This window comes from Ictidomys tridecemlineatus, chromosome 2 (genome assembly GCF_052094955.1).
Source record: "Ictidomys tridecemlineatus isolate mIctTri1 chromosome 2, mIctTri1.hap1, whole genome shotgun sequence".
Taxonomy (NCBI): Eukaryota; Metazoa; Chordata; class Mammalia; order Rodentia; family Sciuridae; genus Ictidomys; species Ictidomys tridecemlineatus.
In genome coordinates, this window is record NC_135478.1 from 25,123,465 (window position 1) to 25,195,553 (window position 72,089).

The 72,089-nt window shown below is 37.3% G+C and overlaps 2 protein-coding genes and 1 pseudogene across 6 annotated transcripts; 2 read left to right on the forward strand and 1 right to left on the reverse strand.

Annotated features, from left to right (window-relative positions):
- Positions 1-220: 220 nt before the first annotated feature.
- On the reverse strand, positions 221-44,566 carry Mlh1 (mutL homolog 1). 3 transcript variants are annotated; one of them, XM_013362046.4, is made up of 19 exons: positions 44,234-44,566; positions 42,030-42,115; positions 39,526-39,624; positions 35,679-35,752; positions 33,681-33,753; positions 32,387-32,478; positions 30,432-30,474; positions 30,211-30,299; positions 28,231-28,343; positions 25,726-25,819; positions 23,429-23,582; positions 17,353-17,729; positions 15,384-15,532; positions 9,463-9,571; positions 5,306-5,369; positions 2,768-2,932; positions 2,157-2,249; positions 1,765-1,878; positions 221-539 (listed from the first exon to the last, which is right to left on the reverse strand). In XM_013362046.4, the coding sequence occupies exons 1-19, from the start codon at positions 44,259-44,261 to the stop codon at positions 372-374; spliced, it is 2,184 nt and encodes a 727-aa protein (XP_013217500.2). In that variant the 5' UTR covers positions 44,262-44,566; the 3' UTR covers positions 221-371. The 3 variants fall into 3 exon arrangements, with proteins under 3 accessions (XP_013217500.2, XP_005317408.2, XP_077894277.1); XM_005317351.5 differs by having other exon boundaries at positions 42,030-42,120; XM_078038151.1 differs by lacking the exon at positions 1,765-1,878 and having other exon boundaries at positions 42,030-42,120.
- Positions 44,567-44,670: 104 nt separating this feature from the next.
- Positions 44,671-52,202, forward strand: Epm2aip1 (EPM2A interacting protein 1). 3 transcript variants are annotated; one of them, XM_013361634.4, is made up of 3 exons: positions 44,671-47,421; positions 50,430-50,458; positions 51,404-52,202. In XM_013361634.4, the coding sequence occupies exon 1, from the start codon at positions 44,820-44,822 to the stop codon at positions 46,644-46,646; it is 1,827 nt and encodes a 608-aa protein (XP_013217088.1). In that variant the 5' UTR covers positions 44,671-44,819; the 3' UTR covers positions 46,647-47,421; positions 50,430-50,458; positions 51,404-52,202. The 3 variants fall into 3 exon arrangements, with proteins under 3 accessions (XP_013217088.1, XP_013217077.1, XP_013217081.1); XM_013361623.4 differs by having other exon boundaries at positions 44,671-50,458; XM_013361627.4 differs by having other exon boundaries at positions 50,430-52,202.
- A 19,653-nt stretch (positions 52,203-71,855) lies between these two features.
- LOC101967904 (RNA 3'-terminal phosphate cyclase pseudogene) overlaps positions 71,856-72,089 on the forward strand; it is a 2,739-nt pseudogene continuing 2,505 nt past the window's right edge.

Below are 72,089 nucleotides of genomic sequence, written 5' to 3' on the forward strand. Positions count from 1 at the left end.
CAGAGGATAAAAATTTGCCAAAATACAGAAAGAATCAAATCAAAGCATAATCTGCCAAGTCTTCAAGACCATTTTAGAATTCCTCACGGTGCTTGTAGAACACCTTATTAGATATCAGGGGCTTTCAAACTTTGGTGATTCTTCAACACAACCTGGTATATACTAGGAAAAATCTGATCTAGGAAACTTTTCAAGTGTGATGTTAAATAAGAAACTTAAGACACATCAGAAAATTTATTTATAGTCAATCCACCATGCAAGAAAAAGTGCCACAAGTTGACAGGCAAATGCAAATTTTCAATCCTGTCTTACCAACCACATTGGGATATAAAGGAAGAATAGAATACTCAAGAGTTCATAAATGATCATATTTAACACCTCTCAAAGACTTTGTACAGATCAGGCAGGTTAGCAAGCTGCAGGACATTCCCATCTTCTGTGAAATGTTTAGGAGGCAGAAGGTGTGAGCGGAATGCTTTATAGACAATGTGTTCCACAGTCCACTTCCAGGGGTTTGGTGTGGAGCCAGGTACCTCGCTCTGAAAAACACATGTTAGATGTCATAAGCCTTCCTATACATACTGCCTTCCTGGCAATGGGGTGGGCACTGGGCCTAGACAGTCCTGGTGGCTTGCGATGAACTGTGTTGTCTAAAGCTTATGAAGGAGCCTAGCATCTCAGTAATCCCAGAGGCTTGAACATAAGAGATGAGGTCTTTGAGAGGGCAAAGTAGCCATTGCTCTTGCAGGACCATCTCCTATGGAATCTGTGTGTCCACTCAGGAAGGAATGTGTTGATTATTGCAGGATCTAACATAATGTCTGATCCTTACTGGTGTCTGGATGGCAACATTTGAAGTATCTAACTCACCTTCAAATTTGGGGGTCTGAAAGTAGCTGTTTTTCCAAAACCTCCACAGATAAGAAATGAAAAAAAAAATGGTAATTTTGCTTTATTGTTCCTATGAGAAAATGTTCGTTATCATCTGTAGTTCCTTTCCTTGAGGTACATATTCCCAATCAAATATAACTCTCAGCACTGTATGGTAAGTGTGCTGCTTTGCCTTTTCCACCAGAGTGAGAAATTCCCACGGCTTTAGCCAGAAAGACCCGGGAGTGAATCTCCTACACCTATAAAAAGGCACTGGGGATCCCTGAGTATGCCAACTGTCCTGCAGCTTTCTGACCTGTGACGCACGCAGACCACTTCATCTCAGGGTGACCATGAACAATCACTAAGATGGCTATGCAGTAAAATGGCTATCCTTTAATTTGTGTACTACTTCCACTCCTCTGACCCCTACTACCCCTGAAATACTTGCTGATTGAAAGGGATTATTATCTGACTGATTGTTATTTGTGTCAGATTGACCTATAAGTGGAATTCCAGAGTCTTATTTCCTGGCTGTGCAGCAGCAGACATGGCAGAAATAAAGGGTGACCAGGGAGACATCCAGAATCTGAGGACTTGGGCTGACAATGGGACTCAGGGACCCACCAGCCTTGGACAGTCTGTCTCAATGTGATGGCTTGTGCTTCTACAGTGGACAGTTTCTGAGATCATTCTAGAGGTCTAAGTTCTAGAGAAGCAGAAGGAAAAAAAAAAAACTCGTAAATAAAGCTGACCACTGTGTTTGATAAATGAGAACATACCCTGTTAGATATATGAGAACTCAAGATTTTAGAGATGGGCAAGTTTCATCTCTTAAAGGTTGTATAAGGGCTCGTCCCTGTCCTGGAGTGCTAGTGTGCTAGGCCACAGTACCTGTTGGCCTGAGAGGGTCGACTCCTCTGATACGTACTGCTTCCGGATGGAATAAAACATAGCACATTCTTTACTTAAGCTTTCAAAACATTCCTTTTCTTCATCCCAATTTACCTGGTTGAAAGAATTAAAAAACTTAGGTACATGCTTTAAACAATTTCATTTGTAAATGGGGATAATGAACTACTTATAGCTAAAAAATGAAATGTGACTCTTAGGCATTGAAATAGTTGATAAGTATGGCTGGGGACAAATATTGATGTGGCTGATGGAATCTTCATGCTGTTCTACCCTTGTCATCTTGACAGTTCCAAACAAAGGTGCGGTCACATGCCCCGTTTACCCAGAATCCATGCACGTGCCCATATGCTTAGTACCTGCTTATCACTCACCTCTGTAGCTAATCGAAGGATGAAGATAGGCAATCCCTCCAAGGGGGGCACATAATTGTCAATTAGAAGGGGTAATCCAATCAGGTTCCCTTCCTGCTTGTGGGAAAAGGGACAGAAAAGGGGACAAGATTTAGCAAATTTATTTAAACAAAATATAAACAAATTTCATTAGTGCTTCCCCAGTTCTCATCCTCAAAGGTTTCTGGTTACTTGACTGGACTGGGCATGGGAGGAAGATCCAAGCAGTTAAAAAGCTTTTGGTCCCAGTGTACAGCAAAACAACCTTTTATTTGGCTCTGCTCACTAATTAACACATCGAGACAGAAACTCCGTAAGATTAAGAGGTAAGAGAAAGAAACAGAAGCAAGTGGCATAATCTCATGTATTGAAGCCTGCAGAGCATGGAATTCAGCTCTTCCTTCTGTCTGGATCCCTTTACCATGAGAACAGGAATGGCATAAACAGTTGTATATGCAAGAAATGCAAACAGGGAACAGAGAAGATTTCATTTCTGTCACATGCTGCTTCTGAGGGGGAGCCCAGACTTCTCATCTTGATCTAGGAATCTGAAGAATATGGCAGGGGCTGTATTCAACGAATGGCCATCATACCATATCAATTTCCAGAGAGAAATAGTCTGCAAGCATCTCAGCCTTCTTCTTCAGAAACTCAACAATATATTCTGCAAGTCCTTCTTTGGGGCCATCTTCCTCCGTCCAGCCACTCTCAGGACTGTCTAAGGCAAGCATGGCAAGGTCAAAGAGTGGTGCTGGCTCCTAGGAAGGAGTGAGAACATCAAGTGGCAAGCATTAAAAGGACATCAAATTACAAAGCCCAAATTCCCACCAAACCACTGCCAGAAGAGCAAGTGAGATACCACAAATGTTAACATTCCCCATTTCCCTCCAAGGAAGTGCCTGAAGAGTCCACACAAAACCTCTTTCCTCTTTGTCAATGGGTGTTTCAACAGACAGGCTGTGACAGACAAGAGGCCTGCTGAACAGCAGGAGGGCTGAGGCTACCAGCAGGTACTTTTCTTTTATGTAGCTCTAGGGATTCAACTAACACAGTTCTAGAAAACTACTAGGCAGATCATTTCTTTACACTGATTCACCCACAACCAAATCAGGGAGGAGGGAGAATAAATCAAATTGAGCAACAGTTCAGGTAAATCATCTATCTGGTGAGGAAGAGGATGGCAATCTATGGTCAAAAAGGAGATACATAAAGCTACTCTCCATTTTTTCCCTTCTGTTGTCGTTAGTATTACTTTGCTGTTATTTTTTTCATAATAACAGGATTAAAAAAAGGATGTAACAACTTTAAACACTTTAGTACCCAATAACAGTGCTTTAAATTATTTAAAGGAAAAAACTAAGATAAATGCAAAGAGAAATAGATAAATTTGTATTTATAGCTTGAAGTTTCAATGCCTATTTCTCAATAACTAATAGAAAAAATAGAAGATTAGCAAGGATATTGAAGACTTAAGCATAAATATCAATTTGATACATCTGATATTATAGAACGAACTCAACAAGATCAGAAGACTAATTCTGTTAAGTAGAAACAGGGTATTTACCAACAAAGACCATATTCTGGGCCATGACACAAATCTCAATAAATGTATAAGAATTCACATGTGTTCTCTGATCAAACGGAATTCAGTTAAAAATCAGTAACAAATCTCTGAAAAATCCCTAAGAGATTAGAAACTATATGACACAATTCTAAGGTCAAAGAACAAATAAAAAAGAAAATTAGAAAGCATTCTGTTCTGAATGAAAATGACAACAATATCAAAATTTGTGCTAATGCAGTTTTTAGGGAAAATTTATAGTATTTTACATCTATAGCAGAGAAGAAAGCTCTCAAATTAGTGACCTCAGCTTCTACCTTAAGGAATATAATATAGAAGACAAAACAAAATAAGCAGGAAAAAAAAAGGTCAGAGCACATATCAATGAAATAGAAAACAAAAAGCAAGAGAAACAGGCTAAAGCCAAAGTTAGTTCTTATGATATGATCAATAAATCAACAAACCTTTAAGTAGATTAATCAAGCTAATTAAGAAGACAAATTACCAATATTAGGATTGAGAGTAGTTATATCACTACAGATCTATAGATCTTAAAAGAATAATATTACGAACAACTTTGGGCCAATACATTTGAAAAAAACAGGTTAAAGGAACAAATTTCTTGGAAGAAACAAAATGCCCAATGTTACCCAAGAAGAAACAGGTAATTTGAATAGCTCCTTATCCAGTAAAGAAATTCAGTTTATAGTTTAAAATTTTCTCATAAACGAATCTCCAGGCCCAGATGAAATTACTCATGAATTCTATCAAACATTAAGGAAGAAACTCTATAAAAACCCTTTCAGAAAATAGAAAATGAGAGGATATTTATCAAAGGAGAGGATAGTATGGGACCAGCACACCCTGATACCCAAACCATAGATAACAGTACTTCTACTCAACTTTGTTCTGGACGTTCTAGCCAGTGCCATCAGTCAAGAGAAAGAGAAAAGGCTTCCAGACTGGATAGGAAGGAAACTTCTTAGTCTTTGATGACATAATCACTTATGTATAAAATCTGATAGATTTGAATTGCCATTTATCACAGCATTAAAAATATGAAATATTAAGGGATTAATTTAACAGAATATTTTCTCCCCAAGTTAAACTATATATTTAACATACTCTAATCAAAATCTCAGCAGGCTTTTTCATATAGATGTCAAATGAAAAAGGAAGCTACCTGGATGGGTAGTATGGTTTTAACTCTGAATTAAAATTAGGTACTGAAAAAATCTTGGAAGAAATGGACTAAAATTAATTGTTGGGGTTGTGTTTTGACGAGTTTTATAAAATATTTATTTTCATCTCTTTCCAAGCTTTCTTAAATAGATATGTATTAATTTCTATTATAATAAGCATTTGTTCAAGTTGGCCACTAAATGACTATTTGGCTAAAAAACATCTTACGGCAATTAGATACTTCCTACATAGCAAATAATACAATACACAAACTATCCTATGCATATTTAGAAAAATTTAATATACTACAAAGAAGATATTTGTGTAGAGCTCCTATTTTCAGAAATGACCAGCTGTTTAAGTTCCAGAAATGAGAATATAAACTTACCGATAACTTCAGAACACCAAAATTGGCAAAATCATAAATGAGTATCTGGTAGAACAGTTCTTCACTGAAAACAAAAATGAATTAATTTTAATGAAGAGCTGAATCCATGCTTGTGGGCTGAACAGCGGGCACAAAATGGGAGAAGTAACCTCTGAAACATGGACAGAGATGGTTCTGCCTGGCTATGGAATCTGGTTTACTGTCTAACAAGATTTCTTCTTCCTTCAAAGAGCTGGGAGTGCCAACATTTGTTCCTACCAAGGCATTGGGTAGCCAGCCTCCACAGGCAGGGATTAATTTAACAGAATATTTTCTATGTCCAGCTTACTATGTCTGGCTTGCTATCACCCATGCTGTTCCAAGCCCTAGGGTGCTATAAAAGATTTCTGACGTCCTGTAATGAAATTTAAGTTTTTTGGTTGTCTTTCCCACTTAACAAAGAATCCTATAACAACTTTTTGACAACTCAACATTAAAAATTACATAGGAAAAAATTATATGGAATGTATAGGCAAGACAGGGAATCTTCCTAAGTAATCGAAAGAGGATATAAGGCAGAATTATACTACACTGATATATGGCTTAAGATGATGCACTGGCTGGCAACAATCCAAGAGCAGCTGTTAAATATAGAACATAATGAATTATTTACAGAAACAAAGACTTGGAATAAATGTCACATTTATATGATACTTTCTAGTTCTTTTTTGTGCTTTTATTCGTGCACTATAGTTATACATAACAACTGGGTTTTTTGACATAAACATACATGCATGAAATTTACTGTTTCAGTTTCCAGTGTTCCCACTTTCCTTCCCTTCACCTCCCCCGCATTCTCTTTCCTCTACTGGACTTCCTTCTACTCATTTATTTATTTTTAATTGGTGCTTTATACATAAAGGTGGAATTCGCTGTGATATATTTATACATGTACACCGCATAATCTTGTCAAAATTGCCCTGTATTTCCTCCCCTTTCCTTTCCTTCCTCCTCCATCTCCTTCCACTCCACTGGTCTTCCCTATATCTTTATAATATCCAATCCCCGCCTCCCATTTTTTCCCCCTTCTTTTGCCCTAGCTTCCATATGATCCAACCCTTGATTTCCTGTTTTTCTTGATTTTCTTCTTATTTCACTTGGCAAGATGTTTCCAGTTCTCTTTACCAGCAAATGCTATAATTGTGAATTTCATACTATAAATACTGATGTGCCTGTATTTTGATAGTATGCTGATTTTAATTCTTTTGTTATATTGTATTGATTCGGCTAGTCTTAAGGAAGCACCTATTGCTTTCCAGAATGGTTATACTAATTAGCAGTCCCAGCAAAAATGTATGAATGTGCCTTTCCCCCACATCCTAATATTTATTATTATTTGTATTCCTGAAGATTGCCATTCTCACTGGACTGAGATGAAATCTCAGTGTAGTTTTGATTTCCATTTCCCCAATTGCTAGCAATTGTTGAACATTTTTTCATATATTTTTTGGCCATTTATACTACTTTCTTTTGAGAAATTTCTTTTGCCCATTTATTTACTACGTTATTTTGTTTTGTTTTGCTAGTTCTTTTGCCCATTTATTGATCGGATTATTTATTTATTTATTTTTTGGATGTTAAGCTTTTTGAGTTTTTTGTGTATTCTGAACATTAATCACCTGTCAGAGGAGTAGCTAGCAAAGATTTTTTTCCATTCTGTAGGACCTCTCTTCACATTCTTAGTTGTTCAAAACTTTTTAATTTGATGTTGTCCCATGTTATTTCTTGAGTTTTGGGGGTCTCAGTAAGGAAATTGGTGTTGATCCTATGTTTTCTTCCCGTAGTTGCAAAGTTTCTGGTCATCTTTGATCCCTTGATTTGAATTTTTGCAGGGTAAGAGAGAGGGCTGTATAACTTCATTCCTCTGCATGCGGATATCCAGTTTTTCCATCAACATTTTTTTTTTATTATGCTTTTTTTGGGGGGCTGGGGCTGTAGCTCAGCGGCAGAGCACTTGCCTCCCATGCATGAGGCACTGGGTTCGATTCTCAGCACCACAGAAAAATCAACAAATAAAATAAAGGCATTCTATCCATCTACAACTACAAAAAAAAATTTTTAAAAAAGGCTCTTTTCTCCAGCATATGCTTTTGGAACCTTTGTCAAGAATCAGATACCTGCATCTCTATAGGTTTGTCTCTCTCTTCTATTCTACTCCATTGGTCTTCATGTCTACTTTGATGCCAATATCATGCTGTTTTGGTGACTATAGATCTGCCCTTTACAGTTCTTAAAACAACTAAACTTTGGAGATCTTGCTGAAAGACTTCATTATCAGTCAAAGCAGACAAAGAATCCTCTAGACCTGCATTATAGTGGGGAAACTGAGGTATCAAGTGAATAACTAATGTGTCCCATGTCACTTAATAAAGTGACAAAGGAAGGAGGTGAATCTAGATATTAGACTGAACCCAGTTCTCTCCTTGTAACTTTTGTCTTCTCACTGGAAGCCTTCACATTTATTAATACAATCATCCAAAATGTTTAGGACCAGAAGTATTTTGAACTTTTTCTAAATTTTGGAATGTTTGCGTATACATAATGAGATATCTTGGGGATGATCCAAGTCTAAACACAAAATCCATTTATATTTTACACCTTACACATATATCCTGAAAGTAATCTTATACAGTATTTTTAAGAATTTTGTGCATGAAACAAAGTTTCACAGTGCAGAATTTTCCACTTGTGATATTATGCTGGCACTCAAAAAGTGTCAGACTTTGGAGAATTTTAGCTTTGGATTAAGGATGCTCAAACTGTAGCTGCAATTCTGGAACTGGCCTGGATTTCTATCTGTGACTTGAAAGAACCTGAATGCAACTGTGATTTGAAGCCTTGAAAGTTATGTACTTAGATATGCCACAAAGGAAAGAGCAAGCAAAGTAGAATTACCAACAAATTAGTAAATGGCAGCTCACTATACAAACCCAAGGGTTCTCAAAGAACTCAATGGAACTGGAAAAGAGCTGCACCAAAAAGGTTTCCAAGCCTAGGAAGGAGTTCTAAATATCTGAGCTATGGAGGCAATGGTATATTTGTGGACTGGGGCAGTTACTCAGTGAAAGATGGAAAACAAGATTTTATGTCATGTGCCAACTTTAAGCAATGTATACTGGCTGTTGCACTCAACAAGGCTGAGAACCACTTGAAGCCACACAGCAGGTTTTGGAAAGGGGTAGTTTGACAGTTAGTGAATGGTGTCTAAATTTTTATTTATTTATTTATTTTTTAGTTTTTTTGGCAGACACAACATCTTTGTTTGCATGTGGTGCTGAGGATCGAACCCGGGCCGCAAGCATGCCAGGCGAGCGCGCTACCGCTTGAGCCATATCCCCAGCCCCATGTGTCTAATATATGTAAGGTAGCAGCAGCATCCCATATCTATTACCTATTTGAGAACATATTTAGCAATGGTTCTAGACAACAGCTCATTGACCAAAGTCCCAGGAAACCATCAATAGAAATCTTGCTAGGCAAATGGCCCTGTTGAGGTCCATCTTCCTGTGCTGATCAATAACCCCTGGCTTTTTTGGAGGTTACAGTATGCCTTTGGTACATCTCCAAAGCCAGATGGCATAAGATCTTCTTGCCTCCCCCACAGTACCCTGTCGCACACAGTAATACCAGAATTCTCTACTAGCACCAATTCCTCAATATCTGGTTCACAGCCTACAACATTGAACTCAGTTCAACACTGAGCACTAAGCCCATTGTGAGGACTAGGCTTCTCGGGTTATTTTCCTCACAAAAAAATCCTTCAAGTTAAATAGTAATATCCTAATTTACAGATGAGACATAGTTTAGGAAAGTAACTGGCTCATAGAATGGGAAATGGTTAAACATGGATTTGGAATCATAATTGCTGACTCCCAAACCTTTCCAACCACCTCAAATAGCCCTCCCCAGCTTTACACCCTGGACCATTCATCTAGTGGCTCTACTTTTTAATTTTTTTAAACATGTTTTTAGTTATACATGGACACAATATCTTTATATATTTTTATGTGATGCTAAGGATTGAACCCAGGGCCTCACATGTGCGAGGCATGTGCTCTGCCACTGAGCCACAACCCCACCCAAGTGGCTCTAATTTTTATATATGCTCATTAACTTACCTAAGTTTGGTGGTATTGAGGAGATATAACTTGGTCTGATGCTGTGCCAAGGCCCACTGAGGGTTTACGCAGCCCACAAAAGAGTGGTTATGTAGCATCTCTCGGAGAGCTGGAAAACAAAAAAGAGAAATGTAAAACAGGTAAGTAATGAAATCCTACCAACACTTCTTCATACTCCAAGGTAACAAGAACCAGCACTAAACACACCAAACAGATAAACATGCCATGACTGAACCTCCTGCTGAAAACACACACACATGAGGAATTTATAGACTCATCTTTTAAAATGCAATGAGGGGGCTGGGGTTGTGGCTCAGTGGTAGAGTGCTTGCCTACCATATGTGAGGCACTGGGTTTGATTCTCAGCACTGCATATGAATAAGTAAAGATCTATCAACAACTAATAAAAATATTTTTAAAATGTAATGAGGAATTGCTAAAAGATTAAGGAATACTTAAAGTTTAATCAAAGACAAAGCAGGAACCCAGAGAAAGAATGAGAGCTCTGAAGTCAATTTTATACAAAGATATTAGACGAATCTCAGGAATCACAAACTTAGAGTGAGAAAGGAGAACAAAAGTCTAAGAATGGTTTGAAATGGGAATTCTAATAGGAAACCACTGCAGTACACACAAGATTGAGATGAAACGAGTGTTGTTAAAAAGAAGTTCCTGGATAAGCCCTAAACTGAAGGTATTTTCACATAACTGATTACTATCTAGAATATATATATATATATATATATATATATATATATATATATATATATATATATATAAAGAACTACTAAAATCAGAAAAGATAAAAAAAAAAACCCAACAGAAAAATGGGCATAAAACTTGGAGAGGCACTTAGCATTAGAGGAAATACATTTAACTAGCTTTACTAGTCACCAATGAAATGCAAATAAAAACCACCATCAGATTACTGTTTCATGATTACCAAACTGGTAAAAAGTCTGACAGCATCAAATATTGGAGAGAATACTCCTTGGGTACAAATATACTTCTGTACATTGTTGATGAGAGTATAAAGGAAAATTAGAAAATAGTTTGTCATTTTATGACCCAGCAGAAACTCTTATAAGTAAACGCTCTAGAGCAGAGTTTCCCAATCAGTGTGCCAAGCCACTGATCAACTCATGGGTGGGAAGCTGGCTAAGATTTGAGCAGCCAGGGACTGAAGCCATATGAATCTTTCAAATGTCCTTCCATAGAACGAATGAATGCATATTCATAGGTAGAATCCATTATACAGAAAAACTAAACCAGAGCTGTATGTAACAAATGGATGAATTTTAGGAACATAATATGCCTGTGTATGTTCACATAAAGCTTGCAAAACTGAATAGTTTTTTAAGGAATACAAACATAGATGGTAAAAATATAATAAAATGAAAGGAAATAATTGCACAATTTGGGACAACAGTTATTTCTAAGGGTATTTGTTTCTCTGTAGATGCTACATTATTTTGTAATATGATTTTGGATATGCTTGTGTGTGTGTGTGTGTGTGTGTGTGTATTATTATTATCTTTGCAGTGCTGAGATAGAGCACAGGGCCTAGTGCATGCTGGGCAAGCATTCCACCACTGAGATACACCTCTAAGGCCTTTTTAAATTTTGAGTCAAGCTCTTACTAAGTTGCCCAGGCTGGCCTCAAACTTTAAATTCTCCTGCCTCAGTCTCCCAAACAGTTGAGATTATAGGTGTATGCCAATCTTCCCAGTCCACGAATTATTATTTTTAATGAAAGACATCAATCTCCACCAAAAAGGAAGAAGGAAGAAAACAGGGCAAAGATCTAGGCTCAGCAATAGGCCTATATGTTGTATTTTTACTATATTTTTTCTTTAAGCTTGGCCATCACAAGAAAATTTTCATAGTGTTATATAAGTTCTGTGATGACCCCTCCACCCCGAAAAAAACAGACTTATTCATTTTTAGAATAAGTGTTTCCCTCTGTTCCCACTGAAAACTCAATGTCTCTACAGGATGTTCTGCGTGGGCGGAGAATGATTATTTTAAAAGCTGGAGAACATCAAATAATCTTGAATAATGAGGCACTGGAGGAAAAGAAAGCAGTGTAATCTACTAAAAATGGGTCAGAGATTTTTCTGTGCAGAATATTCATGGCCTGCTCTGCTGAACCCATAGCTGCTAACACGCAGCCCCACCAGCAGGGCAGGGAAGGGCAGCATGTGTTCACTATGTACAGGGCTCTGCTTCCCTGGGCCTCTTCCCAGCTTGTCACAGCATCTCTAGGTCATTCCTATTCTAAACTCCTCACAACCCTAGAAGTCCACCCTGCTATTTTGCAAAGAGCAAAATGGGACAAAACCCTTCTGGGCTTTAAAGCCAAACTGCATGCACATCTGATTCACAACCGAGGCCAGCAAGTAAAACCAAGCCTAAGGAAGGGCCCAGGAGCAAGCACCAGAAGAAAGGAACCAGTTCTTTAGTTTCTGATGTCCATCTGCAGGTGAAGGCTAGTGCCCTGCTGCTGCCTTCTAGAGCCCTGTGTGCCAGGACCTCTGCTATTGCCTGAGATGATCAACTGGCCTACCTGGCCCTCTGGGGAGCTCTGACTGTGAATTCCTGCTGAACTACCCTTCTCTCTACCACAGAATTTCTTTCATTCTATAGCAATGGTAGCTAATTATTTACTAAACAATCCCCACACAATACCATGGTATTCTAGAAGGCAGTGTGCGTGGCCTATTCATCTCATCCTCTACCTCTAAGCTTGGCACAAATAATTTTATAGAGAAGATACACGACAAATGCTTGCTGGACTGATTTCATATACCAAAAGAAACTGTTAACTGTGACAAACCATGTTAAGAGTATATATATTTAGACCTGAGTCTATTCACAAGGACCAAGAAAATAAAATCGTGGTTGTATGGGGGCAAAAACAAAACACAAAACAAAAACAAAACCCCAAACCAAAAAAAAAAAAAACAGCTATGACATTCATTATCCCCATTTAATTAGATCAAAATCATGGGACTAGCAATAAATCCAATCATTACTAATCCCTAATGTCATGGAACACCTGACTGGATACTGGGCCTTCCAAAATTAACCTCATTTGTTAACTGAACATGTGCTCACCACAGATGGGTAAACCCACCAGGCTTAAGAAACTTAGTCTGAGTGTTCAACTTGGATACCTCTCTAGAGCAGATCCTAGGTCTTCACCTCCCAGCTGTTCCTCTCAACCACTTGACCTCTCCTATAGCAAGTATCTCCTGAGTCTACATGCCAGGCACCATGCTGGGCAACATGAATGAGACAGTGATCTTGACACTGACAACACACTGATGAAACAGCCAACTGGAGTTCAGAAGGCTGTCTTGAGAAAAGCAGCTCTTATCTCTTCAAACAGGATCATAAGGTCAATGACCCTCAGAGAAATCCTGGTGCAGCATTCCACTCAAAGACAGCCAATTTTCCCCCGTGGGTATAGATGAGATGCCTGGAACAGTGCCTTGGAGCTTCCAAAGTATGCACACAGTATCTCAAGTATTCACAACAGCCCAGTAAGGCCTGTCATAGTGGCACATTTTTACAGAGCAGCACAACCAAGCCCTAATAGCTGAGTGAATTTCTGCTTGGCCAATGAAAGGTGTAGCTGGCAGACGCTTCATAAGAGTTCTAGCTTTGCTCACCCCACTTCCCATATTACAGCTACTCCTGCTGTGAGACCCTACATGCTACAGACCTCCCATGTCTGAAAATACTGCCTTTGCCCTATGGTGTCAGAATCACAGGGTGTGCTTGTCCTGCACAAGCCAATAACCTGGTTTTGCTATAAATACTAGGTGAGACTTCCTGGGTAACTGGAACAAGCAACAACCCACCATCTACAAGGTAAGTACCTCGGCCTTTTTTCCCCTCAAGACAGGTGCCCACAGTGGTGCCCTGGATGGCCTAGAACTCCTAGACTCAAGCAATCCTCCTGCCTCAGCCCTCAAGTAGCTGGGATTATAGGCATACACTGTCACACCTGACTCTCAGACAGTTTTGGATCATTGGGCTGTTCCAACTAGTTTATCCTCTTCCTCTTCCATTTCTTTGTCATTAAAACAGGAGCCGAGTGTGGTGGTGCACACCTGTGATCCCAGTGGCTCAGGAAGCTGAGACAGGAGGATGGTGAGTTCAAAACCAGCCTCAGCAAAAGCAAGGCACTAAGCAACTCAGTGAGACCCTGTCTCTAAATAAATAACAAAAATAGGGCTGGGGATGCAGCTCAGTGGTAGAGTGCCCATGAGTTCAATCCCCGGTACCTACTGCCAAAAAAACAGGAGATGACAGTACCTGCTCTGCCTCCCTCATAAAAGTATTTGAGAATTAAATGAGATAATGTGTGTGTATAATTTTATACCATGTAGATTTATCGTCTTGGCTTCAGCAAGACTCCAAACCTGACCATGCTTGAGACAGGGTGGTATTATATTGCACTGAAGCAGTTTGACACTATTAAAACATTTATTGAAATGATCTTTAATAGTCTTTGCATGAGGGAGACAAACTCAGTAAATTTCAAGTCTGAGAGACTCTGTCAACTAAGACTTTTGTGAAGAGGACTGCTAAATAAATCAAGTAACAAGTCGCATTACGTTACTAAAAATTGTTTTAAGAGCTCCCAGCTTGAAAGCTAATAACAGGGGAAAGAGCAACTGGAGCAAATCTTCATGGAAATAACAATTAGAATCCAAATGGCAATCGTTTCCATACAACTGGCAAAAAGTCAGTCATAGGAAGTTTTTACCCTGCCCAAGTGTAGAGACACCCTATGTATCTCTTCCTACACGTAAACAAAGGTCCAGAGTGCTAAGAAAAGAGAATGAACAGAGAAAGGCAAGTTGAGGCCTTCCTAAATTAGATCAGCTAAGTGGTGACTAAGCCTAGGAAAACCTTAAGAGGCAGCTGAGTCACAGCAACTGTTTCAAAAGGTTAAGGATTAGTGGGAAAGTACTGACTTGCTCCTTAGCTATTCATTCCTTTTAAAAATTAATCCAGATGTTCATATTTTAAAATATATTGAAAAATAGTGTTGAAATTTATTTAAATAAAGAATATATAATAGATGAAAAATGAAAAGGTCATGGTTAAATTTTATGCAGATGCAAATGCAGAGTTGCCACCTGGAACACTGCTCAATAAAGCCTGTACTTGGGGTGTTCTTGCCTCAGATGGTGGGGTCAGGATGGTGTGAAGGCCAGTTTGCTGTTACTCACTCCAATCCCTGGATCAGCCCCCACTTTTAATTCCTACAACCATTAAGTTAGTTTTGAAGTAATAGGGACCAAGATGGAGTTCTATACTTTGGTATTCTCAAAAGCTATTTCTGAGGAAGATGATAATAATTTATTACTTTCTCTTCAAGTTATAAAAATATCTACTGACTCCTTATTCTATAATAAGTATTTTATTTATATTTAATCTCTAATCAGCACAATGATCTTCCAGGGTAAAATTAATCTCACTTTATAGATGAGGAAAAACCAAGGCATAGAAAGGTCAAGTCCCAAGTATGAGGTCACATGGTAGAAGTGGTTAAGCCAGGAACCTCCAAAGCCTGTGAACTTTCAGCAACAGCATATTCCATTCAGGCTACAGGATAAGAATTTTGCTGACTGTCAAACTGCTTTTAACTAAAAACAGTAACAAAAACAAACTAGAAATTGCTGAAATGACTGCTCTACTCTGACTCCTATGGTTTCATGAGATAACCGATTAATTCTAATTAAAACAAACCAACTATTTACCCCCTTCTCTTCTTCTGAAAACTGTCTTTAAGGGAGGGAAGAAAGGTTTGCCCAGTACATGCAGTGGGTACCCTGACAGCATATATGCTTTCTGCATTTCTCAAACCTATTAATGTTAGCAGGCAGATTTCAGCACTTACGTACTCTCATGTCCCCGCTCATTAATTTCTTCCTGCAGACTCAAAACACTAGTGAGGTTAATGATCCTTCTCCGGGGCATACAGGCTGCGGTCATTTCCTTCCGGGAATCACTTTCTATCATTTCCACATCGGAGTCTTCCCGATGTCTTTTTCTGCAATGAAAAAAGGAAACAGGTCATTGCTTTTCCTTTTAATTTTTGGACTTAGCCAAGTTTTTCATGTTGCATTTTGGAAAAGAGAGCAGCTTCTACACAGCTGCAGAGAGATCCCTACTGGTGGTAGGCCTTTCCAAGATGTCTACTCTCTAGTACACTACTTATTTGATAATCCTTAGATCCTAGCAGCAGGTTATGTAACCAGGATTTGGAATCTAGCTTGGCCCATAAAGCCATAGGGTTCTGAGCAAGTGAACTGATCTTGTCAAACCTGATTCATTCATTCCTCCATATACCCATCCATCTATCTGACACTGTTATATACTAATTACAAACAGCAACAAACATAGCAGACACGGTACCTGCCCTCCTGATGCTTACTTTCCAGTAGGAGAGTCAAAAGACAATAGAAAAAATTAAAAGATTGTTTTTAGTAGCAATAAATGCTAGGAAGAAAATAAAACCAGGAAACATACTAAAATGATGGGAGGGTGAGAGGAAAGGAAGCTTTAGTCTAAATGAACAAAGAAGGCCTCTGGCAAGAGGGGACATTTGAAATGAGACCTGAGTGGCAAGAAGTCAGTGCCTTCTAGGTTAAGGGAACAGCAAGTGCAACCAGAGGGTAAGAAGCTCAGTCAATTCAGATTAGCCACATGGGCCATGTGGCTAAAGCAGCATGAGGAAGAGGGAAAGTGGAGGTTTAAAGGGAAGGCAGGCAGGGATTTAGGTTTTAGCCCAATGCAATGGGAAGCCACCGAGAGGTTTTTGGCAGAGAAATGATGCAATGACTTTTGCTTTAACTGTTCTGTGGTAAGTATTACTTAGTTCCTCCAAAATAAAATGCAATACTTCCTTTGCAGGGTTTAGAGCATTAAATGAGACAATGTATTCAAAATATCTAACACACAATAAATGTTTGATACATACCAGCATCTTTCAATATTGTCTAGAAAAAAATCCTTAGAAACTGTCATGATAGGATGTCTCAGAAATAAGTAAACTGGAATTAAGTAATTTGTCCAAGTTGAAGTGGACATTTAGTGCTAGGGCTTTTGGTAGTCAGCCACCATGTAAATGTGCAGTATGGGGCAAATGACTTTATCTGAGCTCCAGGTTCAGCATGTATACATATTAAATAAAGAATACTGGGGCTGGGGTTGTGACTCAGTGGTAGAGCACTTGCCCAGCATGTGTGAAGCACTGGGTTCAATTCTCAGCACTGAATATAAGTAAATAAAACAAAGGTTCATTGACAATTAAAAAAAAAAAAAAAAAGGAATACCCACCTCACAGATTTCAGTGAGGTACAGTTTTTAGAGAATATGCATAGTGTACACAGGAAATGCTCAAACAAAATGAGTCTAGTATTATTCTAGTATCATTCCTGTCTCTTTTTCCTAGCTCTCTTTTACCACTCACTCATATACTTCAGGAGTTTTGTGAACTGGATTTAGAAAGTGGGCTTCTTCTAAACAGAGTGATAGCAGCTTTGTAGGATAGAAGAGCTATTTTAGGCTTCTGTCTTTAGCAACCTCTGGTGTTGAAGCTTTATCATAATGCTTTACTAAAAACAAAGGATACACCTGCTTTTTTTCTGATGTGTTTTTAACTAATATTTGGAAACCACAGATGTTTAACGTACCTCAGAAAACACATGGTCAAAGACAGACAGTGGACATAGTCACAGCACTGCCACAGTGGAGGGAGAGGACAAGTCAGGCAAAAGAAAATGCAAGTGGTTCATGAAAACCCAAACTTAGAAGATAGTTTTATTAAAGAACAAAGAGGTAAGCTTCACTTTCCTCAAAAAGCCATACCTGGGGTTGCTTGGGCTGGGACTGGGTGCTCTCTTCTCTGCTGTTTCTGAAGCCTCCTTAGTTGCATCCTCCTCCAAGCTCTGATTTTTGGCAGCCACCTCAGCAGGAGATGGAAGTTCAATCATCTCCTCATCTTGCTGCCTGGCATCACCACTAGAACCATCTGTCCTATCCCCTGGGATAATGGCCTGGGGCTGACTGGACAGGGCCTTGCTCATAGGCTGCAGAAAGGCATCAAGTTTCTGTTCCCGGGAATCTGTTCGGACCATTTGGTAAGCATAGACCTTGTCACCACTTCCAGAAGTAGATGAAGAGGTCACACCTATTGTGGATTTAACCACCTCCCCAGAAGGACCTGGAAGTCCTGGTAGCAAAGTCTGTATCAAAAAAGAAGACAGTGGAAAGACTCAGAATATAAATTATAGAAGCCCATGGGCCAAAATGGAGCAGTCTTAGAGAAAGAAGTTAGAACTAGATATGATTAGCATTACATAATTATTATTATAAGCAATTTTGACCAAAATTCAATAAAATAGGTTTACAACTATAAAATTCAAGAATTCAACAGTCTGTATAATATTAAAATTAACTTAAAATACCACTGTAAAGTTTTCATATTTTTATCCTTTCTTTGCTATTATTTTGTTTTTCTGTTGAAGTGAATATATATAACATGAAATTTACCATTTTAACCATGTTTAAATGAGAGTTAAGTGGCATTAAGCACATTCACACTGTGTGCAGCCATCTCCACCATCCACCTCCAGAACTTTTTTATCCTTCCAAAATGAAACTATGTGTTTAACAGTAACTTCCCATTCCTTCCTCCTCCCAGCCTATTTTGATTTTATTTGACTTAATTATTTTTTGCAGTGCGGGGGGCTGAACCCATGGCCTTAAGCTCTCTATATCCCCACTCCTATTTTTAAATATACATATTTCCTAGCTCTGCACACTTAAAAGGACAAAAAGTAATGGCTTCCCAGAAGCCATGAGGACCCCAGATCCCAGATTATGGTCCCTAAATACCAATCCCCAATAAAATGAACTAGAGCTCCTCAGAGAAATGTAGCCATTTCTAATCCAGGGCTTAGGCTGGGAAAGCACAGAATATGCCTAAAACATCCTGCCTAATGGAACTGGGTCAAAAAGAGAGGGCACCAGCTAGAAGGGGCTTCCAGTGGATTAAGATAGGATCATTCAAACTTCAATAAGAAAAATAATTATAATTGATTAAAATAGGTTGTTTTGTTAATAGCTATGACAAAATACAGAGAGAGAGAGAGAGAGAGGGGGGGGGAGGGAGGGAGGGAGGGAGGGAGGGAGGAGGGAGAAGAAGGAAAGAGGGTAAGAAAGGGGGAAAGGAAAAAAACATTAAGCACCATTGAAAAATGCCAGTATACCAACTAATTCCTTTGAAAATTCATATAGTTTAAGGAACAGAGTTCAGCATTTGGCCTTACTTTCTAGTATGAACTATATTTCAGGATAACCAAACAGCTTTAACAAATGAGACAACATTCTTTTGTATAAAAGAATTATAATCGATTGATAGAGGAAAAACACAGATAAAACCAAAAATATCATAATCTTTAATTTAATAAAATAACTGGTTCAGGTAGTGGTCATCAAATGGTGAAACCATGAGCTAGGTGTTGATGGACAATTTGACAAAAAGGGAATCAAGCTGTCACCACAAGACCTCACTGATGAACCTACCACCAAAATGACACAACTAGTCACTCTACGCCTCCTACTGGGACATGATAGGAAGCACAGGGTACCATCTATCCAGAGTCCTTGCCAAAGTGCTTTCCACTCCCCATTGCAGGAGGATGTGTGAAAAACTCCTCAGTCTGGGGCAAAAATGAGTCCCCTACTTTTCCTACCCCAGGAAACCCCACTAAACTCATTGAGTATCACTGCTGATACCTTACTTTATGTCTTCCTTAGAATATGGATGAGTCAAAAGGGCCACTAAGCAGATTCTATTGGTGTCTTGGAGTCCATTGTTCAAAGGCAGGAGTAGATTGGCAGGGGATGGATCTGAGACAACCACCTGGGTTATGGGCCCAGCATACTCCTATGCCAGTACTGCTCTAGGTAGAGGATTCTCTCATTCATCTTCAAGTTCCACAACATGTTCATGCTCCCTGAGCTGCTTCCTGCTGGAACTCCTCACTCCTGTTCTGCATCCCTATAACACAGTCTGACTGATTTCATATGTCTCTTCATCACCAAAAAGAGAAAAATGGACAAACATGAATGAAGCCCACAGACAGCATCTTTGAATAAAGAGCTGCTCTGATAAAATGAGTGGGGGTGGCTATTATTTGTGAAACTGTGACCCTAGGTCATGATAATAATAATAGGTGGCTATTATTTGTGAAACTGTGACCCTAGGTCATGATCCAAGGTTGTTTTGAAAATTAGACTAGTGAACTCAACAATGACATAAATGTATTTAATGCTGCTTAACTGTACATTCAAATAATCATTTGTGTGTGTGTGTGTGTGTGATATATATCTCTTTTACCACAATTTAAAAGAAAATCGAACGCCACCTCCTTGACTGGAGTAAGGAAGTTTCTTGACTTTATTAGAGTGGACCATTGGCAGTCTAGAAAACCAAGGTTTGGCAATTTGGAATATTTTCTTCTTTCAAGGGATCAAAAATGTGCATGAGTGCTGGGATGAGTCTCAGTGGTAGAATATTTGCTTAGCTATGTGTGAGGCACTAGGTTTGATCCCCAGCACTGCAAAAAGTAAAATAAAGTGAATAAAAATTATTAAAAAGAAGAATTCTTGCCACAAAAAAATTTGATTCTGAATATAATCATGCCTCTAGATCTAATTTAAGATTCAAAGAAAATATGGAGGATCAGAACAAGTTAAGTGACACTAAGAAGAAGCAATCAGACTATCCAAACTGTGCATTCTTCTATAGGAAACCTATACAACAAGCCAATGGAACAACAACGAAAAAGAAAACTTTTCTAGTTTCAAAGAGAATTAAACAAAAATAACCAAATACTATGAATGGAACTTGACTGGATACAGATTTGAACAAAGCTGCTATAAAAATATTTTGGACAACTGGGACATTTGAATACAGATTGATAATTAAATGATATTGCTATTAATTTTATTAAGTGTAAAATTATATTTTCTTATTTGATCACATAAGAAAAAAAATTTAGATGCAGAAAAAGGTACTAGGGGAGACATGTCTGGATTGTACTTTAAAATACTCTTTTCCCCATCCCTAAGCAAGACAGGGATAGATAAAACTAATAGGGCAAAATGTTGATAGCTGTAGAACCTGAGTGACAGGTACATAGATATTGGCTGTACTGATTAGTTTCTATTTTTAGAAATATTCATAATAGTTGGGCACATGGTAAATGCCTATAATCCCAGTGATGCGGGAGACTAAGGCAGGAGGATCAAATTTGAGGCAAGCTAGGGCAGCTCAGAGAAATCCTATCTCAAAATAAAAAATTCTAGGGCTCTAGCTCAGTGGTAGAGAACCATACATTCAATCTCAGTGCCTCAAAAAAAAATAATAAAATTACATAAAGTAGCAATTCTGTTCAAAAAAGTACAACATACCCAATCAATAAATGGGCTAAGGAACTGAACAGACATCTCACAGAAGAAGTAATACAATCGATCGCTGGGTGTGGTGGTACATGCCTATAATCCCAGTGGCTCAGGAGGCTGAGGCAGGAGGATCAAGAGTTCAAAATCAGCCTCAGCAAAAGCAAGGCACTAAGCAACTCAGTGAAACAATGTCTCTAAATAAAATACAAAATAGGACTGTGGATGTAGTTCAGTGGTTGAGTGCCTCTGAGTTCAATCCCCGGTACCAAAACAACAACAACAAAAAGACAACCAGTCAACAAATCAACAACCAACAAACATATGAAAAATTGTTCATTATCTCTAGCAATTAGAGAAATGCAAATCAAAACTGCTCTAATATTCCATCTCACTCCAATCAGAATGGCAATTATTAAGAATACAAGTAATAATAACTGTTGGTGAAGATGTGGGGAAAAAGACATTTGTTCATTGCTAGGACTGCAAATTTGTGTAACCACTTGGAAAGCAATATAGAGATTCCTCAGAAAACTCAGAATGGAACCACCATTTGACCCAGCTATCTCACTCCTCGGTTTTTACCCAAAGGACTTAAAATCAGCATACTACAGTGACACAGCCACATCAATGTTTATAGCAGCTCAATTCACAATAGCTAAATTGTGGAACCAACTAGATGTCCTTCAACAGATGAATGGATAAAGAAATTGTGGCATATATACACAATGCAATATTACTTAGCTTGAAAGAAGAATGAAATTATGGCACTTGCAGATAAATAGATGGAATTAGAGAAAATCAAGCTAAGTGAAACAAGCCAATCCCAAAAAACCAAAGGCCAAATGTTTTCTCTGATAAGTGGATGCTGATCCATAGTGTGGGGATGTGTAGGGAAGAATGAAGGAACTTTGGATTAGGCAGAGGGGAGTGAGGGGAGGAATGGGGCTGTGCAGATGGGAAAGAAGGTAGAATGAGAGACATTATTACCCTATATACATGTATAAGTGCTACTTTGTACATGGACTCTGCACCATGTAGAGCCAGAGAAATGAGAAGTTGTGCTCCATTTATGTATAATGTCTCAAAATGCATTCTACTGTCATGTATAACTAATTTGAACAAATTAAAAAAAATGAAAAAAAGTACAACCTTTCTTGTAGGACAATTAAAGCCACTATAGTGTATTTACTTCATTTGCTTTTGCAGCATTCAAAGGTGGGTTTGGGGAAGCAAAAGTTAACAAAACCACTTTGCAGGTAGGAATTTTAAAGCCTAAAAAAATGGAATACTTTATGCAATATGACATAATTGTAACAAATCTGCAAGAGGGCTCAGGGTTCCTGATTCCCAAACCAAATGGCTTTACTGCAAACCAGGGACTTTGATTTCCTGGCCCTGCGTGGTGGGGCACAAGGCACAAGCAGGGGAGCAGGAAGATGGCATTTCTACAGCTGAAGAGTTAGAGGTCAGTTAGAGGTCAGCTGCTGTTGATGAAGAGGAAGGTATTCTGATCACCCTATAGACCAGGGAGGACTCTGGATTGGACCTCATGTTCCATGACAGCAAGGAGTCTATAAGGTCAGTGTTACTGCATCATCAGAGTAAGGCTCTTCTGAAGACATACTGGGTCAGGACTCTATAGAATGAATGTTCTTATGGGAAGCAATCATCCACTGAGTAATTTTTAAAGCTTTTTTGAAACTTGCTCTCACAAAAGTCTGTTTGCAGAATACAGTGTAATACAATAGAAAAAATATTCCATTTTAATTTCAGTGTCTGCTGTGTTTATAATGAACACATCCTTGCCATGAATAGGAGGGCTGCCCAGAATCACATCATTTCAGAAATGGGAGGGGACACTAAAGAATATATTGTCCAAATTGCTTATTTTACAGATAGGAAAACTGAGGCTCCAAAGAAAGTAACTTAGAATTGAACCTGTATAATTCTAACAAGACACATAGTGCCAGCCCCTAGACCAGACATCTTCTGTTCACTGTTAACCTACTGCTTGTAACTGTCCTTAGATATACAGGTGACCAGTTCCATCATTACTGAGGGAGACCAGGAGGCAAGACTAGGCAATGGCTGTATAATATTAAAGTTCTTTCCACTCTACCTACTGCCTCCCGGGGCCCAAGCCCTCCATTCAGCCCTGCATGAGTAGAATTGGTCTCTTCCTGAGCATCTGAAGGGCAAAAGAATGCACTGAAGGAGCTACCTATTCCATTTTCAGATAGCTCATTTTCCTAGGAAGTCCAAGGTCCCAGACAGAGGCAGATGAAGAAGATAACTCAGTCCTATTAACAGCTTCACAATTAGACCCAAAGAAAGAAATGCTGCTAAAAGAAACCTATCAAAGTTATACCTACAAAGAAAGTTCTAAGGCACAAGGCAAAAATTTGGGCTCTCATGTCTGACAGGCACTCTACCAGGTGACAAAAGCACAAAGGTGGAAAAGAAACACCCTCACCTGGGTAAAGTACATCCTGGAGGAATTGGAGCCCAGGAGCTTGCCCTCAATGTGCTGCTGCACTCGCTCCAGAATGCTCTCTTCGTGGAGGAAGTGGACTTCGTGCTTTGTAGGGTGCACATTGACATCCACATTCTGGGGGCTGATTTCCAAACTGCCAGGAAAAAAAGAGGACAATTACCACAGATTGTGAAGGGTGGGTTGAATCCACACATGGTGTACATGGTGACTAGATGACTTGGGAAGCCAAATAGCAGTGGTTAAAATCTCAAGATCAAGTGAGTGGTCAAATATTGGTTTTACTACTGAAGAGCTGTACAGCTTTAGATAAGTAACAATATATTTCTTTGCCTCTTATTTCTTTATTTGCAAAGTAGACATAACAGCATTTCTTATGTCACAAGTTTGTGGTCAGAATTAAATTCATGTAAAGCACTTTGCATACTCAACATATTTAAAATACGTTAGCTATTATCAATATCATTCTAGAATTAGTAGAATTTTTTATTATGTGACCTCAAGAAAGTCACTTAATTTCTCTGGATGTTTTCTCATTTGTAACAATAAGGTTACCAGGAATCTATCCCCTACTTACTTTTCAGTATTATGTGAGGATCAAAACTAGAACAGATGCAAGAGAACTTTCCATCAGTAAAATATAACAAAAGAATCAGTTCAGAGACTATCAATTTATTGTCTGTGCTCCAAGTCCATCATCTTTCATTGCTTGCTCTATGATAATGAAGCTTTACAATGTAAAATTTTGTCAGTAGAGGGCACCAGAGGGACAAAGGAGGAGGAAGGGTTTCTCTGCCAGGTTAGGGAGCATTTGTGTCTCCATACTCAAGCAGCATGTGGCCCCTTCCTGTAGGCAGCTGTCACTAGAGCCTCTCAGAGTGGCAGGGGAATGCCTTATTGACTTTTCCATCATGCAGTGAATCACTTCTATTCTCTTCAACAAGATCAGCACCTCAACCCCCAGTGTTGGGAGAGGGTATGCAGAAGGGACCTTATCTTAGCCCTTGGTGGAATGGCTGCTCTCTGTCACTTCATCTCTTACTACCTGATCTCCCTTTACTCTAATCCTGTTTGTAATTCTTTTTTTTAAACTTCCCATGTTCTAATTGTTGTGTGGTTTCTATCTCCTGTTTAGACATGGACTGATACGGAGATAGAAGAAGATGATAACTGGACCAATTTATCACCTAGCAAGGGAATACAAAAGGGAATCAATAATTCTACATTTAGTTTAAAAATTAGCTTTGGCCATGATTCCTACCCCTTCCCACTTCAATCAAAACTAGAAGGAAGAGAAAATTACTTTCTTTCTAACACAATTTCTGCTCGGAGTGAAAAGGTTTCAGACCTAAGATGTTTCAGAATGAACCGTACCCTGTACAAATATGGCTCTATTGTTCTTTTTTTTTGGGGGGGGAGCGGGGGGGTTGCACCCACAATCAGGGACTGAACTCAGGGGCATTTGACCACTGAGCCACATCCCCAGCCCTATTTTGTATTTTATTTAGAGACAGGGTCTCAATGAGTTGCTTAGTGCCTTGCTTTTGTTAAGGCTGATTCTGAACTCTCAATCCTCTTGCCTCAACCTCCTGAGCTGCTGGGAGGGCCCTGTTCTTAAGAGAGCAGTCTTCTGTAATGTTGTGATAAAAATGCCAAGGCTGTGAAATAAACAAGCTAGTAGTAGAGCAAGAAACAATGAAAACAGATTCTCCATACTATAATTTTCTCTAGGGTAGGGCGCTTCACATTTATTCTGTATTTCAAACACCTACCACAGGATTTGGTCTGTATAAATGCCAGTGCTAAATTATTTATAATCATTAAAATTATTTAAATGAACTTAAATAATTATTTAAGTGGCTAAATTATTTAAGTGAACAATCAACAATAGACATGCCAAGACAAGAACCTCCATAGAGCAGAAGACACTGATGGAAGGAAAACTGTAGCTGTTTCAATTTTTCAGACTGACCTCAGCAGAAGGAATATTCAGAGTTTCTTGAGCACACTGTCTATTCTGCCTACAAGCTATCCAATCCTCCTGAAGGGGAAAGACATGTTATTCACTTTCCTGCCACCAACATAGCAGTGGCTCTCGGTGAGATTCTGCTAAGTTAGTAAATACATAAGGGAAAACTGTGCCTTTTCTCTATGAGAAGGGACAGAGCATCCTTCCGCCAGCCATGATAGGATTCACTGATTGGGCAATTGGCAAGCCTACATCTTTCTCAGAATTTCTGTTCTTGTGAGACTTGAGTGAGGAGTTTGGTGCTACATACCTGAGGTACAGGAATGGGTGTGTGTTTTTGGGCAAATATGCTGCATATACCGTTTCTATGGCTTTCCTTAAGGAAGTTGATTCTACCAGACGATCTAAAAAAGAAAAGGAAAGCAACATGCTTGAAACTGTCTTTATAGGGAAGTCACAGGTGTGCACTCCCACCAAGCCATGAAATTTTCCCAGGAAGAATACCTCCAGAGCAAGAGCCATATCGGATTCCTGTGGAGAAAAGCCCCTATACCTGTCATATATTCCTCTGGAGAAAGGCCCCTATACCTCCCAGCATCACATTGTGGGCATGGGACTTGCTCTTCTCATCCAAAAGCAGAAGAGATGAGAGGCAATAAATTATGTTTCTCCACCTCCCTTGCCTTCAATCAGCCCATGTGGATTAACTAGCTGTGTCCTTGTTGGGCCCAGCAACAAATATGACCTTAGCTCTCAGATTTTCATTGGGCAAAAACATACTGGCTACCTATCACATGTGCAAGTACTAGGAGAAACTATGTTAGTGAATGACTAATCCAACCCCAAATGGTCAGCATTATCTTTCAGAGGTGTGTGCTACGTGGTGTGTGAGAGCAGCTAACTCTCTCAGGGGGTTCCAACAGTGGGGTTTCCAAACCAAGTAATGAAAGATAAAAATAAGTTTTCTAGAATTTAAGGCAGTACAAATGTCTGACTGCATGTTTAATGTAATTCAGAAAATGATGCAGGTTTGGAGTTGGGTATATAACAAGACTGGGAGAAAGAAGACTAAAATCAGAGGAAAGGTCTGTTTTCAGAAAACAGCTCTTTCTTCTGAGGCAGATTTTAGAAAACTTGCTGATGATCTGTTGTCCCAACTGTAGCCAAGGATGTTGCACATCTTTGTATTTCCAACAATAAGTGAAACCATAATTTTTACCAATGAGGAGACTATTGTTTGTGTGCTCACCATATCCAAAGCCTCTGCAATAATGAGCTTGTACTCTATACATGCCCTGATCATACAGGCCTGAAGCTGGAATGGGAACCTGACAAAAAGGACAGCTGGATCCCTTTTGCTGAAATTTCTAAACTTGAGACTAGCCAAGTTGTCTTTGTCTCTGCCACCTAGGTGAGCCTGCATAGTGTATAACTGTAAGAATCTGACCTTTCTTTGCTACCGAGAACCTGGCATCATGAAAGGATTTGCTATAATACAGAGACTATGGTGAGCAGCTCCAGCAGAAACAGACACATGCCAGCCAGATGGTACTTACCCTGATTTCTGCTTGTCTATTCTGGAGCCAACAAGTGTGTTATAAAGCAGTTCTTCTTCATAGTTAGAAAAAAACCCAATGAAAATCATTTTGTGAGTCTTACATGCACCCAGCTTTGTTTTCTACCAGGCTTCAATTGTTCCTCATGCAATAGGAAAAAACCTTGCTAATATATGAGTTTAACACAATCTGTCTATAAAAGGATTGATTCTCCCATCACTGTTTCTATATTGCTTTGAATAACTGCTGCAAAACATGCATACTTTGAGACATTTATTATTATTATTACTCCTATAAGTGGAAGAGGGAAATATAACATTTCTAACAGCAAACAAAACAAAAATTATAAAGTTATCATGAAATACTTTAAAAGTTATCATGAAATACTTTAAAATAATAAAGGTAAACAAGCCATAAGAAAATGAACACATGGAAAGATGCATGTTGTTTTGGATAGAAAACTGAGTCAGACTGTCTGGATTATGTGTTGTTTTTTCCTTTATCAAAACCTTGTAACAGGGGCTGGGCTTGTGGCTCAGCCGTACAGTGCTTGTCTGGCATGTGTGAGGCCCTGAGTTTGATTCTCTGTGCAACATAAAGATAAATAAATAAAACAAAGTTATTAAAAAAAACCCCTTGTAACATACAATTAAGTTTACAAAAGCAGAACATAAAATAGTATTACTTAATAAGAATTACATAAACAATGTCAGCAGAAAAATAAGGATTGAAAAGGAATTTGGGAAAAATGAAATGCACTTAATTTTCTCTCTCATTTCTAGAACTGCTCTTTGTATCACAGATTTCATTCTTTAAAAAGAAAAATCTTAATGTTATTAAAACTTGGTATTTTTACTGCCATTACAGTTAATATAACTTCTACTGCAATGGCAGTAAAAATAGCTAAGGTGTCTGTTTCTGTCTTTGTCTCACTCCCAGTGTGTTCTATTGTGTAATATCAAACAACAGCCCTTGATCCAGGGCATGCTGTAGAGGCTTCAATTCCAGAGGGTAAGGTGCTGGATTATAGGGCCTGTGATGCTTTCTCCTAAGACCCTCTTATAAGCAAGAACCAGACCATAAGCACGAATGAGAGGGCCAAGCACTGATTTAGGATAAAAAGTATAAATGCTTTCTAATTAAACAAATTTTGGCACAGGGTTCCTCACATATAATCAAACCTCTGAGTTAAAAATTTTTGCAGGGTTCCATAAAATTCTCTGTGAACATACATCCCCACATAGTTCTTTTTCACTTACGGTTGATGAAGAGTAAGAAAATGCACTTCTTCACTGAGTAGTTTGCATTGGATATGTAGCCATTCATTTTGAAAGCTAGGGTTTTATCCTCACACCCAACTTCTATCAGTTCTCTGGTTAGAAAAGATAAATTTTGAGGCCTCTGAAAACACTGGAAAACTCAAACATTATAAAATAATCAGAATTCAAAAACACACAGCTTCTTCCCATAAACTAACCCAGCCAAATGAGGACCTCAGAGACTTGGTTCATTGAGGTCCTCTGGACCTACCCATCCATCTGTCCATTCACGCATCCATACCTACACACATCACCCACCCAACACACAGTCAGTTTGTGAAGCACTTAGTCTATACATCAGGGACTGCTCTAATTGATGGGGTATAAAGATGGGGGCAAGCTCTGAGACCTTGTTTTGCTGAAAGTTTTATGCATGTTAGTAACTAAATCCCAGAGTTAAAATTCCAGGAACTTATTTCTGCTTAACAACTTACTGTAAAGCTTGGTACCACAATGGAGCTCCAATGTGTTGTTCCCCAGATTGTGTTTATTGGGGAGGGTAAGTTGATGTGAAAGACTGGTTCTTGGATATGCCGCACTTATCTCTGCCTGAAGGCCTTCCCTAGGACTGAACCTTCTGCCTGGAGGGCTAACTTACTGGCAGTTAATTAATTCCTATTTATTCTTCACATCTCAAGGAATACTTCTTCAAAGATCCTTCTCTGACTATCTGACCCAAGATTTTTCCATTATGTCCTGAATTTTTAATTGAGGCAACAAGCACAATCTGCTTACGAATGACATAATAGTCTCATGTGTCTTTCCACCTGGAGAGTTCTAAGAGGGCAAAAATTGTTTCTGTTTTGTTTACTATTGTATCCCCACCATATATTCTAGCCCAGCACGTGGGGAATAGCTGGCACTCACTAAGGATTTGCTGGTTGGACAGCATAGTGTTTCCTGTACACACTGAACCTATAAACCATTTCTTCCCAAAATGTCTCAAGAGGCTGGTGTTCTGGAAACCTGCTTTGGAAAATGCTGCTCTGTGGGATTTCTAATCTCTTATAGTCTCTAGGAATTTCCCTAGTTATGAGTTTTAAAATTTAGTCAATAATCTAAAACGTTATACTGTAACAGAGCTCTCTCTGTTCTGGGAGCACAGTTTAAAAATAGTAACTCATTTATACTTAATTAGAAAGAAAAGGGTAAAAAGAATGAATAACTTGTCTTTCAAAGTAGAAATCTGGTACTTGGACAACTACTGCTTCTTTTAAGATTTCTGGGAAAAGTGAACCAGGGGCTGTCAGATTCTCCATGCATCTATGTATCCACAGCACCTCCTGCATGTGTGGTGTATGGAAGGGTTTCAGTATTCTTCCCCTCAGATTACAACATGGCCAATCTGGACTTTCTGAATACCTGAGATTCACTGAGAAGTCTACAATGGCAATGGTGGTCTTTACAAGCAGATGGGAGCACCAGGAAGAATCTGCAACACAAGTTAGCTCTCCTCTTAGGCTTTCCTGACAATGCAGATTTGGTGACACTTGAAAACAAGTCTTTAAGGGCAGGAAATATTTTATTCATGTTTACACTTAACTTCTAGCCTGGAATATGGGAGGAGATTAATAAATATTGAATAATAAATAAATGGAATTCTAAAGTAAGTTCAAGGAAAAGAGGAAGCAGTAAAGAATGACAGAATTCTACTATGCTATGAATATCCTAAACACAAAGACCAGGAGGGAATACACTGATTTCAGTCATAGCATCTAAGAGGCAATGCATACCCTGGAAATGTCAATTACATGAGATAATAATTCTATTAGCAAACTTGAAGCATAAAGACAAGCCTGTATATTTGACTAAAGCAAACTCTTAAGTCAGGTGCAATCTTGAGATTAATAAATAATGTGACTTGATGGAAAACTAAGATAAGAAATATAAAAAGACTTTTTATATATGTTATCAACATACCGACTAACAGCATTTCCAAAGATGGAGCGAATATTGTCCACAGTTGTGGCACTGGGTAGTGTTCTGACGTCAGCTACTGTCTCGCCTTGCTAATAAACAAATAGAAGACACAACGACTTACTCTCTCATAGTTGTAACCAAAACATTATCTCCACAGGCAAACTATTGAAAATTCCCTTTTGTTATAATACAAAACCATCCCTCATAATTTAAGAACTTACTTTTTTAACTGAGAAGCTAATGCCTGAATTGTGTATTGCATACCTGGAAATAAAAACAAAATAAATGATAAGCAAAAACTAGCAGAATACAAAGCCTGGCACAGTGGCTCACACTTGCTATGCCAGCGGGAGGCTGAGGCAAGAAGACTGAGAGTTCAAAGCTAGCTTCAGCAAAAGTGAGGTACTAAGCAACTCAATGAGTCCCTGTATTTAAATAAAATACAAAAAAGGGCTGAGGTTTTGTCTCAGTGGTTGAGTGCCCCTGAGTTCAATCTCAGGTACCAAAAAAAAAAAAAAAAAAAGGCAGAATATAAAATAGATGTTAGAGCCCCTCTAGTTAAGTAAACCAGCTAAATCAGTAGAGCTAAAGGAGAGAAGCAAACACACACAAACAAAAATATCTTGATACATCCTATTTTACCCTCAGAAAAGTAAACCAGCAGAGACCTTAAAGAGATCTCAATGCTAAAATGGGACTAAATCAAACAAAATACAGGGTTCCTTTCTGTTTTTATAAGTTGCTGACTGGACTCAAGGATCTTTCAACACAGTATCTTCTTTACTTGCAGTTTTATTTTCATAGTGTCCAGAAGGGCCTGGGGGGCCTCCAAAATATCTTGAAAAGCTAACTTTAAACCCTGAACACTTTTATTCTCTCTCAGATCCCTCAACAGACCTCCTTCCAGGCTTCTCCCCTGCCCCTAGATCCTGTTCCAGTACCTCCCAGCCTTTGCTTGGTTGGCCATTACTTATTACTCCTCTCTCTATACTCCCTATGAACTGAAATACTGAATCTAGCACAATGCATTTAAGTTAAAAAAAAATTCACTTTATCACACCTAGAACCCAAACTCCCAACTTCCTTTATTTTCAGGAGATAATGAATATTCTGACACTGATTTATAAATTTAAAGGGGGAACAAAAAAAAAAATAGAGAGCTTGTTTGGAGTTTCTAGCAGGGAGTACAGCTACTCATATACCCTTGATCTAAGAACATCCTCCTCTATTGGGGAAGGTTATGTTCTTCCACCAAGCATGCAGCTTTGAGAGGTTTGCACATGGAGTGGAGAGGGAGAAAGGGGACACTTGCATAGCCAGCCAGATCAGCCAAATCAACTCTTGGCGATCAACAGGTGACAGATGTTGCAGCCAGATCGCCCTCACATCCAAGAAACTTAATGTATAAATCTGTACCAGTTTTTTATGGGCAAAAGTCTAATTCACTTTAGGTTTCTTTAGAAATACTGAAAAATAATTAACATACCTATTACAATGCAAGATCATGTGGGTTTGGAAAGCCAATGCTGGAGCTATCTGTAGCAGCAGATTAAGTCAGTCAAGATCATAATGTTGCTTTCACCTACCCTGAATTCCCTCTTTTACTTTTGGTAACAGTCTCTAAGCTTCCCTTGGGAAATCACCTCTATCCTATTCCCATTCCACCTGATGCACTCTCAGTAAGACTACCAATCAAGAAGTGTTCATTCCATAGTCATGGGTGCAGCTCATATGACCCAAGTTATGCCAATTTCAGATATACTCTCCAGGAAACAAGATACTCAAGCAGGGTCAGGAAAAGAATAAAAACAACTGAAACAGAATTATAATGCTAAAATCCTGAAGGCACCCTGCTTTTTGTCATCTCCAAGAAGCAGCTGTCCACACCTTTTTCCGCTTCTAGTCTTCCAATACATTTATGTTCAACTCAAGGAAGCTAAGGTCAGTTTATTTTGGTTGCCACCAAAGCAGCCTCACTGATATAATAAAGACCAATTGTTCTTTGCTGAGGAGATGAGAAAAAGCTCAGAATTGGTGACTAAGCTTTGATCAGACCAATACGTATGCTAGTATTGCTGTTTACTATTTAGCTCAGCAATGGTTTTCAATTTGCAAGCACCAAAACATTCCTTTGATGAAATATCTCAGAGACCTTCTCCCACATTTTTGACTGTACCTGCCAACAACTTCCAAAATTTTTCCATACTCTTCACTTGGATTTTTTAAAGCTTTTCTCCTTGTGGTTATGTTGTAAAAAAGATCCTCCACCTGAAGAGAAGATTGATTTTTCTTGTAAATTTATAGAAGAACATGGAAAGAAAGGCTCACATTGTTCACTTAAACCTGAGTTTTAAAGTAGTGAATCCAAAGATATTTACTAACAATATACCTATAAGAATTGATTGGGGAAGTAGGCAACACTGACAAAGGAATTGAAGAATATTATTTTCTGCCTTTCACATTCATTCACTGATTTCTCAACTATGAGAGCTATCTGTATGTTAGCTGTTTTGCTTTGCTTTTTTTTTTTTTTTAATTTGTGGTGCTGGGGATCAAACCAGAGCCTTGTGCATGCTAGACAAGTGCTCTATCAATGAGCTATATCCCTGGCTCTAGGCTCTTTGCTTTCTACTCAAAATATGAATACAAATTTTAAAGTGTAGTCTTACTCAGGAGAAATCATAATTTAGGGGGTCATACATGTAAATTTATAAAAAATGACAATATCACATGGCATTTAAAGATATTTTTCAAACTAAGGATAATCACAAAATTTCCGAGATCATTTGGACTTTCTGGAAATCATGCTGTAGTCACCCTGTCAAGGCTCCTTGTTATCATGCACTAAGAAGTATACCACATTCATTTATGCCTACTGCTTGCTTCCTCATGCCCAGGAGTTAAAATGTTAGAATGACCTTCAAGGAGATGTGCTCTAGTTGGGATTTGTGGTGCAGGAATGAGTGTATAACATGACAGCAGATGTTTTGTGGGGTCAGAAAATGGAAAGAGACTAACCAAGGCATTCTAGAAATAAGGGAGCATGATGGACTTCCTCCTGACTAATGATATAGTCAAATGATCTACCAAATACACTTTGAGGTAGCTGTGCACATATTCTTTGTTCCATTTAATAGATGAGAAAACTTGTTAAGTGACTTGCCTCTAGATACAACCATTGACTGATCAGGCTGGGACTCCAAATCATGTTGTCTGGAGCAACCTTAATGTTTTTTTCAATTCTAACTACCCTGCCACTGATTTTTGCCATCCCAACTCCTTACAAAAGATAAAAGGGTGAGAAGGCCACCATGCCACAAAACCCAAGAATCATTTTTCTTACTTAAAGGGTAATATCTTTGGTCTTCTATTAACTAGCAAAAATTAATTTGATTATTAGCCTAAAAACTCCAAGACATTTATTTTTCAATATTTATATAAAGCTCTTTTTCAACAATTTACATTCTTACCGTGATCTGAGTCCCTTGATTGCCAGCACATGGTTTAGGAGGAGCTTTCAGCTTTCCATCGGAGTAAGTTGCTCTAATCAGAAAACATGCAAGATTATTAATATCTAATAGAAAATGAGATACTCAGTAGAATAGAATAGGCATTATGATTGCTGTATGTATATAGGTGACTCTATGACCAGTGTGATTCTGCAATCTGTACAATCAGAAAAATGAGATACCCCAATGATTCAAATGTATGAATTGCCAAGATCATTGTAATGTCATATGTAGCTAATAAAAAAATAAATAAAAAAAGAAAATGAGATACTTATCCAAACTGTAAAAAAATTATACCAACAGATTAAAATACAGTCACATTATATATTCTCTTTATTACTTACTTTTTCTATTACTTTCCTATTAATTCTAACCAAACTAAAATTTTAAAAATGGTCCCTGTTCGAGTAAATTTTGATTTTTTTTTTAGCTGCTAAATTCTGAGCTACTATAGTTTTGCCACTGCCTAAGATAATAGTAAACGTCTGATACAATTCTGCAATCACTGACTGAGGAGCAACCATGTACCAAGCCTATGGAAGCACTGATGATAAAGAAAGGTCTTAGAAAGCACTTGCCCTAGAGAGGGGACAGTTTTACCTAAAGGACAGAAGAATGTGCTAAGTGATCTAGAGAAGGAGCCATATGGCCTGATGGGAGTGAGGGCTGGAAAAAGCATCAAAGACGAGAGGATAGTTCACCTGGGCTTCAGGGAGGAAGGTTTCAGGTGGAGAAACCAAGAAAGACCATCTAAGAAGGGAAAAACAAACAAAAGCATAGAGGCTTCTGAATACATGGCAGCTCGGAATGTGTCTCGAGAAGAGGCTGGAAGGGCAGACTAAAGACACCCTGGGAAGGTACTGGTTGCCAAGATGATGACTCCAGATTTCATGCGGTCACAAAAGGGGAGACACTAGAGATCCTAGGCAGGGGAAAACATGATCCCAGAGGTCAAGAATTAATTTGGGACACATTAATTCGTAACGATCTTCAAGTTTTTTATATGATTCAAATCATACCAGTCCACCCAGATGCTGGGGCAATTATAATTCATACCTAGTCAACTCCCCTAGCTTACACACTGTATACTCTGAAGTGCTCGTTACTTTGCACATTTGTCTGCTGAAGAAGACTAAGAAAAGGATATAGAATGAAATAAAAACACACTGCTCAATCTCCTACTTCATCAAAAGGGAAAGGTTATCTAAATTGCCTCTTTTATTCTGTATTAACCTGTGATAACAACCAGCACTTTAATGACATATTTAAAGAGAGGATATAAAATTAAAACAGTAACATAATCATTAGAACTTGAAATTTTTTATTTTGATTGACAAATAATCTGTACGTCTAATTTTCAAAAAAAATTTGGCATGAATTGGGTATTCCTGTCTTCATCTAGTAAATAGCTAGGGCTTATAAAAACAAAGAGCAATTTTGATTCCCTGAATTCCATTTTGTTCTGTTCCAAGGCCATTCATCAGCCTCTAGAAGTTGTGTCAGCAGAACAGCCAGCAAGCAGCCACTCATGGGAAGGCAAGACAGTTCAGGAACATAAGGATAGCATGAGCTGGTGGCTCAGGAGCCAGCAAAGGTACTATGAGCCTTCAGCATCCCAGTCACAGCCCTGTAATCAGCCCCAAATGATATCCTACTAAAGGATAAAGAAGCAGAATTAACATCAGCAACCACCATTTACTCAGATATTTATAGGTAAGATACACACCTTGCTGGACACTTGTAATATGTTACATTTTATATTTTAAGAATCCAAGAAGTAAGAATATCATCTAGTAATCATCCCTGTGGATTATCAATTTATCAATAGAGAGGAAAGAAAACTTACCAAAGATCTCAGCCAAAAAAAAGATCACGCTTGGTAAATAGTTATGATTACTCTGAGATCCAGGCAAAAAGTATAAGATGAACATACAGGAGTAAAATAAGTCAGCATTATACCTGTATGCACACTTTCCATCAGCTGTCTTGGTTGTAATAGTAACATGAGCCACATGGCTTATGCTGGCCAATGCCTAGGAAAGAAAAGGAAATAGAATGAGATAATAACATACTGCTCAATCTCCCACCTCATCAAAAGGGAAAGCTTATCTAAATTGCCTCTTTCATTCTGTATTCACCTGTGATAACAACCAGCACTTTGATGACATATTTAAAGAGAGAATATAAAATTGAATCAGTAACATAATCACTAGAACATGAAAATATATTTCTTCAAAAATCTAAAAGAAAACCCATCAAAGCATTAATGTGCTAACAACAATTATATTCAGGTGGTAGAACTATAGCCGTTGTATTAGTTAGCTTTCTATTACTACAGAACAAATATGTGAAATAAACAACTTATAAAGAAAAAAGTCTTTTTTTTTAAAGAGAGAGAATGAGAGAGAGAGAGAGAGAGAGAGAGAGAGAGAGAGAGAGAATTTTTAAATATTTATTTTTTAGTTTTCGGTGGACACAACATCTTTGTTTGTATGTGGTGCTCAGGATTGAACCTGGGCCGCATGCAGCCGCTTGAGCCACAACCCCAGCCCTTTACTGTGGCTCAGTCAGAGACTTACTCCATGGTGAGTTAGCCTCTATGCTTTTGAGTCTATAGCAAGGCACAATAATGGTGAAGAGCATGGGTGGGGATAGGGGAAGCAAAGTCACTCACCTCATGGCTGTGGAATGCCAAAAGAAATGAAGGAGAGGAAGGGGCCCATTACCTCCTTAAAGGGCACACCCCCAATGATCTGAAGACCGCCTACTAGGCCCACCTCTTAAAGTTTTCATAATGTCAAGCTGGGGACAAGACCTTAACACATTGTCTTTTGAAGACCCAAGGCCTCATGCATGCTAGGAAAGCATGCTACCACTAAGTCATACCTGTAACTCCTTCAATAAATTTTAAAACTTGCCTTCAGAAATGGATAATGAAATCACTCCAAATTGTTACTCAAAACTTGGGAGGGGGGTACCAGGGTTTGAACTCACAGGCATTTGACCACTAAGCCACATCCCCAGCCCTATTTTGTATTTTATTTAGAGACAGAGTCTCAATGAGTTGTTTATTACCTCACTTTTGCCAAGGCCAGCTCTGAATTCACAATCTTCCTGCCTCAGCCTCCTGAGCTGCTAGGATTATAGGTGTGCCACGCCACTGTGCCCAGCAAAGCTATTTTTTAAATAAGCAATTACATGTTTATAAATATAAAATTTAAACGATACAATTGTATCAAAATATATTTTAGAAACCCACGACCATTTCTTTCCCCTTATAACTCAGACTGGTTTCCTGGTCCTTTGAGATCTGAATCTCTTCACAAGGACAACATAGTATATAAAGATGCCACCCAGAAACTGTGGTATAATGGGGTCTTCTTAACAGCTTCTACACACTTGAAGGAGGTTCAATTCATTAAAAGGAACACAGCTCTACTTGGCAGGCTGAGGCAGGAAGATCACCTGCATTCAGGAGTTTGTGATTAGCCTGGGCAAAAATTTAAAAAAAAACAAAAAAAGCAACATGGATCGGGATCAGAGATTACTTTGTCAAGAATCCTTGGTTTATGTAATTTTCATCATTAAATTATTTGGAGACCTATGTAAGAAAGAACATTAAATATGTACAGTAGTACAGTACTACACAACATCTGGAAGAGAGAGTGACATTACACATGGTGCAGCAGATGGTCTTGCTGCTTCAAAGAGGCATTGTTGCTGACAGGAGAACAGCAGACAGGAGCACAGATTGTGGAGTCAAGGGCCTGGTTCAGTTTCCCACTCTGTCACTTTCTAGCTGTGTGCCCTGACTACATTCTTCATCACTCTGTATACTTCTCCCTGTATAAAACAGGGCTTCTGAAAAAACTACTCTGTGGGGCTACTGTCAGAATTAAGAGTTAATACATACATCTGCTGAGAACCATGGCTGGCCCAAAACCTCAATAAATCTTCCTTATTTAACTGCAGTGAGATAATAGCCCTGAAGATGTTCCACAGCTAGGGCAACATTCCAGAGAACATGGGCTTGGAAACTGACCCAGGGAATTTCAAAGCCAGAATGAAACTGTGTTTCTGGAGCTTGACCTGAGGCAGCCTCGGGTCACTATCATTATGAGCACAAGGATGCTTGAGAATACTCTGGTTTGAAGTAAATAGAACAACATTACACAGATTAGATCAGAGACACTTTTTAATTTTTAAAAATTAAGTAAAAGTAATACATGCCCATGATGATAAAAAGTTCAGAAGCTACAGAAAGCCCTGAAATGAAAAGTAATAGGCTCCTTTCCTCTTCTCTACCTCCACTCTTGTTTTCCCAAAATAACTACTCATGAGAGTTCCTCTGGTTCTCTATAGCCTCCAGAAAGAAAATGACCAAGTAAGCTCCAAGTCTTCTGACCTCCAGAAGTACAGGATAATAAATTTGTGTTGTTTTATGCCACTAAGTTTGTGGTAATTTTGGGCAGCCAGCAATAAGAAAACACTACCAATTGTCTTAAAAGTATGTTTACTTTTACCCAGGAATGTTACTTCTATAAATTTATTCTAAGAAAATAACTAAACAAAATGCAGTATTTCATCAAAGCTTTACATTGGAAAAAACAGCAGAGTCTTAATAGGAAGTCACTCAAACAACCTATAGTATACATACATAATAAAATAATGTGTACCCATTAAAAATTATGTAGGCCTATACTTATTGGATGAAAAGGTATCCATAGGAATTAAGTTAACAAATAGAGATCCCATTCAGTCTTAAAAATATTTTTGTCTATTTTCCATATCATACATTCCTATAATTTTACCAATATATAATTTAGAGTGTATCTTAAAAAACACAAGCTCAAACGAACCTCACGATATTTGATAACAAGAGACTTAATAATTTCTCCTTAATGCTATCAAATAGTTCAAATACATCTCAAATATGTCTCATTTTTTTTCCACACTTTGTTCACATTAGGATTCAATAAGCTCTAGTAAATGAAGTTGATTCATAAGGCCTTTTAAATCTCTCTTAATCTAGAGGTGATTGTTATCCTTCTCTACTATTGCTTGACTTCTATGTTTCCTATATTGCTACTTAGATACAAATATTGAGCAGATTCATTTTCATTCATATATATATGAATGAAATATATATATATATATGTGTGTGTATTATATACATAATATATATATTAGTTGGACACAATACTTTTATTTTTTTATTTTTATGCAGTGCTGAGGATCGAACCCAGTGCCTCACAAGTGCTAGGCAAGTGCTCTACCACTGAGCCACAACCCCAGCCCCCAGATTCACTTTTTTGTTTCTTTCTTTTTTTGGTGGTCTTGAAGAGTGAACCCAGGACCTGACATGTTAGGTAAATGCATTACCACTCAGCTACACCCCCAATCTTCTTTAATTTTTGTATTTTGAGACAGGGTCTCACTACATTGCCCAAGCTATACTTGTATTTGTAACCCTCTTGTCTCAGCCTCTCTAGTAGCTGTGATTCCAGGCATGCACTGCCACACCCAGCTCCACATTTCAGTTTTTGACAAGAAAACTTTATAAGTGGTTTTGGGTCTTTCTATCAAGTGACACATAATATCTGGGGAGTTTATAGTAATATTGAATATTTATGAATAATTTTCAGTCCTGGAAACTAAATTTAATTAAGTTGGTTCAAATTTGCATATATTTACCAAGTAAAAAATACCAAATCTTATTACCTTTCATATTGAGAAATATATGCTGAAATGACAGCAATGTCATCATGTGAGGATATTTTACACATTTCTTTAAACCTTAACTTACCTCACCCCGAAAGCCATAGGTAGAAATACTGGTTAAGTCCTCAAAGGTCTGCAGTTTACTTGTAGTGAATCTCTCACACACAATATCCAGATCTTCCTTCTAGAAAATTTAAAAAAAAAAAACAAAAAACAAATAATTATGTTATCCATTTTTCTAAATCTTCCTGAATTTCCATTTTATCAATTTAATTTAGAAATAAATTTCTCTTAGAAGCGTTTTTAAATTAGTGGTAACTTCCTCACTTTGCATCCAGAATACCACATTGTCTTAGTGTTCCTACTTTCTTACTAGGCTGTTCCTTTTCAGTGTCATTTGCTCTTTCTACCTCCTACCCGTGGAGGAACACAGGATTTCATTTGTGGACCTCATCCTTATCTATACTCACTATCTTGATGATCTCATTCAGTCTCATAGCCTACTTTTTTAATTAGAAAAACTTTTAAATATCTACAACTTTTAAAGTTGTAATAAAATACATGTTAACATAAAACTTTCATCTTAACCATTTTTAATTATCCAGTTCAGTGGTATTAAATACATTCACAGGGTTAAGCAACCATCTCCAGAACTTTTTCATCTTCCCCAAATTGAATCTCTGTACTCAATCATCAATAACTCTCCATTCTTCATCTTCCCCCAATCCCTGCAAACCACCATTCTACTTTGAGTTTAATGCATTTGACTATTCTAGAAACCTCATATAATAGGAATCACATATTTGTTCTTTTTGTGACTGATTTATTTCACTTAACATAGTGTCTTTCAGGTTCATCCATATTGTAGCATTTGTCAAAATTTTATTCTTATTTAAGCCTAAATATCATCCCATCTTGTATATATGCATCACATCTTGTTTATCCATTCATATGTTGATAGACACTTGAATTTTTACCAGTTAACTATCATAAATAGTACTGCAATGAACATGATTATACAAATATCTGTTCAAGTTCTTGCTTTCACTTTCTGTGTGTAACAGAAGTGGAATTGTTGAAACATATGGCAATTCTGTTTTATTTTTTGAGGAATCACCATACCACTTTTCAAAGTGGCTACACTATTTTACATTCCATCAGCAATCCACAAGGAGTCCAATTTCTCTACCTTCTTGCCAATAATTTTATTGTTATTTCGATAACAGTCATCCTAATAATGGGTGTGATGTGGTATCTCACTGTGGCTTGTATTTGCATTTCCTTCTCACTAATGCTGAGCACCTTTTTAGGTGAGTCTTATGCTTTTTTTAAAAAAAATATCTTTTTAGTTGTAGTTGAACACAATACCTTTGTTTTATTTATTTATTTATTTTTATGTGGTGCTGAGGATCAAACCCAGCACCTTGCATGTGCTAGGTGAATGTGCTACCGCTGAGCCACAATCCCAGCCCCTAGTCTTATGCTCTTTAACAGTATCAAAATGCAGACAACTCCCAAATTTTTACCTGCAAACTATACACTGCATTCCAGACCCTCACACAAAGAAAAATCTTAAATTTAATGTGCGCCAAAATGAACTTTCCATCTTCCCCAAACCTGTTTCTTCCATAATCTTTCCCATTCAGTAAATGGCAATTTTTTTCACCATTTATGCAGGCCAAAACCAAATTCAATCCTGATTTTTCCTCTCACACCCAACATCACAAATTCTGAGAGCTTTGCCTTCATAATTAACTCAGGATCACATTGCTTCTTGTATCTCTTCTACAGCCAAATTGATCCAAGGCCCTAATATACCCTCCTGAATTGTTGCAAGAGCCTCCTCCTTGTCCCTGCCCTGTCTTTCTGCAGTCTATTTTCCCACATGGCAAACAAAGAACTTTTTATAAAACCACAAAATCATATAACAGTTTGCTTAAAACCCTCTAGTAGTATCCTACCACAGTCACTAAAAAAGCCAAAGATTTTACTATGTACCACAAAGTCCAGCATATTCTCTCTCTGACCTCATCTCCTTGCTCAACCTGCTTTAGACACACTTGCTTCCTTCTGGGTCCTTAAACATGCCAGGCATTCTTCATCTCATGATCTTTGTCTTTTCTGTTCTTCCTGCCCAGAAGATTTACCCTTTGAATAATTTCATGATTTATTCCTTGATCTCTACCACATCTCTCCTTAAATATCATATCCATACTAAAGCTTTCCTGAATTATTTAAGTTGCATTCCTACCCACTCCCCCATTTTCTTTCCTTTGCTTTAGTTTTCTCTATAATACTTAATGCCATATGACATACTATTTATTATACCTACTTGTTTCTCATTACTATAATGGAAATACCCATTGTAGTATGAGAAAGGATTTTTGTCTATTTTATTCACTGCTGTATCCACTGAACAATATACAACACAAAATAGAACACATAATTATTGTTTGTATTGAATTCTTCAGTCAAAAATTTCCAATTACAAAAGCCTAAAGTTTCCAGTAAGGGGAAAGGTTCTGCATTTTCCTGCAGAGATATGACATGAAGCACACAGACATCCTGCTTTTTTGAGGTTTTACTTACCCTGATTCCAGTGCCATTGTCCTGGATCTGAATCAACTTCAGACCTCCCTCTTTAACAATCACTTGAATACTTGTGGATTTTGCATCTAAACTGGCAAATCAAACAGAAAGTAGATTATCAGTCTGCAACTATTCTATTGCATGCATGTATTTTAATATATGTCAAGCAATAGCAATGAACTCTAAATAAATACAAGAGTGCTTGAGTGATGTGTTTTTCATTTGTTTTACACACTCCATGTCTACATCATATGAATTTACATATTGTGTAAGATAGAAAGAAGAACAACATCATTTCTAATAGGTCATTCAGCACTATTTCTATTCTTTTAGGGAAAAAAGTTAAATTCAGAGTAGGAACCTTTCAGCAAATGCATCTTTCTCTCTTCTCAACTAATTTTACTATCAATTTTATCCAGATTTCTAAGTGACTCTAATGTCATTTTTAAAAATTCTAAATGTTTTTCTCCATTATCTCTTCTCTTTAAGAAAATATAGTTAGGTGTGACGGCACATAATCCTACCTCCTTTGGAAGTTAAGGCAGAGGGGTCATAAGTTTGAAGCCAGCCTGGGATTCTAGGGAGACCCTTTCTCAAAAAAGGTTAGGGATGTAGCTCAGTAGCAGGGTGCCTCTGAGTTCAATCTCCAGTACCACCAAAAACAAAACAAAGAAAAATATACGTATGGTAAAGAAAAAAATGGTAAGGCAGAAAGTTCTTTAAGAAGTCAATAAATCTTTCGTGCTTTCACAGAGTAGCCTATACACACAAAGCACCTATTAGACAAAATAAATTCAGCCTGGGGCTGCATGAGAAAGAAGTTATTGACTTGCTCACAGAAAATTCCTTATTCAGAAATAATGTTATTTAAACATTAAAGACCTTTCTCAGGAGCCCCTTTATTGATGTTGTATCAGCCATCATGACATATATTAAAAAGAGTCTAACTGGACTCCATATAAAATCTCTGCTTACAGAATTAATTATAAGCCACTGAACTAGTATGTTTAGTTTTGTTGTACAGAATTTGGGCAAGGTACAATAATTGGTTTTAAGTTATTCTGTTTATTCTAACACTATAGAAACAAAAGCCAGACAACGACTTATACTACCACCACAAATCAAATGAAAACGTCCCCAGGTTCCATGTTTCTTTTTGTGTGTGTCTCTTCTACCTATTTTCTTATTTTCCCTCTGAGGTCCTTTCTGACCCACTGCTCTTTCAGTCCCATCGCTCTGAATGCTTTATGTTTTTACAGTGAATCTCTCTACAAATCTGTCATTCTTCACCAGAAAGATTTTTCTTTTCTAATAATGTATGGACTTTATTAACATCAAGTGATTTTAATTCAAAGGACATGACATAGTCTTTGGGTACTTGTCTTTTGTAAGGTTTACAGTTCACGCCCAATTTTCTTTCCACATATTTTTTTACCATTTTTGCTCCATGTTTGCGACAGGGCTAAGCATCAGAATCAACAGATGCCCTAATAAGTCAGACATCTTCAAAGCACTTCTCCAAAAAGTAAAAGGCAGTGAGGCCACTGACTTGGTAATAAGGGAATTCAAAGTTAAGCCCAACGTCCATTAGCCTGTCTTAAAACTCCAATGATTTATTATTTTTTAAAATATTTTTAGCTGTAGGTGGACACAATGCGTTTATTTTATTCCTGATTTTTACGTGGCACAGAGGATGGAACCCATTGCCTCACACGTGCTTGGGAGCTCTCCACCACTGAGCTACAGCCTTAGCCCCCAACGATTTATTTTTAGTAAAACTCAACAATTGTGCCTTTGAACACGTTTGATTTCTTGAATAAGAAACTGATAACATGGTATACTCTGAAAGAATATTTTTTTTCTCCCACGATAAACTTTTATACATCTTTAATTTCGCATCTTCTGCATAATTTTAAGTAGCTCTCTGAGTTAATGGTACCACTAAAGCTAGGCCGAACACACCCCTGCTACAGGCGCTCCACACGCCCTAGAATCTAGGTATCGCGAGAGCAGTGGAGAAATTCTCGGTTCCGGGAAAGGAAAAGGCGGGACCGACGCGCGCCCAGGATTCCAACGGCTTCCAATGACACGGGCCTGCGCCGGATGCGCCTCCGCCCTCGTCACGGAGGCGTGTCCGCGCCATTCAGAGAAGCGGCCCGTTAGGTCGTAAAATCTAAGCGAACCAGGCTCGACTCCCTCCATACCAGTTTTCAAGCATCTCTTTGATCGCATTTGCTGGACGCTGAATAACTTCCCCCGCCGCGATGCGATTCACCACTGTCTCGTCTAACCGCCGAATAACCCCCGCCACAAGCGACATTTTGGCGCCAGAGAGGCCCAAGTCGCGTCCAGATGCTCGCCGGAAGTACCTTCAGCCAATCACTTCAGTCCCTCAAGCCCTAGGTCTTCCTTCAATTATGGTTTACACCATCCTGTACCACCCTGTAGTGGCAGCTGTTGATTGGGCAGCTTGAATGCCAATCAAGTTTCTCAACTGCGTGGGCTGCTGGGCCTTTTCGTCTGTTCCTAAGGCTGCCTCGCACTCGCTTAGAAGGATGTGCGCTTGCGCGTTAGAAATCACTGTCGGCTCTTCCAATTGGTTTGTTGGTCGTAGCTACAGGGACTACGAAATCTCCAGCCAATAGGAACGGAGATTCCATGGCAAAGGCTGGTGTCCGGCTGCTGAGGTGATCTGGCGCAGAGCGCTGGAGCTGCTTGCCGTTAGTCGGGCTCCTCCCCTCGCTTTGCGGCCTCTCTGAGGTTGATCCCGTTCTTGTGTACTCTGGCAGAATGTGGATGACGCCCAAAAGGAGCAAGATGGAAGTCGACGAGGCTCTTGTTTTCCGGCCCGAATGGACCCAGCGTTACTTGGTGGTGGAACCTCCAGAGGGCGATGGGGCCCTGTGCTTGGTCTGTCGCCGCCTTGTCGCTTCTACCCGCGAACGTGACGTCAGGCGCCACTACGAGGCGGAACACGAATACTATGAGCGGTATGTGGCGGAGGGCGATCGCGCGGCCTTGGTGGAGCGTCTGCGTCAGGGCGACATGTCGTTGAGCACCTTGCTCACTCCAGAGGAGAAAGCTGCTCGTGCAGGCCTCGGGCTCTGTCGCCTGTTGGCCTTGAAGGGTCGCGGCTGGGCTGAGGGGGACTTTGTACACCAGTGCATGGAGATATTGCTAAAAGAGGTACTGCCGGAGCATGTAGGCGTCTTGCAAAGAATTAATCTGTCTCCAGAGATCACAAGGCAGAGGATTCTGAGCATTGACAGTAATCTACGTTGTCAGCTTTTTAACCGAGCCAGACAATTTAAAGCCTATTCTCTTGCCTTGGACGACCAGGCTTTTGTGGCCTATGAGAACTATCTCCTGGTCTTTATTCGTGGCGTGGGCCATGATTTGGAGGTGCAGGAAGACCTTCTGACCATAATCAACCTGACTCATCACTTCAGTGTTGGTGCACTCATGTCGGCCATTCTGGAGTCTTTGCAGAGAGCAGGGCTTAGCTTGCAGCGAATGGTTGGACTGACCACGACGCACACTTTGAGAATGATTGGTGAGAACTCAGGACTGGTCTCATACATGAGAGAAAAGGCCGTGAGTCCCAACTGTTGGAATGTTATCCACTATTCAGGATTTCTTCACTTGGAACTGTTGAGCTCTTATGACATAGATATTAATCAGATCGTAAATACCATATCAGAATGGATAGTTTTAATTAAGACCAGAGGCGTTAGGCGACCCGAGTTTCAGTCTTTACTAACTGAATCTGAGTCAGAGCATGGTGAAAGGATTAATGGACGATGTCTGAACAACTGGCTTAGAAGAGGGAAATCTTTAAAATTAATATTTTCATTACGAAAAGAAATAGAAGCATTCTTGGTTTCAGTAGGGGCAACAACAGTCCATTTCACAGACAAGCAATGGCTTTGTGACTTTGGCTTTTTGGTGGATGTTATGAACTACCTTCAAGAACTCAGTGAAGAATTGCAAACTAGTAAAGTCTTTGCTGCTTCTGCCTTTGACCACATTTGTACTTTTGAAAGTAAGCTGAATTTATTTCAGAGACATATTGAAGAAAAAAATCTAACAGACTTTCCTGCTTTCAAAGAAGTTGTTGATGAGCTTAAACAGCAATATAAGGAAGATCAAAAAATATTTGATCCCGACAGATATCAAATGGTGATCTCTCGTCTGCAGAAAGATTTTGAGAGACATTTTAAGGACCTAAGATTCATCAAAAAGGACTTAGAACTTTTTTCAAATCCATTTAACTTTAAACCCGAATATGCACCTATTTCAGTAAGAGTGGAGCTGACAAAACTTCAGGCAAATACTAGCCTTTGGAATGAATATAGAGTCAAAACCCTGGGACAGTTCTATGCTGGATTGCCTGCTGAATCTTACCCAATTATCAAAGGGGTTGCCTATAAGGTGGCATCCTTGTTCGATAGTAACCAAATCTGTGAAAAGGCTTTTTCTTATCTGACTCGAAACCAACACACTTTGAGCCAGCCACTGACAGATGAGCATCTTCAAGCCCTGTTTCGGGTTGCCACAACTGAAATGGTTCCCAGTTGGGATGATCTTGTGAGAGGAATAAATGAAGCTAATCTATAAGCCTTTGTAGTACAACATTGAAAGAATACCAGAAGCAAAAATCTGTTTTGATTTTTTTTTTCCCCCAAGTTTTCTAATTTGGATTGTTGGAAAACACCAAGCTTACTACAAGACATCCAAATCAATCACAATTCAGAACCTCCTGACAGTTGCCTTTTTTTTCATATGGGACTGAAACATGAGAATACCACTTTTTTTTAAAAAAAAAACTTTGTTTAATGGAAAAGTCATTGTCTTTTACTTTTATGGTATAATTGATTTTAAGGAGTTTAATATTGACAACATTAGTTGAATTAGAAGTCTGTTTTTAAGGTGTTCTGAGAATATATGCCAAAAATTTAACTTTTATTTTAATGAAGTTTTAAAATTTTGATTCCTGTAGTCTGAAGTTAGCAACCCCTTAAGTGTTTAAACTAATTTGCAAAAACTCACATAGCAAGTTCATGAGTTCAAAAAAAGAAAAACATAACATACAGTGGAGGTATTTTGTCTAACAAAATGTTTTGAGACTATTTTTTAAAACATTTCTGAGTCTGAAATAAATATTGCCAGATTTCCTTCCTCTTACCTTCCCCCATTCACCCCAGTGAATCTGATATTACTAACAGAGGAAGTAATCAAAAATTTAGTCAAAGGAGCAAGAATTGTTTTTAGGTTGCTGATTTTAGGAGGCTTCCTGCAATTTGGAGATAAGACTTAACCAATTTCTGGGGGTTTTCCCTGAATTTTTCACAACTGGGGGATGTTTTATCAGCTTGCCTATCAAAGGACTTTGGTAAGTATAGAATCTTAACCTTTGCTAGTTAGCAATTCTTTTTCCTACTCTAGACAGCAGTTTGGCCCTATCAAAAGGGTGAGGAAAAAAACAGCTTTTTGCACTTCATGATGAGGAGGTGTGAGATATTTTAGCTTATTTTATGTGCGTGTTACCGCTTTATAAAGAATTCCTATTTAAAGGAAACTTTTAAAATGATATCAGATTTTGCTAGTTGCTGGAAATTGATTTATTCTAAAATTTAAGACTATCTCACACGTTTGGTAAAGACAGTGCACAAGTAGAAATATTTAAATTTCAAGAATTGGTCTTATTCACAGATTATAGTAATGCCTCATTTCTAGTAAGACATCTGCCTTGTGCTAAAATAGTTACTTTAAACTTATATTAATTGTGACAAGGCAATCTCACATTAAAGTCCAATATATAAAACTAATTTAAAAACAGGACTTAACTTGTATATCATAGATTCCCAAGTACAGTTTGAAAACTTGTGCTACTAAGTCTTTAACTGTTGCAGCACTTTATGCTGTGGTCACTAATCCAGCAAATTCAAGGAACCAGGAAACAACCAAGAATTTAGAAGGAACTGATGCACAAGCTATCTTAATGGATGCTGTTAGAGCCTAGGAAGCAAAATTGTTTCAGTGCTTCTCAATCAGAGGTAGTAACCCTCCCTTCTAGAGGATGCTACGAAATGTGTAGGGACACCTTTTTGGTTGTCTTATTTGCTGGGGGGGGTTCTGCTGGCATTTCAACCTAAAGACCGCTCCCTCCTGCAGTATATACAACAGTCTGGCATTATGAAGAATTATCTCTCCCTGCCCGTAAACCCCCAGTGTACATATTATCTTATGTCAAGAAACAGGGCAAATTACCGGTAGAAGCAAAATTAGGCAAGTTGGGTAAACTGATGGAATACTTGATGAGGAGACTAATTTCAATATTCCAAGGTTAGCTGGTAAGGTGTAATAAAGGTTCCAGTAGCTCACATAATAGCATTTGTAAATCAGTAATTAATTCTGAATCAGATTAAAGGGTTCTCTCCTAGTATACACAATTAGTTTGGGGCAGATAAACCTCTTATATATTAATAATATCAAGTTGAGATTTTGATTAGCAAAGAGTAAGCTCAAATATCTGAAAAGATGACAGTGAAAAACTGAAAAAAATAAGTCTACCGGTAATTTCCCTATAGTTTTTGAGTGTTGCTTTCACAGCAAATGCTTTATTACTTGTGAGAAAGTTTGTAAGACTTGAAGGCCGCTTCTGCTTTCTAATCCCAGTTCCTCAGATATTGAAATCTTGTATATTTTGTGAAGTTCTAGTATGTTTTGCTTAACGTGATAACTAAAATTAGTTTGCACCATATAGTAACTGAGTGGGGAGAGATAAAAGCAAGGATTTTAACATTGATCCTCATAAAAAGAGAATTTGCTATAACTAGTCTTGTTTATTTTAAAAAAAAAAGTGTATTTTACTGTTTTCTGTATTAAGTAATTCTGTAGCTGCATGGCAGTCTTTTCTTTTATAAATATATAGCTGTTATTGTTCCTGTTGTATCAGTGCATATAGATGAAATAAGTACCATTTAAAAAAAAAAAAAACTGTGTACTTACCAATTTCTTCCCCATATCTCCCATTCCCCCTTGTTTCTTGAAAAATTTGCTCTCCTTGTTTTCTGTTTTGCCACTCTGACTGTTCTATCAAGCTCACTAAGTCCTTGTCAATATCTTTACAATCCTTGAACTGTTACTTTAGATTGAGGAGATTTTAGTTCCAGGTATGCTTTCTTAATCTTCTTTGCAGGCACCTCTTCCCTTAAATATCTGTTCTTATTTTTTTTTTCAAGGCTACCTACTCTCCCTTGCCTTATCTCCCTTCCATCTCCCTAGCCAATCTCATCCCCTTCCATGGCTTTAGTTACCACCTGTATGCAAATACTCCCAAATTCATATTTCTTTTCTGGATTTTTCCCAAGTCATATATTTAATTACTAACAAATCCACCTTGCTGCCTCACAGGCACCAAAACACATCATTGATCTTGACCCCAAACCTCCTGCTCATTGTTCCTCTTTTCTTTAGTAAACAGAATTACCACTACCAACCATCCAATTGCCCTTACTCAAGCCAAAAACTGAGTCATTCTGTTCATGTCAGTCCTATGCTTTAATCATTGCCCTTAGAATATGATACAAATTTTTATTTATCTTTCAGGTCTCAGTTTATATGTACCTTCATCTAGGTAGCCTTTGTTGATGCCTCTAGACTAGTTCCCCTGAACTAAACTCCCTAAACACCCTGTTCTTCCTGCCATACACTTAGCTCTTATTACTGGTTATTGATCACTGCTAGACTAAGCTTTACAAGGGCAGGGACCATATAAACCTTGCTCACTATTTTATCTTTAGCAGTTAGCACAATGCCTGGCATTTTAAGAAATGTTTGAATAAATAAATATTTGTGTAGTGTTTTACAATCTTTGAAGCTCTAGCACAGTCGCATTTGACCCTCACAGTCATCCTACCTGTTCACTAGGTAGTTGTAAAACACATTGCAAATTAACAATAAAGCTAAGTTCTTTGTGACTAGGGACCTCATTGTTGTATTCCTAGAATTTAGTGCAGTGCTTAGCATGTGGTTCACAGATGTGAATGTTGTCAAGGAAACAAACTGAGATTGCCATTTTCCCTAGTAAACAGTGAGTATTAGGATTCAAACCCAGCTGTACTCACGTAAATCCACTGTGTAATATTATGTCCATTCATGATATAGTCTTATTTTTCTTTTATTCTAAAGGCAGATTTCCAAAGGAACCTACATATAGAGAGAAAAGATTGGACAACTTTTTAGATTGACCTAAGATTAAATTTCAGTACTTAAAAGGTTACATTCAGTATTAGAGAAAGATAATGCCACATAAGAGTTAATATCCATTTTTCCTTTTGTAGGCATCAACCCTAGGAGAAAATGGCATGCTATTTATTTTGCTACTTTCCTTTACAGATGATTTCTGGCTCTTCTGGAATTTAAAAGTAAGTAAATTTAACAAAATATTAGAAGAATGACTTCGTCCTCTGGTCACTAGTTATTCAGTTCATTTGCTTTCCCACCTGCATAAGGTTCTTATCATCTCTGCAAGGAAGATGACCCCAAAGTGCTGTATAGTTAATTCATACTTTTAGATTTGCTATATTTCTTTGCTTTCATATTTCCATGCCTCTCTGAACTTAATTTCTGGGTAACAGGCCTTCAGTCTTAAGTAGGGAAGCCATACCCTTAGTCTCTTTCCTTAAACTGTTCTAATTTACAGGATTAACTACCATTATACTCTTAGTTGGATTTTTAATCTGAGTCACATTAATTCATTCAGAGATCTTAACAGTAGATATGGCAGTCATCCAGTGATTTGATCCTTGCTGTAGAACTATTTAATCAACCTTTAAGTGAAAGGATTTTTCACTTTTGTCTTATAATTGAAAAGTTGCTTCATTCTACCCAGTAAGTATTTCTTTCCATTTCTGCCTGTAAACTGACCAGTTCTTTTCTGAGTTATTTCTTCTCTACATTTTGTCAGATGCAGCCAAAATCAACCACAAAATAATTTGTTTTTCTTTTTATTTAGTAAAGGGTAGATTATCAGCCTTCTAGTTTATCTCAAAGAATAGTTTGGCCTCTCCTTCTTAGCAATTGTCCCTGTGTAGGTTATTTCTTTCATCCTCCAGTAGTAATTTCCTGAATGCCTGCCAACTAATCACTAGGCCATTTGGTTCAGTATTTTAGTAACCGCTACAAAATCTTAGGGTTTTAAATAAGTTGTCTCTTGCAACTTGTCTAGGGACTTTGTTCTAGGTAAGGCGTTGGCAAACTACAGCCCATAGTCAAAATCCATCCTGATTTATGTTTCTCTCTCTCTCTCTCTCTCTTTTTTTTTTTTTTTTTTTTACTATTTTTTAATTGTTTTATTTATTTTTTAAAAGTTTTATTGGAGGACAGCCTTGTCCATTAATATATTTTCTATGGCTGATTGTGTTTTACAGTGGCAGAGTTGAATAGTTTCAACAGCAAGTATATGTCCCACAAAGCCTAAAATATTTACCTTGTGACCCTTTACAGAAAAAGTTTCTTAATCCTTGTTCTTTATTTTCCTCATTCTGGGACTCAGGCTGACAAAGCAGATACCATCAGGGATGTGGCTGCTCAGTTTGGGAAATGAAAAAAGTTTGGCAAATAACTTGTAGACCCTTAAAGTAACATAGCCACACCTCAGTCCTAGTAGCATAATCCTTCCACAACCAGGGAGGAAAGCCAGAAATATTTGGAAGATAACACTACTGATTAACATGATTATATTTCTCCATTTATACAATTTTTTCAATATATTTTTGCCTTTTTATTGATGTAAAACTTGAAATTGACAAAAATTAAGTGTATATTTGAATGTACCACCCAGATCATGATAGAAAATATTTCTGTTACCCCAGTAGGTGTCCTTATGCCTTTCTCACACACAGATAACTGCTATTCTGACCTGTATCACCATCAGTTAGCTTTACCTGTTTAAAAACTATATAAGTGGAATAATTATATGCACTCTTTCGTGTCTTTGTTCAGTATGTTTGTGAGGGTAATCCATGTGGATGTAGTAGAAGCAATTCATTTTTACTTTGTGTTGTATTCCATTGTATGACTCTACTACAATTTATCTATTCTAATGCTGATGGAAATTTGGATTGTTTCCAATTTGTGGTTATTATGAATAAAGTTGCTATGAAAATTTTTGTGTCTTAGTGAACATGTTCCTTTTGGTATATTCATTGGTAGCTATTCGGCTTCCATGTTTCCTTCATACAGGTTCTTTGCCACAGCCACCAGAATGATCTTATTTTAAAATAGAAGGTCCACAATGTCCATTCAATGCTTAAAACCCTCTTCTTGACTTCATATCATAACCCATAAAATCCAAGGTCTTAACTGGGCATAGTGGCACATGCCTGTAATCTCAGCTGCTCTGGAGGCTGAAGTGGGGGATAGCGATAGCTTCAGTCCAGGAGTTCAAGATCAGTTTTAGGCCAGGTGCATATATAATCTCAGCGATTGGGGGGGGGGGGCAGGGTGGCTGAGAAAGGATAATAGGTTCAAGGACAACCTCAGCAACTTTGTGAGATCCTGTCTCAAATTTTAAAAAATTAAAAAGGCTGGGTATGTAGCTCAGAGTTAAAATGCCCCTGGATTAAATCCACATCCCCCCTTTTCCCCCCAAAAGAAAGAAAGATAAAAAAGACCAGCTTTGGACAACATAAAGACCCCATCTTTGTTTTAAAAAAAAATGTCCAAAGTCTTAATTAGGGCCTACAAGTTCCTGCACAATCAGTACCCACACATATCCTTTTTCTTCCTACTCTGTGTTACATCTTATTCTTTATCCCTCTCCTCACTATGCTCTATACCAGACATTGCTTGTCAACTTGGGAATCAAGATAAATGATTTAGCTCTGTCCTTAAAAGAGGTTGTAATCTAAGTAGATAATTGTTTCTTTTAGTTGCTGGGTACTGAATCCAGAACCATGTGCATACTAAGAATAGATCCTACCCTTGAACTATACTCCTTACCCCAACAGTTTTGACATAAGCAAAAACACTGGTTTGTGGTAAATTAATTTCCCCAAGTAACACATTTAGAGATTAAATTACAAAACCTGGATAAATTTAAAGAAGTATGAACTTTGATATATTTTAGTTATACTTATTGTGGATTAGAGTTCGTCAACTTGATTATGACACTATTATAATTATTTGCTTGCTCAAGGGCTAGGTGGGGCATGGGAATTGGGGATGGAGGAAGGAGGAAGGCAATGGGATAAATAAGTACTACTAGTTAAATCCAAAATAGCAATCATAAAAGGGACCTCTTTAAATATACCATTGTTGCTACATTACTGGTAGTTATAACGTAACTGATGAAATTTGATTATTAAATTCTCATTTTTACAACTTTTTTGATGTGCAATTGAAATATAAGAAGCCACACGTTTAAAATTTGATTAGGTTTGACATACACAAAAGTGCATAAAATCACCATAATCAAAATAATGAATGTGAGGCTGGGGTCGTGGCTCAGCAGTGGAGCACTTGTATGTGAGCCACTGGGTTTGATCCTCAGCACTGCATAAAAATGGATAAACAAAGTGGAGGTAATAATAATAATGAATGTCACTCAAAAGTTTGCATTTGTTTTGATCAAGGGAAGGGAAAATTAAGGGGGTGATGGGGAGACTTTGTTGAAAAGAGATGTCTCAGTTCACATTGTAAAAAATTACCATAGTCTAGGTGGCTTAAGTAACATCTCACAGTTCTGAAGAGTGGGAAGTTAAAGATCAAGGTGCCCTCTGATCCATGTCTGGTGAGTGATTACTTCCTCTGGTGTACAGATGACCATTGTATTCTCACGTGGTGGAGAGCAGGAAAAGAGAAAATAAGCCATTGTCAGCCTGGGTTGTGGGTCAGTTGTAGAGTGCTTGCCTAGCACGTGTGAGGCACTGAGTTCAATTCTCAGCACCACATAAAAATAAATAAAGGTATTATGTCCATCTACAACTAAAGAAATGTTTTTAAAAAGCTCTCAAGTCTTTATAAGAGCACTAATCCCATTGTGGGAATTCCATCCTTTTTACCTAAATGCTTCCCAAGACCCCACCTCTTAATGTCATCACATTGAGAATCAGGATTTTGCCACACAAATTTGATGGTGGATGTTTTGTATGTAGTAAGAAAATACTGGGATACCTTTCAGGACTACCATTGTCTTCTCTCTCTGCATCTGCCTTTCTTTTTACCACTTTGCTAGTTAGTTTTTCTTTTTATCACTACTCAGCCTTCATACATTTCCCTGGCTTCTATCACTACCACACTTCACTGCCACTGCCACTGCCACATTCTCTTAATGTGTCAGTTACATATTCCTGGGCAGGACCCTATGGAAGTCCAATCTTTGATGATGCCTTTCAGAGGCCAGGCATATACCCATAGTGAAGTGAGTGGTGGTTATGAAGGGGAGAGTCCAATAATGTATTTGATGGGGCATCCTGGTTGTACGAAACCAACTTGTACTAACTTAAAGGGGAAAAATGAAGGAATGATTAGGGACTGCAGGAGGGAAAAAAAAAATCCCCTGGAAGCCATGTGAGAGTATTGAATTCAACAATCAATTGACAATTGCTTATTGAAGGCCTACTAGTGTAGTGGAGATTCAGCAGTAAATCCAAATAAATTTTCTCACATGAATCTTGACTGTGTCCTTTTTGTATAACTACTTTGTCCTAGTTTTGATTATTCATTTTCTTTATGGGAGAACATAGTTGTGACTGAATGATTCTTCTTAAGGGATGCATAATACCATAGCCTTAGACCCTCAATCCTAAGGAAGGAATACTAAGAGGAGGAAACTTTCTGGAAGGTTTTGAGCCGGGTGGACACTCAAAGAAATCCCAAAGAATTTATTATTTACTGTAGTCAAAGTTTTCCATGACCCCTCTGAAGCAGAATTTATGGATTTGTTAAAAAGGTCCACAGAAGTAAGAACTAAAAAAGAAAAATGGTTTATAGAAAGATCATTTATTCCAACTTCTTTACAATGAAAAGAAAGTGGATCTTACAGAAGACATTAAGGTTATCTTGAATTATTCAGCAGGACCAGGACAACAGCCCTTTCCTGAACTATTTTAGTTCTTTCCCCCTTGTGTCATTTCTGTAATGACCAGACTGGCCTATGCCTCTATTTCTTTTATGGGATCACCTCTTTTCTTTGTAGAAGACCTCAGAATCCTCATAGTCTTGACCTTTGTTTCTAGCCTGTCATTAATGGCTGAGACTGGGTATCTCTCTTTATACTTTAGGAGTCTAGAATTCTTTGAGATATCAATATGTTAGATAAAAATTAGAAAATTTTCATATTGTGATATGTATTTTGAAAGGCTTTTAAAAGCACAAATATTACCTGTATCTAGAGAGGGTTTAAAAAATTTTATCTGAAAAGAAAGAGGCTAATGTCACTTTATATGTTCTTTGACAACTTTTCCATTTCATCTTTGTTTTTTACATATCAAACTAATTTTAATATCTTTGAGTTTTCTTTGAATATTTTCCATTTAAGTTTTCAATGTATTCAGTTATTCGTGGCATTTTCTCTTTTCTCCTCTGTATCTCTGCTTATGTTTCCTCCCATTTGTTTGAGCTTTTCTTTTTCTTAGCCTCACTAGATTTTTAAAAATCTTTTTCAAAGAGCTTGCTTCTTCATTTATAATTAGTGTTATGTCTTAATTTGTTGATTTCTGCTTTTATTTTCTTTATTTTTTTTCTGTTTTCTTATACTTTTTTCCATTAGATTATTTTTCTATATCCTTGACATTATTAAGTAAAATAAGAGTTATGTGAATACAAACACTGTGATACTGTGATAGTCTGATAACCAAGATGGCCACTACATTATTAATGGATGGGTAGCTTATATAGTGTAGATATGCCGGACAAAGACATGATTCATGTCCTACCAGGGCAGAACAGTACAGTGCAAGATTTCATTATACTACTTAAAACAGAGCACAATTTAAAACTTATGAATTGTTTATTTCTAGAATTTTCAATTTAATATTTTTGGACTGGAGTTGACTATGGGTAACTAAAAGGTCTGAAAGTGAAGATATGGAAAGTCAAACTGCAGGTAAGGAGAAGGATTACCTAGTCAAATTTATAGAGACAGAAAGTGTAAGGGAATGTGAGTCTTATTATCTAATGGTACAGAGTTTTAAAGTTTTGCAAAATAAAAAGAGTTCTGGAGATGGATGATGGTAATGGTTGTATAATATTTTGAATGTACTGAGTACCACTAAACAGTACAGTTAAAAGTGGTTATGATAGTAAATTTTATGTGTATTTTACCACAATATGTTTTTAAAAAAAGAATCAAAGGATATAGATCAGTGGTGGAGCACTTCCCTAGTATGCATAAGATCCTGGGTTCAATTCCAATATTACTAATAAAGAATAAATTTTAATAATAATCAAGTGTAAGTACCCCATAAAATTAAACATAAACCTATCCTATGCTCCAGCAATTTCATTCCTATTTGCCCAAGGTAAATGAAAAATGTCCACAAAAAGTTTGTTTTTTTTTAATTGCTTTTATTTCTTAAATACATGATAGCAGAATTCATCACAATTCTTATTACACATATAAAACACAATTTTTCATATCTCCGTTTATATATAAAGTATGTTCACAATCAATTCATGTCTTCATACATGTACTTTGGATAATGATGTCACAAAAAATTATTTGGTCAAGAATGTTCATGGTAGCTTTATCTGTAATAACAAAAAAACTAGGAACAAACCAAACATCCACCAACAAGAAATGGATAAATAAAATGTGTTATATCCATACAATGGAATACTAGACTGGAACAAATGCACATAACAATATGAATGTCAAGAACATCCTAAGCCAAAGAAACCAAAGGAAACACTGTTTTTATGAAAATCAACAACAGAAGAATCTAAACTGTGGTAGAAATCGGCATCAGTGGTTGCTAGGAGTGGGAGGGAGTGGGAGGGGGGACAGGAAAAGGGAAGGTGCAGATATTGGGGATATATGGGTGTTACTGCTTAGATAGTTTCAAGAAGGAACTTTCTGAGTTGGTGAAAGTATTTATATCTTGGGGGAGATGGAAAAGAATATTTATTTTTAAATTTTAAGCTAAATTAATTAATTACTTGTTTATTTATTTTTGTGGTGCTGGGGATTAGAACCCAGGGCCTTGTGCATGCAAGGCAAGCACTCTACCAACTGAGCTATATCCCCAGCCCTTAAGCTAAATTTATTTTTTAAATTAACAGATAAGAACATAAAAATTTTACATATTAATAGGATACCATATGTTATTTCAATACATGTATACATTGTATGTTTAAATCATTTTATATATCCACGTCCTCACACATCATTTCTTTATCGTGAAAACATTTAAAATGCTTTCTTCTAGCTTTTGAAAATATATTGTATATTATTGTTATTTCTAGTCACCCTCCTGTGCAAAAATTAGCACAATGTAATTTCTTACTCTAACTTAGCTTAGTACTCATCATTTTACCTCTCTCTGTCCCTTCTTTGTCTCCTCTCCCTGGCATCTGGTAAACCACCATTGTACTCTCAAATTCTATTAAAATCAACCCTTTTAGATTCTATGTGAGAAAGATCATGTGGTACTTTCTGTGCCTTGCTTACTTCACTTATCATAGTGATCTCCAGGTACATTCATGCTGTCACAAATAGCAGGATTTCATTCTTGTTTTTAGAGCTGAATAGTATTCTATTGTGTGTATGTATTACATTGTCTTTATCCATTCATCAATTAATTGACACTTAGGTTGTTTCGATTTTTTGGCTATTGAGAATAGTGTTGCAGTGGACATGGGAGTGCAGATGGCTCTTTGACATACTAACATCATTTCTTTTGGATATATACCCAGTAATGGGATTGCTGAATCATGGTAGTACCATTTTTAATTTTTTTCAAAAAGTTCATACTGTTTTCCATGATGGTTGAACTAATATCAACAGTGTTTAAGGGACTCCTTTATTTCTTACCAACACTGGTACATGTTATCTTTTGTCTTTTTTATAATAGTCGATTCTAACTGGAATGAGGTGATATCTCATTGTGGTTTTGATGTGAATTTCCTTGAGTATTAGTAAGGTTGAGCATTTTTTCATATACTTGTTGGCTATTTGTATTTCTTCTTTTGAGAAATGTCTATTTAGGCCCATTGTTAATTTTTTAATCAAGTTTTTTGTTTGCTATTGAGTTGTTAGAGTTCTTATGTAATCTACATATTAATCCTTTGTTAGATGTATAGCTGACATATGTTTTCTCCCATTCTTTTTTTTACAACTTTATTTATTTTTTATTAATGTGATACTGAGGATTAAACCTAATGCCTCACACATGCTAGGCAAGCACTCTACTTCTGAGCCACAAACCAGCCCCCACCCATTCTTCTCAGTTTACTTCCTTCATTCTGTTGATCGTTTCTTTTGTTTTGTTTAACTTTTTAGTTTAAGGTAATCCAATTTGTCTATTTTTGCTTTTGTTTTCTAAGAATTTGGGGTCTTGCCCCCCAAATTGTTGTCCATTCCAACATTCTGTAGCATTTCCCTGTTTTCTGGTAGTAATTTTATAGTTTCAGTTTTACATTTACATTGTTGATTCACTTTGAATTGATTTTTATAAATAGTGAGAGATAGGGGTCTAGTTTCATTCTTCCACATGTGGATATCCGATTTCCCCTGCATTATTTATTGAAAAAAACTGTGCTCTCTTCACTGTGAGTTCTGACACTTTTGTTGAAAATCAGTTGGCTATAAATACATGAGTTTACTTCTAGGTTCCATTGGTCTGTGGGTCTATTTTTATGCCAATACCATGCTGTTTTAATTACTACAGTATATACTGTATTTTTGAGCCAGGTAGTATAATGCATCCTGCTTTATTCCTTTTGCTCAAGAATGTTTAGTGTTTCTCTATTGACTGGGATTTTGGTTCTACAGGTATATATATTTGTCATAACCCATCAAACTGTACACTTAAGATTTGTGAATTGAGATCTGTGAATTTTACTGTATATTATTTATAAATCAACATAACTAGTATTTTTAAAAGGGAGATTAGAGGTATAACTCAGTGGTAGAGCACTTGTTTAACATGCATAAAAGCACTGAAAGAGAGAGGAAAAAGAAAAAAATGAATTGAAAGTCTTTTCCCTGCTCTTCTCCTCCCCCTGGGGGCAATGAGGCAAGTATGGAAAAAGTACTGTAGTTTTTCTGTTTTCTATGTGCTTTGATGCATATCACTTATAAAACAACCATTATTCATTTCTTTATAAGCAGGTTTACTTGTAACCAACAAGGACAGCACATTATTGCTGACTGGTATAATCCCTTTAACTAGTAAAATAGATGACACTGTAAACTGCCTGTAGCTATACAGCATCATGCCTAGGCAAGAGATAGTTCAGGGATGTGTCACAGCTCACAAAGAAGGTTGCTTTGTGAACAGCAGCCCTCAGCGTCATCTTCATTATCAGCGAAGAGCTGGTTTCCCTGGCAACAGGGTCTTCTTAATGCCTGGTGCCAGGCAACAGGCATGAAATGTCTGTAGCAAGTATACATTGAAAAACAAGTCCTCTTTACCAAATGCTTCTCTTTAGACTATACACTCAAGTCCATTGACAGTTAAAAACAAAACAAAAAATGAAAAGCATCAGTGCCCTTATTTTCTCCTCTCCTCCCTTATTCGTTCCCTTTAGTAACAACCATTTATGACCTTTTCTCATATTAGTTCTTTTGGCCCATACATATCTCTAAATATTACTAATTCTCAGTTTATCAATTCTAGACACCATCTATTGCCTATTAATAAGGATATAGATAACTTATACTATCATATTTATTCTTATTCTTTTTTTAAATTTTTTTTTTAGTTGTTGATAGACCTTTATTTTGTTTATTTATCTGTAGTGCTGAGAATCAAACCCAGGGCCTCACACACACCAGGCAATTGCACTACTGCTGAGCCCCAGCCCCTATTCTTATTATTTTTTTTAAATTTCATTTTTATTTTTTAGTTGTATAGGTGGACACAATATCTTTATTTTATTTTCATGTGGTGCTGAGGATCAAACCCAGTACCTCACACATGGTAGGCAAGTGCTCTACCTCTGAGCCACAACCCCAGTCCTCCTATTATTCTTAACATGACTTTTTTTTTTAATAGTTGTATCATTGGTTTTCTTTCTATTGGTTACTTTTACAAATTTAGATTTTTTTTTCTTAACTGATTTTTTTTTTTATTCCATTAAATTTCACCAGTATCTCTTGGTTTTCCTCTATCCTTGCCTCCATCTCTCCTCCCATTTCTACCCCCAAGTTTCGGTGAACTCCACTTTTATATTTATATGGTCAAGGTTGAAAAATATTTATATTCTTCACAGAAATCATAACTGAACCCCATACTTGGTTTATGAGTTGATGGCACAAGTTAAAAATCACTAAATGATATTCAGTTGTTATGACATATTATTACATTTTCTTGTATACTTCTAATGTCATGGCCCTAGGACTGCTCAAAGGACAATAACTGTTCCTAGAAATTGTAAAGTGGATTTTCTTTTCTCAAACTACCACCATTGCTCAAATTCATAACACATTTTAGTTTACTTCAAATTTACCTCATGCTTTTCCCACTTTCTTGGAATTTAAACATTTTCTCCTAATTGGGGAAGTAAAAACCTTCATCAAATCACATGTATATTAATTGCTTTTTTTTTTTCTTATTCTAAAACTGCTCAGGGTTTGTTCTAGAATTCTTCTTAAGAACATGGGGGCAGTTATTGATATCTTATTTCAATTTGGACAAATTTCTATAAAAACTCACTGCAAGGTATCTGGGGTTTCTTTTCATTAAATTTACATGGTTAGTTCTATCATTTCTTTTTGTCTACATACTCCTCACACTTGAATTCCTGGCCAATATCTTTCATTATCTCCTTCAGGAGAGGTAAATAGTAAATAAACTCTCCAAATCCTTATAGGTGTAAACAATGGTTTTAGTTTGCCCTTAGTCTTGATAGCTGGCTTGGTAGGTATGGCTTTCTAGCTTCAAAATTATTTTTTATAGAAATTTAAAGTTCTGCTTCAATAATTCATTAAAAACTCTTAAAATTATGAAATAGAATACATATGAACAAAAAACAAATACAAATTCATATCTTAATGAATTATTATAAATTCCTATAAAGCCCTTTACATCTACATCAAAACTCTCATTCTCCCCAGCCCGATGTCTTTTTCTAACCATAAGTTTCCTGTTCCCTCCTAGAAATATCTATAATTCTGATTTTTCTTTTTCTTTTTTTCTTTTTGGTATTGAGAATGAACTCAGGGGCATTCAACCACTGAGCCATATCCCCAGCCCTTTTTAATTTTGTTTAGAGACAGGGTCTCAGTTGCTTAGTGCCTCGCTGTTGCTGAGACAGGCTTTGAACCTGTGATCCTCCTGCCTCAGCCTCCCGAGCTGGGATTATAGGCATGTATCACTACACCTGGTTATAATTCTGATTTTACAAAACAATTTCCTTTGCGTGTGTGTGTGTGTGTGTGTGTGTGTGTGTGTGTGTGTGTGATTGATTGACATTTGATTGACATTTGGGCTTTTGAGAGTTTAAATATTGTACCAATTTACAAGGCAGAAAATATTATTTATTTATTAATTAAATATTATTTCTTTGCATAATAGTAATCTCAAGTGATATGTAAAGCATGTCTTAATTTTCATTTTTTAATTTTATGAAGTTTAGTTCCTGAACTTGCTAATTTTGGTTTCAAGCAATGTTTATTTTAAACTCATTATCTTTGCCTTTTTAAGTATAGCTATTATTCTTATTATTAGATTACTTTTTTTTTTTTTGAGAAATACAACCTATTCTTGTTCTATCATTGCAGTAGCCCCTCGAATCTTACTGAAGATTAGAAACAGATTTTGAAGGTCTCATTTCTTTTCTACTCCTTTAACTATCAAAGAGGTAGTCTCCTTCCTGCTTCTTTACCATTCCTATGGAATATAGTTTGTGGTAGTTACACAACATGATGAAGGTACTAAATGCCACTTAATTATTTGCTTTACCATATTAAATTTTAAGTTATGTAAATTCATCTCAATAAATTATTTTTAAAATATCTTAATCCATTTGGGCTGCTATAACAAAAAGTCTTAGACTGAGTAATTATAGTAGAAATAGTAGAAATTCACTTCTCACAGTTCTGGAAGCTGGGACATCTGTGATCAAGGTACCAGCAGATTTGGTGTCTGATGAAGCTTTCTTTCTGCTTCAGAGATGGTGCCTTCTTATTGCATCCTCACATGGTGAAGGGTAGAAGGTAAAAAGGTACTAACAGATTTCCTAAAAGTTTTTTATAATGGTGCTAATCCCGTTTATGAAGATAAGAGTCCTCAAGTCCTAGTCACCTCCTAAAAGCACCGTCTTTAATACTTTGCACTAGGATTGTTAGCTTTCTGTCACTGTGACAAAATACCTGAGGAAAACAAAGGAGGAAAGATTTATTTTGGGTCATAGTTTCAGAGATTTTAGTTCATGGTCACCTGGCTCCATTACTTCTGGGTCCATGATGAGGCAGAACGCCAGGGCAGGGAGCATACGATGGATAAATCATCTCAGTTCATGGCAAACATGAGGCAGAAAGTTAGAGAAAATGGCCAGAGTCAAGACATACTCTCCCAGAGCATGCCTCCAAGGCTCTCCCTTCAGTTAGGCCCAACCTCCAATAGTCCCTTCAGCTATGAATCTATCAATGGATTAATCTACCACCTCTTTGATAGTTAAAGGAGTAGAAAAGAACTGAGACCTTCAAAATCTGTTTCTGATCTTCAGTGAGATTCCAGGGGCTATTGCAGTGATTGATGCACTGGGGACCACACTTCCAACACATAAGCCTTTGGGGGACATTCCAGATCCACACTGTAGCAGGGATTAAGTTTCAATATGAATTTTTAAAATATTTCTTTTTAGTGATCAAGGTATCAGCAGATTTGGTGTCTGATGAAGCTTTCTTTCTGGACCTTTATTTTAATTATTTATATGTGGTGCTGAGAATCGAACCCAGTGCCTCACACATGCTAGGCAAGTGCACCACCACTGAGCTAAAACCCTAGCCCTTCAGTATGAATTTTGGAGAGATACCAACATTCAAACCAAATAAAGTATATATATCTAAGATTCTTGTTTTTTCCTTGAAGTGACTGACTGTAAATGATGATGTGTATGGACAGTTTTTAAAAATTTTTCCTATTTCCTCAATCATCTGTATTCCCTGGGGTGTCATTTTTTCCCTTTTCACTTCCATCTTTTATGTATAGGATTACCTCAACTGTATGGAGCCATATCTAATAATGGACAAATAAGAAGGTTGCCCGAGCTGACTCTACATATCCTAGGCTAGTTGGCTGGTTTAACTGGTAAGGAATGGGAAAGGAGCCAAATGTCATCAAGAGGAGGCCTTACATTCTTATATCTGAGATGTCTATATCTTTTTGAGCTGATATTTTCTCACCAGGAAGCTTGACTCTTCCTTAGAGTGAAGCCCTGAACACACTATATCTGAATCCCACAGGATCTCTGAACTTATGAGCACATGTGCCAATACATCTCTATTTAAACTAATTTTCATTTGGGTTCTCTGTTAAAGTGAATAGCATTCTAACCAAAATTGTTTTTCACTTAAACTGAAATAAACCCCCCCCCCCTCTCTCTCTCTCTCTCTCTCTCTCTCTCTCTCTCTCTATATATATATATATATATATATATATATATTCCAACAACTTTATAGGTCTAACAGTCCTCAGAGAGTATGAACACATTCTTTTGAATTGATTGTTAATCATCAGTGACTGTTTCAGGGTGATTGGATTATATGTGAGACATTTTTACTCTCACTTTTCTGAAAAAAAAAAAAAAAAACGTTTTTGGATCTTAAAAATATACTTGCTAGCCAGGTATGGTATCTATCATCCCAGAGACTCAGAAGGCTGAAGCAGAAGGTTTTCAAGGTTGAGGCCAGCCTCAGAATTTAGCAAGACCCTAAGCAGTTAAAATAAATAATTAAAAAAAGACTGGGCTTTCTCAGTGGTTAAGCACCCCGAGGTTAAAACAAAACAAAACCAACTTGTTACAAAATATAATCTTCCTATATATCCACTTTTCTTTTACCTTTTTTCTTTCTTTCTATTTTTGGTACTGGAGATTGAACCCAGGTGTACTCTAGTGCTCAACCACTGAGCCATATCCTCAGCCCTTTTAATTCTTTATTTTGAGACAGAATCTGACTAAATTGCTTTAGGGCCTCACTAAGTTGCTGAGGCTGGCCTAGAACTTGGCAATCCTCCTGCCTCAGCCTCCTAAGTCATTGGGATGACAGGTGGGCACTACCACACCTAATGCAGAAATTTTTAAAGCACCTGCAGTGTGCAAGGCTCTATGGAAGGATGAATGAAACCTTTGTTCCTGAAAAGTTTTACAAACCAGCAAAGAAAAAAAAATCACAAAAAAGTAAACATTAGGGAGCGAGGGCCTGATTGTGAAATGGGTGGCATTTGGTCTCTATTTTGCTTAATTTCAGCTAATGTATAATATTTAAATGTCATTAAAGTTGAAACTATGAATGTATCGTTTTTATCATTTGCGTTGAGGTAACCATGAGCTGTCAGTGTGTCCTGCAGCTACACACTCCCACCTCCCGGTGGCAGCATACCTAAAAGAAAAGAGCAGCTGCTGGTGTCACAAGTCCTTTCAGAAAAGACACTGGAGAAAAGCAGCGGCAAGGATCATATCAGATCATATTGCTGGAGGAAACAGACGCCTCTACAAACAGAAAGCTCGGTTCTTGGCCCAATGCCAACCCCAAAACGAAAACACAGTTTTGAGACAAAGGAAAAGGAAGGTTTATTGCCTTGCTAGCAAAGGAGAAGAACAGGGGACTCCTGTCTCAGAAGCTGTGATTCTGCCCATCAGGGAAAACAGAGGGCTTTTAAAGAAGCTCTTGAAAGGCTATATTCCAAGTATGCCCTGACAGGGGGGTCCCAGGTGTTCCCTAATGGTGTGTTGAAATTCACTTGTTAATTTGAGAGATAGTCACTTCCTAGATCTTCTGGTGACATCTCCTTCCTGTGATGGGCCTGTGCACCAGGAGAGAGAACTCAAGGTAATCTTATCCCCACCCCCAAGTTTGGGAGGGGGAGAGGGAGAAGAGGAAAAGAAAAACATGTGCCTTTTAAATTTAGCAGCAAGGATTCAAAGGGTGAAGAGGACCACTGTTACATTTCCCCACTGTCAATTTCCACGTGCCATTTCTGTGGAAAAATGAATATGACATCTCTAAGCTGCTTCCTGCTGAGAGAGGGTGAAGTTGAGGGGAAGTGACACAAAGTCCTTGTTCTCTTTCAGGTGGGGCATGGACAATTAAGGTTATTCAGCATCTTGCAGTCCAGAGGTCCATGGTGGTGGTTGGTGGGTAATTGGACAAAGCGTATGTGGGGCAGGGATCGTGTTAAGACAACAATAAACAAGACAGCAAAGCATTACTTTGTTTTGTAAACAATACAAAAGCAATTAGTATTTCAGCCAGTCTCTGAAAACCATAAAGATAGTAACTCATAATTATTATTTTTTAAAATTTGTTATAATAAAATGCATTTGACATATTGTACACAAATGGAGCAAAAATTCTCATTCCTCTGGCTGTACATGGTATAGAGTCACATAAGTAGTGTAATATTACATGTATATAGGGTGATAATGTCTATCTCATTCTACCTTTCTTCTCATCCCCATAGCCCCATTCCTTCCTTCACTCCCTTTCTACACAAACCAAATTTCCTTCATTCTTCCCTACCCTCCTGTTCCACTATGGAGAAGCATCTGCTTATCAGAGAAAACATTTGGCCTTTGATTTTTTGAGATTGGCTTACTTCACTTAACATGATATGAGTTCCATCAATTTACCTGCAAATGCCATAATTTTATTCTTCTTTAAGACTGAGTAATATTCCATTGTATACATACAATTTTCTTACTTTTAGATGTGAAAACACACTAACAACATGAAGAAACAAGGAAACAAAGCTCCCCAAACAAAATAAGATGCTTCAACAACAGAAGCCATTAATAACACAGTAGAAGAAATGTTCAAGGAGTTTAGATTGTATATAATTCAATTGATATATGAAGTAAAGGATAGTATAAGGAGTGAAATCAAAGAAAAAATACAGGAAGTGAAATACCACTTCAATAAAGAGAGATTGTGGGAAAAAAAACAAGCAGAAATCTTTAAAATTAAGGAGTCAGTAAACCATGTATAAATTCAATAGAAAGCATCACCAACAGACTAGGGCACTTGAAAGACAGAACCTCAGACAGTGAAGACAAAATATAAAATCTTGAAAGTAGAACTGAACATGCAGAGAAGATGGTAAGAAACTAAGAAAAGAACATCCAAGAATTATGGGATAACATGAATATTAAATTTAAGAGTTATAGGAAAAGGTGAAGGAGTAGAGATACAAACCAAAGAAATACACAATATTTTCAATAATATACTAGCAGAAAAGTTCCCAAACCTAAAGAATGGAATGAAAAATCAAATACAAGAGGTTTACAGGACCCCAGATGTACAAAATTACAGCAGACCCACACCAAGACACATTATAATGAGAATGACTAACACAGAGAATAAAAATAAAATCTTAAAATCTGTGAGAGAAAAAAAAATCAAATTACATACAGGGGGAAACCAATTTGAATCTCAACTGATTTTTCAGCCTAGATCCTCAAATCTGGGCAGTCCTGAAATAATATATTTCAAGCCCTGAAAGAAAATGGATGCCAACCAAGACTTTTATATCCAGCAAAATTGTTTCAGATTTGAAGATAAAATTAAAATATTCCATGATAAACAAAAATTAAAAGAATTCACAATTAGAAAACCCACACTATAGAACATTCCATGAGGATGAAGTGGGAAAAAAAGTGAAAAACCAGCAAAGGGAGGATCTACATTAAAGGGACATTCAACCAAATGAGAAACTAAGACAGATCAAAAACCAGAAATAAATCAAAATGACAGGGAATACAAATCATATCTCAATAATAACCTTGAATGTTAATGGCTTAAACTCATCAATCAAAAGACATAGACTGGCAGATTGGATTAAAAAGCAAGACCCAACAATATGCTGTCTTCAAGAGACTCACCTCATGGGCAAAGACATCCACAGGCTGAAGGTGAAAGGATGGAAAAAAACTTATCATTCATATGGATTGCATGCACAAGCAGAGCTTTCCATTCTCATTTCAGGTAGACTTCAAACCAAAGTTAATCAGAAGAGACAAAGAAGGGAAATACTTCTTAATGGAAGAATATATATATATATATATATATATATATATATATATACACATACATACACACACGCAGGACATAACAATTATACATATTTATGTCCCAAACAATGGAGCATTTTTGTACATCAAACAAACCCTTCTGAATTTCAAGAGTCAAATAGACCACAGTACAATAATACTGGGTGATTTTAAAACACCTCTCTCACTACTGCACAGATCTTCCAAATAAAAACTAAATACAACTATAGAACTAAATAATACAATCAATAATTTAGACTAACAGACATATATAATATTTCATCCATCAATGAGCAAAAATACTTTCTTCTCAGCAGCACATGGCTCCTTCTCTAACATAGACTATATCTTATGCCACAAAGCAACTCTTAGTAAATACAAACAAAACAAAACAAAAAAACAGATATACTACCCTGCATTCTATCAGACCACAATGGAATGAAATTAGAAGTCAATGATAAAATAAAAAAGAGAAACTACTAACAAATGGAGACTAAATAATACACAAATGAATGATGAATGGATAGTAGAAAAAAATCAAGGATGAAATAAAAAAAATTCTTAAAATGAGAACTCCAGTACAACGTATCAAAATCTCTGGGATCCTATGAAGGTAGTACAAAGAGGAAAGTTATTGCATTGAGTGCATTCATTAAAAGAATTAAAAAAATCAAATAAATGGCCTAATCCTAAATCTCAAAGCCCTAGAAAAAGAACAAATCAACACCAAAAGCAGAAGACATGAGATAATTAAAATCAGAGCTAAAATTAATGAAATTGAAACAAAGAAACAATTGAAAAAAAATTGACAAAACAAAAAGTTTGTTCTTTGAAAAAATAAATGAAATAGCTAACCCCCTGACCATGCTAGTGGAGAGAAAACTCAAAATTACTAAAATGCAAGATGAAGAAGAAATATCACAATGGACACGTCTGAAATACAGAAGATATTATAAACTATTTTGAGAATTTATACTCTAATAAAATAGGAAATATCAAAGACATCAACAAATTTCTAGAGACATATGACCTACTCAAACTTTAAACAAATCAATTTCAAATAATGTAATAGAAAATGCCATCAAAAACCTACCAATAAAGAAAATCCCAGGACCAGGTGAATTCTCAGTCAAGTTCTACAATACTTTCAAAGAAGAATTAACACCAATACTTCTCAAAGTATTCCATGAAATAGAATTGGAGGGAATTCTTCCAAACTCATTTCTATGATGCTAATATCACCCTGATACCAAAACCATACAAAGACACATCAAGGAAATAAAACTTTAGACCAATATCCCTGATTGAACATAGATGCAAAAATTCTCAATAAAATTATGGCAAATTGCATACAAAAACACATTAAAAAGATAGTGCACCATGATCAAGTGGAATTCATCTCAAGGATGCAGGGTTGGTTCAATATACAGAAATCAATAAATGTAATTCATCATATTAATAGACTTAAAAACAAGAATCATATGATCATCTCAATAGATGCAGAAAAGGCATTTGACAAAATACAGTACACCTTCATGTTCAAAACACTGGAAAAACTAGGGATAGTAGGAACATACCTCAACATTGTAAAAGCTGTATATGCTAAACCCAAGGCCAGCATCATTCTAAATGGAGAAAAATTGAAAGAATTCTCACTAAAAATGAACAAGACAAGGATGTCCTCTTTTACCACTTCTATTCAACATCATCCTTGAAACTCTAGCCAGAGCAATTAGACAAAAGAAATAAATTAAAGAGACACACATAGGTAAAGAAGAACTCAAACTATCACTATTTGCTGATTATATATCTAGAAGATCCAAAAAATTCCACCAGAAAGCTTCTAGAACTAATAAATGAATTCAGCAAAGTAGCTGGATATAAAATCAACACCCATAAATAAAATACATTCCTATACATCTATGATGAGTCCACTGAAAGAGAAATTAGGAAAACTACTCCATTCACAATAGCCTCAAAAAAATAAAATACCTGGGATTCAATCTAACAAAAGAGGTGAAAGACCTCTACAATGAAAACTACAGAACACTAAAGAAAGAAATTGAAGAAAACCTCAGAAGATGGAAAGATCTCCTAGACTCCTGGATAGGCAGAATTAATATTGTCAAAATGACCATACTACCAAAAATGTTATACAGATTTAATGCAATTCCTATGAAAATCTCCATGACATTCTTCATAGAAATAGAAAAAGCAACCGTGAAATCTACTTGGAAAAATAAGAAACTCAGAATAGCTAAAGCAATCCTTAGCAAGAAAAGTGAAACAGGAGGCATCACAATACCAGACCTTAGACTATACTACAGAGCTAGAGTAACAAAAATGGCATGGTGTTGGCACCAAAACAGACTTGTAGATCAATGACACAGAATAGAGGGCACAGAGATAAACCCACATAAATACAGTTATCTCATACTAGACAAGGGTGCCAAAAACATTCACTGGAGAAAAGATAACCTATTCAACAAATGGTGCTGGAAAAACTGGAAATTCCTATGTAGTAAACTGAAATTAAACTCTACCTCTCACTCTGCACAAAAATCGACTCAAAGTGGATCAAAGACTTAGGCTCGAGAACAGAGACCTTGTACCTAATAGAAGTAAAAATAGGCCCAAATCTTCACCACATTGGCTTAGGATCTGACTTCCTTAACAAGACTCCTAAGCGCAAGAAGTAAAATCAAGAATCAATAAATGGGGTGGATTCAAATTAAAAAGCTTCTTCTCATCAAAGGAAACAGTTAATAACATGAGGAGAGAGCCTAAAGATTGGGAGAAAATCTTTACCACATACACCTTTGATAAAGCATTAATCTCTAGGATATATTAAGATATTAAGAACTCAAAAAACTTAACACCAAAAAGAACACCGCAAAACCAAAAAAATAAATAACCCAATCAATAAATGGGCTAAGGAACTAAACAGACACTTCACAGAAGAAGAAATACAGTTGATTGTGGGAGGCCATCCTCGAAAGTGATTTGAGTTACCTCCCTGGCTGGTTGAGAAGTGCTTAGGCACAACTGTGTCAGAGCTTTCCCCACCCTTCTCCAGGTCTGAGGGCTTGTCCATGTGGAGGCATTCTGGCCACTACCCCGAAGACCCAATCATTGCCCCTGACCTTGAGATGCTGCCCTTGAGATGGATGTGGCTCAAGCAGTTGTGCACTCGCCTGGCATGCATGCGGCCCGGATTCGATCCTCAGCACCACATACAAACAAAGAAGTTATGTAAAAAAAATAAAACTCCCTAGTGGTTTCTCACGTCTTCAACTTCTTTCATGAAGCCGGTGCGGGTCGTGGGCTAAAGTTGATCAACAAATATATGAAAAAGTGTTCAACATCTCTAGCAATTAGAGGAATGCAAATCAAAACTACTCACTTCTTTCAGAATGGCAATCATTAAGAATATAGGCAACAATAAATGTTGGTGAGAATGTGGTAAAAAAGGTAAACTCATACATTGCTGGTGGGACTGCAAATTGGTGCAACCAATATAGATAGCAGTATGGAGATTCCTCAGAAAATTGGGAATGGAACCACCATTTGACCCAACTCTCCTACTCCTTGGTTTATACCCAAAGGACTTAAAATAAGCATTCTATAGTGATGCAGCCACATCAATGTTTATAGCAGCTCAATTCACAATAGCTAGACTATGGAATCAACACCTGTGGAATCAACCTAGGTGTCCCTCAATAGATGAATGGATAAAGAAAAATGTGGTATATATACTCAATGGAATATTACTCAGCTTTAAAGAAGAGTGAAATTATGGCATTTGCCAGTAAATGGTTGGAGTTGGAGAATATCATGCAAGTGAAATAAACCAATCCCACAAAACCAAAGGCTGAATGTTTTCTCTAATATGCAGATGCTAATTCACAATAAGGTGGGGACACTAGGGAAGAATAGCATTACCTTAGATTAGGTAGAGGGAAGTGATGGGAGGGTAGGGTATGAGATGTGGGGAAGGAGAGATAGTAGAATGAAGCAGACATTATTACTGTATGTATATATGTGACTACATGACCAATATGATTCTGCAACATGTACACTCAGAAAAATGAGAAATTATACCCCATCTATGTATGATATATTAAAGTGCATAAATGCATTCAATTGTCATGTATAACTAATTAAAACAAATTTTAAAAAATCCCTACTGAAATTCACAACCCCACTGCAGCAGCACTGGCCAAGAGAACCGTGATGCCAGCCACAGAGGTCATTTTAAATTTTCTAGTAGCCACACCAAGAAAGATGAAATCAAGTTTAGTAGTAATGTATTTTATTCAATTCAATATATTTAAAATATTATCATGTGAGCTAATTATCCATATAAATATTTTACTGAGAATATATATATATTTTATCCATTCATCTTTTGAAGTGCATCTAGTTTGGTTCCATAGTTTAGCTATTGTGAATTGCTGCTATAAACCTTGATGTGGCTGTGTCACTGTAGTATGCTGATTTTAAGTCCTTTGGGTACAAATCAAGGAGTCGGAGAGTTGGGTCAAATGGTGGTTCCTTTTCAAGTTTTCTGAGTTATCTCTATACTACTTTCCAGAGTGTTTGCACCAATTTGAAGTCCCA

Excerpts from the sequence above, each read along its gene's own strand:
- Mlh1 (XM_005317351.5), bottom strand. The coding sequence starts at position 44,349 with ATGTCGCTTGTGGCGGGGGTTATTCGGCGGTTAGACGAGACAGTGGTG. Across the intron at positions 15,533-17,352 it reads CCCAGCCCAAGCAACCCCAG|AAAAAGACATCGGGAAGACT; the intron begins GTATGGCTTTTT and ends TTTTCATTGCAG. Across the intron at positions 540-1,764 it reads CGACCCTCTCAGGCCAACAG|AGCGAGGTACCTGGCTCCAC; the intron begins GTACTGTGGCCT and ends TGTGTTTTTCAG.
- Epm2aip1 (XM_013361623.4), top strand. The coding sequence starts at position 44,820 with ATGTGGATGACGCCCAAAAGGAGCAAGATGGAAGTCGACGAGGCTCTT.